The sequence below is a fragment of the Schistocerca nitens genome, chromosome 1, assembly GCF_023898315.1.
Source record: "Schistocerca nitens isolate TAMUIC-IGC-003100 chromosome 1, iqSchNite1.1, whole genome shotgun sequence".
NCBI lineage: Eukaryota > Metazoa > Arthropoda > Insecta > Orthoptera > Acrididae > Schistocerca > Schistocerca nitens.
Genome location: NC_064614.1, coordinates 187615928 through 187674756, shown reverse-complemented (window position 1 = coordinate 187674756; position 58829 = coordinate 187615928). Strand labels below are relative to the sequence as shown.

At 39.1% G+C, this 58829-nt stretch overlaps 1 protein-coding gene across 1 annotated transcript; it reads right to left on the bottom strand.

Annotated features, from left to right (window-relative positions):
* Window positions 1-6469: 6469 nt before the first annotated feature.
* Window positions 6470-57624, bottom strand: LOC126245076 (elongation factor Tu, mitochondrial). The gene is made up of 11 exons (XM_049948288.1): window positions 57492-57624; window positions 55807-55859; window positions 50720-50882; window positions 50469-50635; window positions 26896-27036; window positions 25217-25361; window positions 24999-25112; window positions 24803-24907; window positions 22579-22730; window positions 18504-18649; window positions 6470-7308 (listed from the first exon to the last, which is right to left on the bottom strand). Exons 1-11 carry the CDS (start codon window positions 57526-57528, stop codon window positions 7122-7124), a joined length of 1410 nt encoding a protein of 469 aa, XP_049804245.1. The 5' UTR covers window positions 57529-57624; the 3' UTR covers window positions 6470-7121.
* Between the last annotated feature and the right edge of the window lie 1205 nt (window positions 57625-58829).

Below are 58829 nucleotides of genomic sequence, written 5' to 3'. Positions count from 1 at the left end.
GAGGTAAGAACCAAAGTGGAAAGGTATCCCCATGTCTGCATCAATAACTTTAAAACTGAGATGAGAAAGTGGGCCACGAGTAGATTCAGCTGGATAGTTTTTATCTGAATAAGCCCTGGAAGATAAACTGTCAAAGAACTGACAGTAAAACCTTTTTATTATGGAAAGCTTGCATGTTACTGGATGTTCAGCACACACAGTGGGTTGGCTGCTGTTGCGAGTGCATTGCACATCACCAGTTCCAGGGGCATTGAAAATTGGCATATGTCTTTGTTGCAGTTTCAGGAGGACTCTGATGCAGCAGTTAGTAATAGGTAATCTTGTGTAAACATTTTCAGCTTCATAACCTGGTCTAACCACACTATAATCCGTTCATCATAAGAATAAACCTGATGAAAACAAACACAACCATGACCATTGGTCTGAAGCCGTAGCGCACATACACTGGTGTCGTTTCGCTCTTGAAAGTAGGTCCTTCTTATGTATAAGATATCTTATTACTACGTTACGTTAAATGAAACTAAGATATTCAAATGTATTAACAGCCATCAACATTTTTCTTTGTCGCACTTTAGCTGTGTAGTTTTTATTTCAAAAATTGTGAACAGTCACAACCTCTGCAGCATTGTGTCAGATTGTCGCATTGTTAATGCACAGTATGATAATGGTTGAGGCTGCTTTCTGTTCTGTAGTGAAACACACATGTGGAACACGGTTAAAAAGTGCTGAGAAATAGGCCGTTCTTAATGTTTTTCATAAATTTACAGAGATAATCGGCTTTGATGCTATCCCACGATTGTAAGTAATGCAGGTGATTAACAAACATACAGTGAACATGGAGCGCATGCGGTAGCGTAATGGAATGTCAGCCAAATGCGGTAATTCATGCGTTGGTTTAAATCTCTTACATAATTATTTTTCTCGTTCAATTTGAAATACCTACATCTCATTATTATAAAACTCATCTTTTTTATGAATAATGCACATCATCTTATTTCTAATTACATACTGGATGCAAAATTCCAGTTTCCATTTCATGACAAATTCTTAATTATCAATGTTTTATGAAAGACTGCTCATAAAAGCTGTTTAAATTAAGAAAACAATTTAATTTTTTAAGGCAAAAATGAAAAACCAAATCCTCTTTATTTGTACTGTGTCCACAGTTTCATACCACAGTGGTAGGTAAGTACTGTAGAAACATGAAGAATAATCATTTTCACAGCATCGAGTACACCATACAAATGCTGCATTTTTACATTTGCTACTGTACTATTACAGTATGAACCCAACAGAACTGATCTGGAGCCAAACTGCGGGATTTGGCCCGAGAAGTACCAAGACTGTTAAGCTGCCAGACATACTGGAACTAAAGCATGCAGTTTTTTCACACATCACTGCTGAACGCTGGCGAGATACAGAATGGCTCGTCATAAAAGAAGAGAAAATGCTGCGCGTGGTTGGCTTTGTGGATTCTGTTGTTGGTAGGCTCATTATCAAAGTAGCAGGTGACACTTCCAGAACTGAAATGTATTTCTTGGATTCGAATAAGGAAACAGCTAAGAGATTACCAGACGACTGACTAAGTAATACCTTCAGTGGCTTCAATATTTAACTGTACCGTGAAACCCTTCAATACTTTCTTACGTTACACACAGCTTATGCAGAAAGATTACCCTGTGGTTAAGTCAGGAATTTTCATCATTCTTGTTTTTAATTACAATAGTACGTTAGCTAAAAATGATGATGTGTTGTGGTTTTCGTCTAGTTGAAAAAGGAACGTATTGTGGGAGATTTGCAGTGTATTATTTCATTCAAGCTGTATTGCTCCTCTGCTTGTCTCTCTCTATGTGTGAACTGCAACGGGCCACGTCACTGCATGCTAGCTGTACCAGCTGACCGGCCAGTGCTGTCCAAGTTAAATTCACCAGTAAATCTGTTGTCCTGTATTATCGCTAAGTCGATGTGCACATAATGCACAGCGCAAAACGTACCCTTATTATCATACTTGACTACTCGAGACAGCTTGGCTGCAGTCCCAAGTGAAATGGAAATCCAATAAGGTTCCAGCAAATGCAGACGAATACATAGTGCAATGTTGACACCAGGTTTATTCTTATGATGATTTCTTTATGATGACTTCTTTATTTTGTTACCTAACCAAACACATTACAATGCAAATAGTCATTTCCTTTCAACAGTACAATTGCAGATTAGTAATTCTAATAGAAAAGTCACCACAGCTATTTCTCAAAATAATATCCATTTAGTTCAATGCATCTGGTCCACTATTTCAATTTCTTCAATCATTTAGAAAAGCAATCAAGCTCAATCTATGCACACAATTACAGTAGTGATGACCTCTTAAACATGATAAATCCTTCCCTCCAAGCCACTAGTTGATTTCTTAGAATATAAATGTCAACAAGGCTAAATCTGGGGAACTGTTTAGATGGGAATTAGTTCAAAGCATGTGCACTTTGGCCATGGCAATGTCTATGTCCAAAAATACAGATGTACCATAGCACAAACACATTTTTCTGATGATTTTGATCATTTCTATTTTAATTTCATAAACAAATAGTGTTGTGTAACATAAGCCGTTGGAGCTGCTGGAGGTAGTGGTATATGTGGAAGTGATGTGCTTGTTTGTGTGTTTTCTTTGCTGAAAAAGGCTTTGGCAAAAGCTATAAAGTGCAACATTTTGTTGTTGTGCCTGTCTGCATTTCAACAGAACATCTATCTGATCCTCCCCCCATGAACCATGGACCTTGCCGTTGGTGGGGAGGCTTGCGTGCCTCAACGATACAGATAGCCGTACTGTAGGTGCAACCACAACGGAGGGGTATCTGTTGAGAGGCCAGACAAACGTGTGGTTCCTGAAGAGGGGCAGCAGCCTTTTCAGTAGTTGCAGGGGCAACAGTCTGGATGATTGACTGATTTGGCCTTGTAACATTAACCAAAACAGCCTTGCTGTTGTGGTAATGCGAACGGCTGAAAGCAAGGGGAAACTACAGCCGTAATTTTTACCGAGGGCATGCAGCTTTACTGCATGGTTAAATGATGATGGCATCCTCTTGGGTAAAATATTCCGGAGGTAAAATAGTCCTCCATTCGGATCTCCGGGCGGGGACTACTCAAGAGGACGTCGTTATCAGGAGAAAGAAAACTGGCTTTCTACGGATCGGAGTGTGGAATGTCAGATCCCTTAATCGGGCAGGTAGGTTAGAAACTTTAAAAAGGGAAATGGAGAGGTTAAAGTTAGATATAGTGGGAATCGGTGAAGTTCGGTGGCAGGAGGAACAAGACTTCTGGTCAGGTGAATACAGGGTTATAAATACAAAATCAAATAGGGATAATGCAGGAGTAGGTTTAATAATGAATAAAAAAATAGGAGTGCGGGTAAGCTACTACAAACAGCATAGTGAACGTATTATAGTGGCCAAGATAGACACGAAGCCCATGCCTACTACAGTAGTACAAGTTTATATGCCAACTAGCTCTGCAGATGATGAAATTGAAGAAATGTATGATGAGATAAAAGAAATTATTCAGGTAGTGAAGGGAGACGAAAATTTAATAGTCATGGGTGACTGGAATTCGACAGTAGGAAAAGGGAGAGAAGGAAACGTAGTAGGTGAATATGGATTGGGGCTAAGAAATGAAAGAGGAAGCCGTCTGTTAGAATTTTGCACAGAGCATAACTTAATCATAGCTAACACTTGGTTCAAGAATCATAAAAGAAGGTTGTATACATGGAAGAATCCTGGAGATACTAAAAGGTATCAGATAGATTATATAATGGTAAGACAGAGATTTAGGAACCAGGTTTTAAATTGTGAAACATTTCCAAGGGCAGATGTGGACTCTGACCACAATCTATTGGTTATGAACTGTAGACTAAAACTGAAGAAATTGCAAAAAGGTGAGAATTTAAGGAGATGGGACCTAGATAAACTGAAAGAACCAGAGGTTGTACAGAGTTTCAGGGACAGCATAAGGGAACAATTGACAGGAAGGGGGGAGAGAAATACAGTAGAAGACGAATGGGTAGCTCTGAGGGATGAAGTAGTGAAGGCAGCAGAGGATCAAGTAGGTAAAAAGATGAGGGCTAGTAGAAATCCTTGGGTAACCGAAGAGATACTGAATTCAATTGATGAAAGGAGAAAATACAAAAATTCAGTAAGTGAAGCAGGCAAAAAGGAATACAAACGTCTCAAAAATGAGATCGACAGGAAGTGCAAAATTGCTAAGCAGGCGTGGCTAGAGGACAAATGTAAGGATGTAGAGGCTTATCTCACTAGGGGTAAGATAGATACTGCCTACAGGAAAATTAAAGAGACCTTTGGAGATAAGAGAACCACTTGTATGAACATCAAGAGCTCAGATGGAAACCCAGTTCCAAGCAAAGAAGGGAAAGCAGAAAGGTGGAAGGAGTATATAGAGGGTCTATACAAGGGCGATGTACTTGAGGACAATATTATGGAAATGGAAGAGGATGTAGATGAAGATGAAATGGGAGATACGATACTGCGTGAAGAGTTTGACAGAGCACTGAAAGACCTGAGTCGAAACAAGGCCCCCGGAGTAGACAACATTCCATTGGAACTACTGACGGCCTTGGGAGAGCCAGTCCTGACAAAACTCTACCATCTGGTGAGCAAGATGTATGAAACTGGTGAAATACCCTCAGACTTCAAGAAGAATATAATAATTCCAATCCCAAAGAAAGCAGGTGTTGACAGATGTGAAAATTACCGGACAATCAGTTTAATAAGCCACAGCTGCAAAATACTAACACGAATTCTTTACAGACGAATGGAAAAACTAGTAGAAGCCGGCCTCGGGGAAGATCAGTTTGGATTCCGTAGAAATACTGGAACACGTGAGGCAATACTGACCTTACGACTTACCTTAGAAGAAAGATTAAGGAAAGGCAAACCTACGTTTCTAGCATTTGTAGACTTAGAGAAAGCTTTTGATAATGTTGACTGCAATACTGTCTTTCAAATTCTGAAGGTGGCAGGGGTAAAATACAGGGAGCGAAAGGCTATTTACAATTTGTACAGAAACAAGGTGGCAGTTATAAGAGTCGAGGGACATGAAAGGGAAGCATTGGTTGGGAAGGGAGTAAGACCGGGTTGTAGCCTCTCCCCGATGTTATTCAATCTGTATATTGAGCAAACAGTAAAGGAAACAAAAGAAAAATTTGGAGTAGGTATTAAAATCCATGGAGAAGAAATGAAAACTTTGAGGTTTGCCGATGACATTGTAATTCTGTCAGAGACAGCAAAGGACTTAGAAGAGCAGTTGAACGGAATGGACAGTGTCTTGAAAGGAGGATATAAGATAAATATCAACAAAAGCAAAACAAGGATAATGGAATGTAATCGAATTAAGTCTGGTGATGCTGAGGGTATTAGATTAGGAAATGAGACACTTAAAGTAGTAAAGGAGTTTTGCTATTTGGGGAGCAAAATAACTGATGATGGTCGAAGTAGAGAGGATATAAAATGTAGACTGGCAATGGCAAGGAAAGCGTTTCTGAAGAAGAGAAATTTGTTAACATCGAGTATAGATTTAAGTGTCAGGAAGTCATTTCTGAAAGTATTTGTATGGAGTGTAGCCATGTATGGAAGTGAAACATGGAAAATAAATAGTTTGGACAAGAAGAGAATAGCAGCTTTCGAAAATGGTGCTACAGAAGAATGTTGAAGATTAGGTGGGTAGATCACATAACTAATGAGGATGTATTGCACAGGATTGGGGAGAAGAGAAGTTTGTGGCACAACTTGATTAGAAGAAGGGATCAGTTGGTAGGACATGTCCTGAGGCATGAAGGGATCACAAATTTAGCATTGGAGGGCAGCATGGAGGGTAAAAATCGTAGAGGGAGACCAAGAGATGAATACATTAAGCAGATTCAGAAGGATGTAGGTTGCAGTAGGTACTGGGAGATGAAGCTTGCACAGGATAGATTAGCATGGAGAGCTGCATCAAACCAGTCTCAGGACTGAAGACCACAACAACATCTATATGATGATTAGTAATCTGTCCTTTTCCTAATATCATTGATATTCCAACCAGGAGTTTCTATTGTTTGAACCACTACATATTCTATTCTAAATACCAATCATGAGATTGTTTAACCAGCACACCAATTAGGGGCACTGTGTGTGTGTGTGTGTGTGTGTGTGTGTGTGTGTGTGTGTGTGTGTGTGTGTGTGTGTGAGTGAGTGAGTGAGAGAGAGAGAGAGAGAGAGAGAGAGAGAGAGAATGGCATAAAAAATCTCATCAACTTTCAGTCTGCAGAAGAATTTTTTTTAACAGGCAGAATTTAACATTCAGGTCTCAAAAGCCACATAGTAGCACACAAGGACAAATATAATTCTATTACTAAATATGATCGAAGTCCCAGACAAAATAGGAAAGGGCACAGATAGATAGCTCAGAAAACAGCTTATTAATAAGAGTGGAAATTTTTATATACTCTGTCAAACAGTACACATGCCAGTTGTAACATTTATAGACTTGGAAAAGATGAAACAAGGTCCATTTACTGTGACACAACTTAAATTTAAGTGCAATAACTACCACAGGAAGTAATAAATTTCATTATAAGAATAATATTATGAGTTCACATTACTTGATCAAAAAAAAAAGATTTTCACAATGATGCATGTTATTCAGAGATGAAAGTTTGTCGTCGTCAATGTATAGCTAATACATCAACTGTTTTGATTGAAAACACATGAAAGAAATGGTAGCTAAACCATTCCTCACAAGACTTCGAATTTCCAGGCTCATATCATCTTAATGTGTAGCTCAGAATCAGAGATGCTAATGCACTTTTAAACAAACATTACATGTAAAAAAACTGTCAGTACACAACTATGATTTGTGAACAATTCACAAAAGAAGCAACAGGTAAAACACAAAACAATTCACAATATATGCACTGTTCAGAACATTCACTGTCTTTTGCAATTCTTTCTGGAACATTTTACAGTGACTGGAGAATTACGTAGTAATTCATATGTACAATGGCCACTGGAGACTGTATGTTTCAGCAGAATCAGTCTATTTTGAATCTACATTAATTTTATTAATGTCTGTGTTATTTATTTGCTTTCTTCTGCAAGCTTATCACGTGCCTTCTTTCCTCCTGTTAATGCCATCCTTTCTTTTTCTGAAAGCCGACTCAGTACTTTTGTGATAACACCTGTTCCCAGTGTCGCAGTTCCATCTCTGAGTGTGAACCTCTGCCCTTGTTCTAATGCCATTGGCCTGAACATTTTCAGCTCCAACCTGAAGAAGAAATCAATAATATATGTAATGCAATATATTCAGTTGAATCTGTCCACCACACCTCTCTCTCTCTCTCTCTCTCTCTCTCTCTCACACACACACACACACACACACACACACTTTTTCACACTCCTGCGGATACGTGAGAAGTTGCCTCGTGAAACATGCAGTGTAAATAGCACAAGCTACCAAAATGGTGTCAAAGACCTTCAGCAGGGTAGGAGACTCAAAACATTAATTTATAACTAACGATAAGAATAGTTATACGGTCAAAACCGATGATAACAACATCAAAGAAAAACCGATGATAACAACATCAAAGAGATGAACTGTTTACAGTCGTTACAGTCAACAGTCTCACAAACCGTTTCTTTTTTCCCCATTTTTTTTTAAATAGGAATTTCATCATCTCAAAATTTAAACTGTCATTGACTTCAAATAGTAGCAGAAATACAGTACACTTACAGTATATGTGGAGAGAGACGGAAGAAAAAATGTAAAAAACCTTCAATAAGTGAAGAAAGCAGTAGCCACCATGAAAATTGTTCAACATTGTCGAATACAGCCTTGGATAATGGATGAGATACAATGTCGAGCATCTTTCAAAACTTACTGTAAGTACTGTATAGCACAGTACTCTTTCATGACAACTTTGTTCCAATTACTGTATTACAAAAATTAATTAACACTAATAAAAATGAGAAGCCAATATTTTATACATAAATAACATGAAGGTCTATGCTTTCTCCTACGTTTCCCTTTATAATGTACAAATGTGATATACTGTACCTAACACAATGAAAATATCTAATACAACCACAATACAACAATAACAAGTACACTAGTATTCCACTTCTGTACTTTGGAAAAAACATGCCATATGTATTGGACTTTAATTTTCTAGTTTTCTACAATCACAGCAAAGATATTATGAATAATATGAGAGAAGGAAAGTTGCTACTCATCATATAGCGGAGGTGCTGAGTCGCGATAGGCACAATAAAAAGATTCACACAATCATAGCTTTCAGCTATTAAAGCATTTGTCAGCAGTAGACAAGCGCGCGCACGGGTGTCCAGCGCGCGCGCACGCACGCACGCACGCACGCACGCACGCACGCACGGACGGGCGTGCGTGCGTGCACGCACGCACGGGCGCACACGCACACGTCTGCAGTCTCAAAGAGCTGAAAGAGAGTAGCAACTCTCCTTCTCTTGTATTGTTACATTCCATTCTTCATTTTTCCATTGTTTGACAGCACAGATCGTGTTTAGTTTTTTAACCAGTGGCTTAAACTTTAAAATGCAATACAGTAACACATCCTAAGATAGTTATTCAATTTAAGATGTGTGTATGCATTTAGCATTTGATGATGCATTCATTTTAACATCTCATTATTGTCACTTTTATTAAAATCTTCTTTGAAAATAAGAACTTTTTCTAAGGTTTTCACTGCACTGAGAGCTTTTCGTTAAGTGATGGCCAACACACTGCTGTTGAGCATTTTCATGTTCATCAATCATTCATGTACTTTGATGACGGCTAAAATTTCTTCTTCATTCGATGAGGCATACATGATAAAATTGTTGTCTATCAAGGTGAAGTCCTCTATTTCACAAGCTGACAAATATGGACAAAGTTCTTGTACTAATTCTGCTGTGGCAATTTCGTCCCATCTGCACCATCAGCTGTTGCTGAATGTATCACCCTCACTGTGTTATAGAGAAAAAAAGATGTCAGAATCCTATTTATTTAAAACAATTGGCACTTGTCTTTTGAGTGGTATTTTCCCGTGCTTCCAATATCATTAAAATTGCACAAAGGTGTTGAAAACTGCTTCTTTACCTTCTCTGACTTTTTGTAACATGGTCATCACTTGAAGTTTCCTTTACTGATTTGTTGGAAATTGTTAACTCTTTGGTCCATATGTTTTATGAGGTCTGTTAGGAAAGTATCTGACCTTTGGCTGTGGAAAAAAAAGTTGGCTTACCTGGGGCATTGGGCACCTAACTACCCTCAAAGTTATTCAAAGTTATTCCCTTGGGACTCCACACATTTTACCCAGCAGTGCCGAAAAAGATTCTTTTGGAATGAACATTACCTTGGCTCTCGCTGCTGCCACATTGTCCTCTATTGTCCAATATCGCATTTCTTTCAATGGCCTCTTGAGTCTGAGGAACAGCCAGAAGTTGCACGTATCATGAGTAAGGAGCCTGTTGAAGCACAGGGATCTGTTTTATTACCAAAAAAATCTGAATCAAGTGGGAGGAATGTGCTGGAACATGGTCGTAATGGAGGCACCAATTTCCTGTTGACTGCAAGTCCAGTCACTTGCACCAACAGCTTCACATAGGTGACAAAGGATATCCCTGTAGTAATCTCTGGTGATTTTTTTTACCCTGTGGTGTACCACACTGCAGGAGTCAAAGAAAGCAGTCAGTATCACACTGATGTTGCTACGCACTTAGCAGGCCTTCTTTGTTCCTGGTGACGAGGAATGTTTCCACTGTGACGACCGGGATTTGGCTTCTAGGTCATACCCATTATGGTGTTCACAAAGTTGAGGTCATTGTTTGTGCAGTTCAGCATGTCCTGTGAGATTTCAACATGAAGCTACTTTTGCTCCGCCGTAAGCAGCTTTGGCAGGAATTTCGCCAACACACTTTTCACGGCCAAATCTCCAGTCACAATGGAATGTGTCGAAAAAGTGTTGATGCTCACCTCTCTGATAATCACGATGGTCCTGCATCCACAGGATTCACTTTGGCAATGACATGGTCATTTCCACATGTTGATGGCCGACTAGAATGTGGCTTGTTCTCCACTCCACCTATATACAGCTACCTTTAAAACCGGTTGTACCATACCTTGCCCATAACATCACCACTGAAAGATGTTTCAATCTTCCATCTTCCGAATGGTTTCCAACTGGCTGTTGCCCAGTTTCTGGCAAAAAGGGATGCAGTAGCGCTGCTCTAGTCATTTCGTCATTTCCCTTGCAATGGAAGACCAACATGAGCACTACACATTACCTAACTCAACTGCTGCTTGCCAGCAATTGACCCTAATGACATACGGCAAAAAATTCACGCATGCAGACAAAGGTTCAAGGTAGGCTCCCGTGCAGTCATCAACCACAAGATAATTGTTAGTTTCTTTGATTTCAGCTGAGAGTCCCACTTACACAAGCACTTTTCAAAAATTTTACATGTCATTCCAGGTTTTACACTGTTTTCATCAACTACAACTAGGGTGTGAATGTTTTTAAACACTGAGGTTTTCTTGCTTTTCGAATCACCAAAAGCTTTTCTTTACACGATTGTCATGTTATGGGGCAACCATAACTGTGATTCTCTGCCTTTAGACATTTAGACTTGTCCACCTTTAAATTTCAATACCTTGTCTGGTGCCATGTTGCAAAACAAGCCAGTTTCATCAGCAATGAATGTATCATTTGTCTAGTAACCTTCTCACAAAGCAGCCCACTTCTTAGATAGCCACTAATCTGTTATGCCATCTCGTACACTGGCAGCTTTGCTATAAATTTTCCCAGTGATATTATCACGGCGAGCTCGGAAATGTATTGCAAGATGAAGAACAACTGAATTTCGAATTCCCCACAGACACTCAAATTCACTGGATTTTGCTTGAAGAATAGGTCCACTGATGGTGTGTTACTTGATCTTTGCTTCTTAAACCATTAAGTAAAGTTTCATCAGTATCTTTGTGCTCAGGTGATATCGCTTACTTTATTTTTAAAGAACTGTGTTCAAAAAAGATTGGATTTCCTCTCTGTCCTTCCAAATTGTAGAAATTGTTGAGAGTGAACCACCCATTTCCTTTACAATACTGACATATTTCCCCATTTTCTAACTGTCATATTACAGTATGTGACTTTTCTTCAATATTATATACTTTCCTCTTTTTTGCGACATCTTGAAGGTGGTACTTGGAGTGACTATTTAACACACATCAATTTCAAACCAAGAATCTACAGAAAACGAGTTTATATTATTGTTAGTAATCCCCAAATACGTAACGAACAAAAATGAACAGTGGATGTTATAGCCGATATACGTTTCTGACTATGTAGTAAAAAAGATTTTACACAAGAAGTTGCTGTAAGTTGTTGGTGTACTAAATGATTCTTCTAAATATAGTATTTACAATGGATTTAGACGGGACTTTTGGATTTCACTGTTATGTTAACTCACGGTTAAAAGCGATGTTGCTATAAACGGAATCAACTGTACTTTCAAAATAAGTAACAGGCAGGTACTTTACCAGTTACATTAAGCACCTTCCTTTGATGTTGGAGAACCAAGGCAAACATGTCTAACAAATCACTACCAGTTTCAAAACAGGAACTAGTTGCAAGAGCGGGACAGGTCGAAGAGAGGGTTATCACATGGGGTAGTACTGACTGTCTGTATATTCTGTGAGGCTCTGTACGCTGCACTATAATTACCATTTACTGGAAAATTTAAGGTTGTCTACAATTCTGACAGACAAAGTTAACTGTAATTCACTTGATATCCACTGCTGGATGAAGACCTCTTTTAGCCTTCACTATGCATTATGGTCTTTAACAAAATGTATCCATGTTGCTCCTGCACACTGAATATTTCTTGTCTTCTACCCACCACCCATTACAATGACAATAGTTTTTCTTATCTCTGGTAACACAGCAGATTACTTGTTTGCAGTGCCTACCATACATTTATACGGCTATGTCATGCTTGCTTCCATTTAATTTTCATTACAGTCATAATTAGGTCTTCCAATGCTTTTTTGTTTCTTTATACACTTAACATCAAAAACAGCACACAGAGAGGGGAGCATCAAATTAAAATTAAATTTATTACATATAATGATACAGATGAAACATTGACATGGTCCCAAAATCAAGACATGAAAACGTACAGTACATACAAGTAGACAGATACAGCACAACGTGAATAACTGGCTGCACCAATCTTTTGTTGCAATACATGCCGCAACATGCTCATCTGGCATTTCAGCTGGTCCCGCACATGCTCTATAGGGGACATGTCCAGGGAGCATGGAAGAGTTGGAATATGGCATAGGAAGGCTTCAGCAATTCTAACTGTATGAGGACGAGCATTGTCTTGCAGGAAAAGTGCCGCTGAAAGACAGTGTGGGAAGGTCCCACATCGGTTGAAGAATATCGTCACCATAATGCTGGCCTGTTAAGGTTCCACATACCCCAATTAGACGGGACCAGCTACTGTAGGCTGTGGCCCTCCAGACCATTACTCAAGCTGTGTAGATCATGTGATGTGCGACAGCATGAGTGGAGCTGTATTGTTCACTAGGTTTCATTCACATCCATATGCAGTCATTATCCATCCCAAAACAAATCGGGATTAATCACTTAACACCACGTATTACCAATCTGTGGCTGCCCAAGTCATTCTGCTGTGGTACTACTAGACGGCAGTTGTTGATGTCTCAATGTTAACAGCAGTATACGACAAGGGCACCTGGATTGCCAATTTGCATCTGCAAGTGTCTGGAAAGGGTATGTGGAACAACTGGCACCCGTTCAAATGGCTCTGAGCACTATGGGACTCAACTGCTGTGGTCATCAGTCCCCTAGAACTTAGAACTACTTAAACCTAACTAACCCAAGGACATCACACACATCCATGCCCGAGGCAGGATTCGAATCTGCGACCGTAGCAGCAGCGCGGCTCCGGACTGGAGCGCCTAGAACTGCACGACCACCGCGGCCGGCCAACTGGCACCCGTACAGCTGCCTGTATTGTGGAGCAAGTCCGTAGGATTCCTGATCACTTGCTGCACAATCCTTCTATCACCAACCTGTCTGAAGAAACGCTCTGAATGATCGACCTGGTGAGCCACATAACTTGTCAAGCAGCATGCTGTTTCAGGCCAATGATTAGACCCTTCTCAAATTGGCTTATCTGTGAGAAATGTAATCTACCATGTTTACCTGGCATTGTGCACCACTAACATCCTCCTCAAGTTGGGTGCGATTGTCACATGTATGACTTGTCCACTATGTGCCATTTAAATAGCGCCCCTGCTCGATTGCAGTATCACTGCAGGATCTGTGGGCATGCACACTGGCACCAAACTTGGATAAATTGCAAATTGTATCTCACAGTACTTATTGGCAAAGTTTCGTGTTTGTACCTTTCTTCCCTCTGGGTGTGTTATTTTCAATGTCCCTGAGTGTATATTGGTTTTCCTGTGTCCCCTAGTAATCTCACAGTGTTAATTTGTAAGACGATTCAGGTATGTTCCATTAACACATTTTCCTTCTTAATTTTCCCAGTTTAGGGATTTGAAATCCACGAGGACTGCTCAGAAGGATTTGGTGGTATAGAATGTGTGTGTCTGAATCCATTTTCAGTTTTTATTCTCTCACTTTCTTAAACAAGTCTTTAATATACTGGTCTGTGCTCAGTCAGTGTCTTGTTTCTCACGGCCTGTTAGCAAATGGTTCAAATGGCGCTGAGCACTATGGGACTTAACATCTGTGGTCATCAGTCCCCTAGAACTTAGAACTACTTAAACCTAACTAACCTAAGGACATCACACACATCCATGCCCGAGGCAGGATTCGAACCTGCGACCGTAGCGGTCACGCGGTTCCAGACTGAAGCGCCCATAACCGCACGGCTACACCGGCCGGCTGGCTGTTAGCACAGTCTGAATTGAGTTGCAAGCCTTTTTCAAAATATATGAATCTCAGACAAAATGGTGATGTACACTCATATCTATGGTAGTTATTTGCAAATACTCCATGACGCTTTAACTGTTCTAAAGCTGGCTTGCCCCCTTTGCCTGTTACAACCTGATAATCCCATTTTTGTATGCAGATGGTGATAAAATTATACAATATCTCTTACATTAAAATTGTTTGTCTCCTTTGTATTGTGAACTAGAATAATTACAGCATCATTTGAGTTATTGGAAATTTTCTTCCTTTTATATTACTTTGTCTTCAGCTTCAATCTTTTCTGTTAAAACACTATCACCTTCAGGCGTATTCACTATCTTTGAACTGCAAATAGATTTTTATGAAATTTCTGGAATTGTGTTACTCTGATTATTCACTATCTGTGGTTTCTGATTCATATCTTCAACCACACAACTTTAAATAAAGCGTTGCATGTTTGTACAATGTTGACAGTATTCTTAGTTGCTGTGACATTTGCCTTCTTACATGGTTAACAGTGATGTCCAGCCAGCATAACTGTGTTAATAATCTTATTGCTTTCAATTATTGTTCCTCCCAAATTTTAATGGATCTTCTCACATATTTTTTTAAGATATTTACAAATTCAGTATATTTTATCATATTTCCATTTTTATTTGCTTGAAGCTTTCCTCTTTAATACCTACATTGTTCAAGTTGAGATTTTCTAGTCTGTTGCTTCCTTCCAGATTTTTCTGTTTGCATAAGCACCTTTTTTATTTATAACTGCTCCTTTTATCTACATGTGTATAAACTGTGTTCCCTAAGATGCTGAACTTCTGAATTTAATCTTTTATTCCCTCCTATTCTTACAGAAAGTCTCATAATCTGTTCCTGTCTAGTAAGTTTATTTCTTGCTAGCTTTGTATCTTATAAGTTTATGATCATTTTAAATTAAAAAATGGATTAGGTACCTTAATTGTTTTTTACTGACCGATAAAATGCAGTCAACTTAATTTTCATTTCCATTTGTTCCTTGCCTCATCCACCTATTTGTTTTTGTAAGGAGAAATGTGTTAAGGCCAATCTTTCTTTTTTTTTTTTCCTCTCTCTCTCATAAGATTCTTCTGACATGTCATGTGACATTTCTGGTATTATATCTCAAGTTTTCCACTGAAAAAGCTTCTATTACCTTTTGTCCAGCTCTTGCATAAAAATTGATCATTATGTTTTAGTGTGATTAACATCAATTACCTTATTCCTCTGCTGTAGAACACGTCACAATTTTAATTACATCTGGAACGAATGTTTACTGCACTTCTGATAACTCCACTCTATTCAATCTTATTTTAACTTCTCTTTCAACTACACTAACCTATTTTTGGTATTTACAGTACTACAATTTATTTCCCTTAAATGAGTCACTGGCCCAGACTTCATCATTTGAACCGCTCCAGGTCTGTCGAGAAACAGTGCCCGTGATAACAGAAAATCTGCCTAGGATAACTGTCAGAAACAGTATAAGGAGAACAGACCATGTACTAGGGAATTTTATGGAGTATGACAGGTGTTCTAAGAGAGGCAGGCGGTAGCTGGGTGAATGGCTGTAGATCTGTAAGTCTATGATATCAAAGAGCTCCTGCAACGCGATGCATTGGATTAGTCATTCGAGATGTGAGGTACATTTTAAGGTTTAATTGATAGCTCTGCTCTTATGGGCAATGTAACGTGACTGTAGTGACTTTGTTATGGCTCGCTTAATTCTTGTAACTAGTTTAGATTAAGCTGCTCTTCTGAATGTGTGTGTATATGTTATGGGTAGGTCTATGGATGCATTTAAGAATGATGAGATTCAAACTGTAGATTGTGTTGCATTAACGCAAGAAGCCTGCCTAGGAGCATAAAGGGGACTTTTCCTACAGTTAAAGTACGTTAAACTAAATGCTTGGTGTGACGTCCAGTTATGGGGAATGCTTAGTACTGCAATGTGTGTAGTGTAAACTTGGCATGCTTAATTTTGTCTGGTAGGGAAGTACTGATGTTACATTTTGCAACAAGTCAATCATTTTGCTAAGTGTGATAACTAGGTTAGCTTAAGTGATACATTTTTGCAGGAAGTATAAGAGTCAAAAACGGTAGCACACGGCAAAGAGTGGGTACGTAGCTTCATAATGTTGTATGATGCCTACCAGAGCTCACCACTGCTGCCCTTATGATATTGTTTACCGCTTTGCCAAATGGACATGTAATTGTCAAGGATTGTAACTGCTTTATGTACTAGATTCGCCTAGAGATGCAGTGGGACAGCAAAGGAAACATTGCATGAAGCAGTGAGCAGACTTTGAAAAGTAAACCGAAGCATAAATGGTGTGGTCAAAAGTAAGCATTGGACGTAATGTGTAGTAGCATACATTAACTATCCTAGAGTCACCTTACAGGAATTGTGCATGGTTTTCAGAATGAGCCAGTGAAGCCAAACTAAATTTGAGGATCGATTTCTCTGAAGAGGAAAGATGTGTTGTGGCACACTGCAACATCAACGAAATTTGGGACTTGGTGTTCCAATTACAGTCCCAAAGGTGCACAGCTGATGACACAATCAACATGAAGAATGCACCACACATTATGTCAATGTGAAGAGTCTCTCATAACAAGACATTGACACGGCTATGTACCAACTGGTGTTGCATTCCTTCACCCCCCCCCCCCCCCCAGACAGCCAGTCAGTCACCGGAGAGTTAATGATAGTCACCACTGGAGCGACCAGGCTGAAGTTACAGCTGGTGACTAACCAACAGCCACTGTACTGCTGGACTGCTCCAGCATCCTCTGGACAGCTGTTATCTGCCCACCATATGTATGCTGAGGTCCTGAGTTCAGGCGCTAGTTACCAGCAGCCAACTCAGCTCCTGATGCATCAACATCACCGGGTCGTCATACTGCCCCCAGACAACAACTGCCATACAGCATCGCTTCCCTTGTGCTGTGTGATCGATGCCTGATCACAAATCAAAACTATGGAACGTGGATGTCAGGATCTACGCTGCCCTGCAGCCATGGGATGAGAGCAAGCACTTTTAACTGCTCTAACTTACTGGATTAATAAAGCATTACATGCACACCATCTGCCTTGCTGCCATCACCTTCTTCTCATATTGGCCTCCTGTAGCCCTTGACAACCTTCAAATCCTCAATGCCCAGATGGGATACCATCAGTATCCCGACCACTAGAAGAAAAGTCTCTTCCATCCCTCCATAGCAGTCACTGCAGCCTCTCAACCCACTGCAGTTCTAAAGGATACATGGTCTGAATGTCCAGACTGTATATTGGGTTCTATCTAGTTGTTTCCCTCAGTCCTCACTAAGATGTAATTAGGTGCTCAACCCACACAGCTTAGAAGAACCAGCTTAAACAGCTGAGTTACTATTACTGAGACGTAATACAATGGTGTTGGGTCAACAATTGTTTGAGATTGTGTGAACCTACTGCCTCCGTTCAATGACTGCACATTTTCCATGTCACTGAACATCTTGCCAAAACTATTCAATAGTAAAGAACTTTAAAAGAGTCAATTACCATCCCTTCAATTCCTCTAAGTCTACTTCCATACTACTTTCATTATTACATCACATCTGAAATAAAAAACTGTTCCACCTTTCCCAATATAACTGAAACAAAATTCTGCTAATATGCAAATTTGTATGTAAACGATATTTACATTACAAAGTAACAGTAAATTTAACTTTAATTAGACAGCAAAACAGTGTTCTCTTTATAAGACATCTATACGCAACAATGCATTCAAGCCCTCCCACCTGCTAGATATTCTCTACATTTCAGCATAACTGCTGCATCCTTCATGATGAATTACAAGCCTTATGTACTCATTTCTAAATTTATTCCCACAATTCTTTCCTTCCATCATTCCCTCACTTACAGTTTTCAACAGCAACACACAAATATGTGCACAAACATTTCATTTCTTTAATTATATTCTTTATTATGCTTTTTTCTCATTGTCTTCATTCCTTATCCAACCAATCCAGCTGATCATCAAAACCAAGTTTTGCTGTCTTCTAATGCTTTCATTTCCTTTATTTTCGATCATCTATGCTCCAGAACCATCAAGAACTGACAAAGTCTTGGTAAATCTTGTAGCGGCAGAATTCTGACATATGGTCTAAACATTACTCATCTATGGAACCCGTGCTGTTCCTTCATGAGTGGATGTGACCGAATCTGTCTGGTAATAGCCTGTGAAATTAGACTACAAATTTGCTACGTGCTGTCATAACATGAGAATAAACAAAATTGTTCGTGATTAATTGCTTACTTTTCATTATTCCTTAAATTCTCACAGGCTATCAGACCTCTACGGATAAAAACGATGACTTTATATAATGCTGTAGAAAGACACTTTTCTCATCACTGTCAGAATATGTGCACCATTACCATCACAAGACTAAAGTAGAAAACACTGAACAAACATTCTCACTTATTACTTACTTTGCGTCCTCTCCTGGCATTACCATTTCCTTTTCGGGTATTACAATTTGTGATGCAATGTCCCATGTTTTTGAGAACATCTGCAGTTGAATATATGACATAAATGGCTTATGTCTTCCTCCTTCCTCTTTACTCAGAATGTAAACCTGGACATCAAAGTTCATTCGATTACCAACTGGACTATATTAGAAAGAAACAAATATCCATACTAAATGTAGGTATTTGATAGATAACTGATGAGCAACTGGCCAACCATCAAACATAAAAAGTGGTTACAATCCAATCATACATTTCACAATCTCCTGCAAAAATGAGCTGTTATAAAAAGCTGATGCAAATAAAAGCTAGCTCCTTTGAAGAACTTCTGTCATGAGATCTTTTTACTTTTGGAAAGTTATACAGGGTGTGATTCAAAAGTTTCAAGACTTAACTCAGAAAAAGAAATTTATTGGACATTTAAGTACAGCAGACTAAAATTCTTCAAAATACGATCCTTCAGCATCAACATAGCGCTGCCAGCACGTCTTCCACTGTTCGTAGCCCTTCTGGAAGGCCTCGGATGTCATGCTGTCTAGGGCTCTGGTCAAAGCCTGCTGGATGGCATCGATGGAGTTGAATCACTTCTCTTTTACGACTGTCTTGATTCGGGGAAGAGGAAAAAGTCACTTGGAGCCAAGTCGAGGTTGTAGGGTGGCGGCAGCAGTGTCGTAACGTTGAACTTGACCAAACTTCAGCAGCGGCGCACGACGTGTGAGCGGGCGCGTTGTCGTGATGGAGAATCAAATCGCCCTTGATCACCGGGCGGATGCAGCAAACTTGATCCCTCAAGCGGGCAGAGCACTCACACTAAGACAACGCTCATTGTTTGAAAGTTCTTGCACTCTCTCCACATTTTGATCTGTTCGGCTTGACGATGGTCTCCCAGAGTGGTCATCGTTTTCAACATTCCCGCACCACCTCTGAAACGTTTGTGCCACATGAAAACCATTGCACGGGACATGGCTTCTTCTTTATAGGTCTCTTTAATCATACTGAGAGTCTCTGTGGCGGTTTTGTTCAGTCGCATGCAAAACTTAATCACATAATGCTGTTCCATTTCCGCCTCTCCCACTTTTCGACCGAGGTCAATGACATGCACTCATGCTGTAAGTGATGCACAATCTCCAGGGTTCCCGAAGCAACTGCTGCAGCATCAGTTCATTCCCTGAGACCCCCTACTACTTCCCCCACCTGGCAGAACCGGTCCACACGCACTCCCCTACACAGAAATGAATCCGTCTTGAAACTTCTGAATCACATCTTGTATACATTAGATCTGTTGAAGGTTACAGATTTTGCTTTCAGAAAATGGTCATAAGTTAGAAGTTCTACAAGTAACGTAACTTATTTCCTTCCAGAGTTTTTGTGACTTCAGCAAAGGCCCTGCTACAGAGTGTTGGTCTCTGGTAATTATTGGGGACCTTTTCAGTAATGCAAAGTCTTTGGAAACTTGACCACACATCTTGAGAACAGCTTATTATGTTTTATCTATGCAGTATTTAATTGCTATAGCAATAAGCAAACACTATCTTTGGAATTTACAAAACAATGTTAGCTGTTATTTTCTTCTTTCCCTTGCAAACTGTGCCATACGAAGTCTTTTGAAACTTCTTTTAATTCAATAACTTCTTTTATGTCTCCTCCAGCTTTCATGTAGATACCAACAACAAATTAGTAAGTTGTACTAATTGTAAGAAACATTTCCCTCCCACACACACACACACACACACACACACACACACACAGAGAGAGAGAGAGAGAGAGAGAGAGAGAGAGAGAGAGAGAGAGGAGGGAAGGGGAGGGGCGGGGCAAACAGTAGAAATACAATAATTTTAACTGTTTACAGAAACTTTCAAGTAGGAAAATTGTATGTGAAGTTATGAGGAATCCATACATATAATCCCAATATTTAGAAAGCTTCAACAGGCCATGATGTGGAAAGCAACTAGCTTTGCCCTATACAAAATAAATCATCTGAACAGCTGCTCAACAGACTTACAGAAATAAAAAAAACAAACAAAAAGAATAAAATATGGGATCCAGATTGAGATTTTGAGCCTCAAATTACAAGTATGGAGCTTTAACAGTGCACCACTTTATTTGGTGGTACAGGTAAATCTTGTTATATGTACCAGCTACGTTTCGCAGAATCACCACACATACCGAGTTCACGTGAATCTAGAGTAATTATACACGTATATTAAGGGGTTTGATTCGCATTTACTCACAATAACCATTACAACTTTCTGCAACCCATTTTAATTAAAAGTTAACACACTTAAAAATATGACACAAACACACAGTAATTCATTTCCGTTAAGTCCATCTGCAACCTAAATAGCCTCTGGATCATCTACATTCAAAGAATCTGATAGTGCTGTGGACAATTCATTCTCCATAATGGATTTCCTTACATGGCCATCTTAGTTGCTCTGATCCTCAGAATGAGCATTTAGGCTGAGGTCACAGACATTCTCTTCGTCGTCATCAGTGATCCAATCTGATGTGCCGTGTCTGCAATTTCTCTCATTGAAATAGTGGGATCACTTCATCTTCTAGGTCTGATACAGCATCAGGCCATAGTTTCCTTCACATTCACAAGTTTTGGAGTGGTATTAGTTCATATGTTTATAATGGCATCAGTTGCCATCTTAATATTAAACTATCGCCAGAAAATCTCAACAGTAAGTTCAACATTAAGATCACATCCTTCTACAAGACTGGAGAAAGTTTTATTCAGATAGTATGTCTTTAATGCAGAAATAAATCCCTGATCCATGGGTTGCAGTACATATGTAGTGTTTGTGGCAGAAATGGACTTCAGTGTTTTGATTTCTACCAGTAATGGAAAGTGTGTGACTGAGAACATTATCAAAAATGAGAAGAATTTTGAAGAAGATTTTTTCTTTCTCAATTCTCTCTTCAGTTTATTAACAAAACAGCCACCGAAAATAGCAGAAATCATTCAAACTATTTTACTCCATCCCAGCTTGCCCACCACAATCTTAGGATTCTGACAGTAGAAGACCATGAAGGGCTTGACTTTGTAATCCCTTCAACAGTTCCTCCAAAAAGAAGGTTGCATCAGTCCTTGGCAGCCTTAAATCCAGGTGATGTTTTTCTTCAATAGAAACGAATGTGCAGCTAGGCATTACTTCCCAAATACACCCATTTCATCAAGGTTTAAACCATGCCTCACAGTTTAGCCTCTTTAAAATCCTTAGCACCAACTTCATCACTATAGTGGCCTGTCCTATTATTTTAATGCTGTGAAAGCCAAACACTGCTGGAAACGATCAAATCAACATGAGCTGGCCACGACAGGTGCTGGATCTTCCTCTTCTTGCATTAAATCCACACACAGGACCTTGGCTGTAATTTGAGCAGCAGTTCCAAGGAGAGGCATGTGCTGTTGGACGTGATGCTCAAATAAATGGCTTAGCATTTTTCCTAGTCTTTCTATCACTTCTGGGTGAGATTTGGGCACTCGAGATGCACTTATGTTAGTTGAAGATTGATCACTATTTAAACACACACTGCATAGTAATGAATATTTCTCACTGTGGATTCACTTAGTCCAAAAGCAAGCTTAATGTCAATAATATGCTCTCCTTTCTCACAGCAATCCAGAACTTTTGACTTTATTTCTAATGAGTAAGACTTTGTATATGCTTCTTTCCCTTGACAGGGACACCTTCCTTCCTTTCACCCGATACTTTCAATACAAACCCTGTCATGTGAAACTTCACAACACTATTAACCTGAGCTGAGTATTTACATATTGACAAACACATATTACATATTGCACTAACACATTAGGGCTTACTTACAGCTTTTGTGTACTGTTGACAAATGGCAGCACTGGACTTAAAACTAAATTCGCATAGATGAAAAAAAATAAAAATAAAAATAAAAATTAAAAATTGCAGATAATGGATCCGTGTGTATGGGGTCTAGCTGTACTGATAAGCATGACACTGATGATGACTATTATCTTGAAATTATCATTGCATTTTTCTGACATCAGTTACTGTACCTGAGCTTCCACATGATCCTCAGCTTTCATAGTACCAGGTTTACACATTATCATCCCACGGCGAAGTTCATCCCTCTTCACACCTCTTACCAATGCACCAAGATTGTCTCCAGCTTGAGCTTCTTCCAGTATTTGATGAAACATTTCAATGCCTGCAAACAAACAAGTACTGACTAAAAGTAAAATATGAATGATCAAATTTTATAAATGTATGAGAATGAGGAGTTGATTGGTAGTAAGAAAATGGCAATCCACTTCAAAAACCAATTTCATTTGTCTTTCACCTTAAATTGATGTTAGAGTTTTTTTTAACAAAATGGTAGTTAAAACAATTGTTTTGGGCATTGTAAAGTAGTTTGAAAAACAACTTAAAGATCTCTTGATGTGCTGCCACATCCATGTTTCCATTGCTTTCACATGTCACATGTTGTCATTTTTGTTATTAGATTAGGTATAGTTGTTACTGTATTTAGAGTTGGCAGTCCTGTTAGAAGATCCAACTTGTGATGACCTTATTTCTTCCCTTATATATCTTTGGTTCTTCAGCATTTTCTGGTTATAAGCTTTTCTGTAGTTTAACTTGTTGCTATATTTTATCATCCTCAAATTTCTTGCTACACACTGTCACCCTCGAAAGTTATTAGGGCTTCAGAAACGTATTTTCGGTAATGGAAAACTTACACTTTATGGGAATTAGTTTATTTTACCAGGAAGTAGAGATTGTGTAGGTACATCTACAAACCGAATGGCCATGAAGTGACACCATCGAGTGCCTCAAGACAGAAGCTGAAATATTTAGAGATAAGCCAACACTTCTAAGAGAAATGATCAAGATAATGCAACAGAATGTGGTACCATGATTGCTTAACTCAATGCTTTGTATAGGCTACCAAAAGATGTTACTGTGTGTGCACTCTGTGGAAAAGGTGCCATTAAAATTTACAAGCTCATGAGCCACGAAAGATGTGGCCAGTAAACTTCATATGTTTTGCAATTTCTGTGGAGTAACTAAAACTGGGTATTATTCTGGGTTGTGCAAAGGAAGAGTTAATAATACAAACATTAGACTAGTATATGGAATGAAGTACACTGGGAAGGATGAAAGAGCAGCTCAAACATTTTGTGCTATCACATATTTGCCATCACCTCCAAGACTTATGAAGTATACACAGTTACTTTTTGACAGCTTTAGTCAAGTGATATCTGTCTATGAAAACACTGTGGTGTGCAATGAATGTGAAATGTACGTAGTTGCAAGAGTATAACTCTGAATTGAATTTCCCAAGAATTAAATAAAAAATGTAATTCTTGTTTATTTTATGCATAAAAAATTTATTTGAGCTAGAGTTCTGAAACTTTTTGGGATGTTTTAGGATACTTTTTGGATGAAAGCAGACTTCAGACATTAATGTACTATCAACAGGAAGAAAAATACATACTGATTAATTAAAAAAACTAACATTAATTTTGATTATCTGATGTAAATACTTCTAGAATAGAAACTTGTGACTGAAATGACGTGATTGTAGTCTACTTTTTAGACAATGAAGTAGTTAATGTGTACTTAAAAAATTATTCATTTAAATAAGATATATATTCAGTGCATGGATTTCAAGTAGCGACCACCAAATGAAAAATGAATTCACTGTTCTTTACAGAAAGTAAATTTGATATGTAAACTAATGTGATTAACTGTGTACCAAAATGTTCAGCAAGAAACACTCATGTTGTACTATAATTTGCATCCTCCTAAGGATTTATGTTCTTCTGTTAGAGCCTGTGTAAACTTTGTAAAAATTGTTAGTACTTTTACAGGCTTTCACAAGCAAGTTACCTTAAAGTTATTCACGTACACGCAAAAGCTTAATCTTGAGTCACCCAATCACAGGTGTACGACAATGAAACAACATGACTATTATTTAATATCGATTATGACAACATAAATTCTCTGGGTCTTTGGTGCCCAATAAAACAATGAAATATGAGTGCAACTGAAATGCTGAAATGGTAAAGAGCTTACACACACACACACACACACACACACACACACACACACACACACAAGGACTTGTGATTACATACTGCAAATATTTCCAATTGCAACAGCCCAAAAGATAATTATGAATTTTCACTGTCACCTTGCATAGGCTTCAGTCCAGCACAAATGCAGCACTACTGACATTAGAAATCTAATGGTGTAATATGTTTTTGTTCAGTTACATACCAGTAACAGTAGTTTTGACACTTTTGTTGTGGCCTATGAATTCTACATCAGCGCCTTTCTTGAGAGTTCCTCTTTCTAACCGTCCTGTGACTACAGTGCCACGGCCTTAGAAAAGAAAATGAGAATTACTGACAAAAGTAAAAAGTGCAATTTGAATAATTAAAGCAAACTGTATGAAATTAAACAAATTCTGTACCAGGTATAGAGTAAACATTCTCCACTGGAAGCATGAATGGTTTATCCAGTTCTCTTATGGGTGTAGGTATGTGCTTATCAATTTCATCCAGAAGCTGCAAAATTGGCTCGGCACCTATTGAATTACAATTCAATATTCAGTTCTTATGATTTAACAACAAACTGAAGCATGGAGAGTTTCATACAAAAAGCTTCCTATAACAATTAGCATTTACCTACCCATTTCAGGATTCCTGCCCTCAAGTGCACAGAGGGCAGAACCCTTTATCACTGGTATGTTATCACCATCATATCCCATTTCAGTCAAGAGCTCTCTCATTTCCATTTCAACTAATTCTACCATCTCCTTGTCTGCAGCATCAACCTAAAATATTTTAAAAGCTTATTTTTCCAAAACGCCATAAATGTGTATCAATACATAAAGGCATATCTAAAAACAAAGATGATGAGACTTACCAAACAAAAGCACTGGCAGGTCGATAGACACACAAACAAACGCAAACATACACACAAAATTCAAGCTTTCGCAACTAACGGTTGCTTCATCAGGAAAGAGGGAAGGACAGGGAAAGACGAAAGGATGTGGGTTTTAAGGGAGAGGGTAAGGAGTGATTCCAATCCCGGGAGTGGAAAGACTTACCTTAGGGGGAAAAAAGAACAGGTATACACTCGCGCGCGCGCACACACACACACACACATATCCATCTGCACATACACAGACACAAGCAGACATTTGTAAAGGCAAAGAGTTTCCCTCTATTATATTCAATACATAAAGGCATTTATAAATAGTTATCTTAACAGTCTCAGTTGCAAGCTGGGAAAAATTTGCTGAAAATTGAACAAATCTTTACATGAAATTTTTAATTTGAATTTCTCCAGGCTACTACTTCCTGAAATATGAAACATTCCACAAGATGTACAGTGTATATCTAATTGCAAAAACTGTTTTTCTATGTTACTACGGGGTGTTCAAAAAGTCCCTCTGCCGTGCCGTATGATTGTTAGCCATGCCTGCCGTAAGCCGCAGTGAATATACTGAAATGAAACTCAGTGAAATAAAAGTTATTAATTTATTGAATATTCATTTTTACTTACAAATTTTCACATTAAATGTTGAAAGTATCCCCCCTGTTGTTCAATACACAATTCAATTAATCTAATCATACGGCACGCACGGCTAACAATCATACGGCACTGCAGAGAGACTTTTTGAACATCCCATATAATAATACATAAACAAGAATTCCAAAACAAAATACTTTTTTCAAACTATCACTATAATAATAATAATAATAATAATAATAATAATAATGTGATTATGGGCTTGCAAGCTCACTATCAAACTATTACTGCAGTTTAAAAGTAACATAAAACAGTCTTGATTGCAAGAAACCTTTATTTTTGCGATTACTGTTTCGATCAGTTACTGACCATCTTCAGACCTCATATCCTGATGGTAGGCAGTGGCAGAGAATGGAGCAGGCACTATGAACTTCACGAGTGTCTACTGCTGACGTTCAAGGAATTCCTATGGCTTGTGCCGTTCTCTGTCATCACCTCTCATCATGGTATAAGGTCTGAAAATGGTCAGTAGCTGACCAAAACCAGTAAAACAAAAATAAAGATTTCTTGTGGTCGAAACTGTTTATGTTCATTTTAAAGTACTAAGAAAAATGCTGTTTGTCATGAGAAATGTTCTCAAAAAGTTACTTGTTACTACAGTTATAACCTGACTGTGGCTTTACAAGACAAAAACTGACTGACTACATAAATTAATGTTGTAAAACATCCGCACTTTTACGATTTTATTTATTTAAGAGAGAAATTATACAAGCACCTGAAAGGAAAGTTTTCTTCTCTCAATGATGTTTCTGGCATATTTGCGTAGAACTGACCTTATTTATAAAGACCACTATGTGATTTACACCAATCTGCTTTGCTAAAAGAAGGTGCTCCCTTGTCTGTGGCATGGCTCCATCAGTTGCAGCAACTACCAGTATTGCTCCATCCATCTGTGCTGTACCTGTGATCATGTTCTGAAATATAGTAAGAAGAAATTTCAGTATGAAAGAGTGTAAAACACTAATTAAACAAAATTTGATGGTTTCTCTGTGCATTGGCCTGAAATGCAAAATATGAAATGTGTACCAGAGATATTTCTCTCAAAGGCAGCAAAATAGTTTGCAACTTTTTTAATTGGAATCCCTTCTTTTCAACTATAAACAGTCCTACTTAAACTTCCGCAATCAGCAAGTTATCTGTAACAGAGGGTTTGTTTTCCCAGTGTCCTCTGAACTTATTCACTGTTTGGGTAATGTATGATTAATTAATTAATGGTGAACTTCCAAGCATACAGCTGAGTTACTGTTTCCATATAAACTTCATTCATCATGATATAAAATTCAAAACGGAACTTGAAAAAGAGGGCTAACTACCTTTCCTTGATGTGTTATTGAATCACAATGTATACAGAAGACCTATGCACAGTGATGCCTCAAGGCATCACCACACCCCACAAAAAAATTTGGTGCAAAAGACCCCTGTCTACAGAGCCCCAATACTTTCACTCAAGAAGAGCCACTGAAGAATTACAAGACAGATGAATAGTATTCTGAAGGAGTGAGTACTTAAATTGTCAAATTGAACATGCATTGCAGTCAAAATCAAGAACTGCTTGAGAAAGAGGTTGAAACTAAGAGCAAGGAAGATAAGTCAAAAATCACAAAAAATCTCCTGGTGGCTAGCCCAGAATTTAGAAAGATCAGAAGACTCCAGTGCCTTTCACTCACTTCAACTGAGAAGTAAAGTTTTCTTTGTAATGTTAAAGATTACTGAGGTCTCCAACAGCTGTGTGTGTGTGTGTGTGTGTGTCTTCCACTCCATGACAATTTGACTTTTCTTACATGGGGCACGCTATCAGAGCGGTCGAGAGATGCAAGGAACATCAGTGACAAACTTGACTAAGCAAATCAGCTATTTCCAAGTAATACCTTGAATATAATCATAAACTGAAATATGACAACACCAGTATTAAGGTGCAAATGCCAAGTTTTTGAGACAGAGAATTAAGGAGCCTATAGAGGTAAGTACATCAGAAAACCCAATAAACAGGAGCAGAGGTTTCCATTTAAACAAGACTTGGGGTTCAGCACTCAGTTTATTACAATCTTGCTAGCCATCACATTCACCAAAGCTGGAAAACATTGAGATGAGTTGTGCTTCACAGATTGTCAGTGCAGGTTCTGGAAAACAAAGGAGCATGAAAGGGAGTAGTAGACATTGGGAATCAAACTCAGCTATAAATAGTGGTGCAATGGCAACAGAACTTCATGATCTTGTTGGAGTTCAGGCAGCAAGTACATGTAACAACAAAGTCACAGCACCAGAAGTAGACGGCTGGGTTGGTCATCGAAATTGTGCATAAAATGGGAACAGTGTATACCTGGAATCACACTATTTATCAATAACACTGACAAAACCTGAGATGACAAATTAATTCCTAGTATGTGCCCATAAAGTATAATGAAGTAATACTTGCCCCCTAAGAAAGTCTGAGCTGCATCACTGTGGGCCATTAACAACATAGACCAGGCACATGCCCAACATGGTTTCCCACCTGTGTCCATAGCACACAGTACACAGGCAACATAAAACATTACGCACAACACACAGAGATTAGACTTAACATAAGTTGCAGTACTGATCTTAAAAAGTGACCATGGCAGAGAGAGGAAGTTTTAACTGGGAAGAGAAAATGATAAACCAATATACCATCTTATATGCAGTCAAACCAATAAATCACAATGGAAAATTAATGAGAGAAGATCAGTTTTGGTTGATTTTAGTGCCACAGTGTCCTCACAAAAAGATTCAGCATTGTTTCAATGACTGGCATAGAACTCCCCAGCACTTAGCACTTTTTGGGGGGGGGGGGCGGCGTTTTGAGAAATATCTTACATGTGCAGCAACAAGTATGCTGCATATTTTCATACTACAAATGTCTACATTCAAATTCCACCAAACACAGCAGCACGTTAATTTTTGAAGCACTGACATCAAACTGCGATGTGCCTTTGTTAAGCCAATCATGGGTCATGTCACATGATCTCGCAAGCCAATGACAACACATGTTCAGACCATAGGACACGTGATGCAATCATCCAATAGCAATATCACTGTTAAGTAGCACTAACACACAAATAGGAAATGTTAATGGTTTAAATTAATATGTACAGTGTAGCTGCAAGGAAAGCTTGACTTTCACATATAATACTGGTCACTAAGATTAATAAGCTAAAGAAAAGCTAAGCTTTCACATTTAAATTGGTCTTTCTTACATGGGTAACATTTTAAGATACATCACACAAATGTGCCAATAAAATTTTAAATAATGACATAAATTTCTAGCCTTCTGGGCTTGAAATTCTTGTAAGTGACTGGTCCTCAAAGTGTTCAAGTTTTAAATGAGAGTCAAAACACACTGTGGTTTAAGAGTGTCATCGCATGTTCTCACATGTAACGTAATTCATTTTACTTAAAAAGAAATTTCCTTTGAAAGTAACAGTTTTCAATCCACAATATTTTCCCGCGACCAGTTAGAAAAGGTTCATTTAAGCAGTTGCTAGAGTGTGCCAGAAAACAAGCGTCAGTCACTGTACGTGTGCAGCTACGATGAAGTGGGAAGCCCATACGTTGGTATGTGCAAAGCTTTAAGAGAAGCATTAGGAGATCTTGCATTACATCATGAAAGAAACTGGACATCGTAGGATACTTCACGAGCATCGGAACTTCGTAAACCATATTAAAAATGCATAATTGTGCTTAAAGCGCACATTAGTATGTCCAGATTCACAAAGAAGTAGGCCCCAACCTCATATTAACCCCTTGAGCACTGCAGACGTGAAATCCCACCGTGCTTCAGCTTTCCACAGGGGCTATGAACGTCATCAGCCTCTACAGTGGCATTTTGCATGGGCACTGCAGACGGCATTCACCATCACAGCCTGGCCGGTGCCCGAGTCCTAATGACAGTTTTTACAGTCAGCCGGTTCTGCTACCAGTGTTCCTGTGGATATCCACAGGCGACCAGCAGTATTCCTGTCCGATTCCATAGTCGTCGTTCAACATTCATGCTAGCTGGGTCATGTTATCTTCTGCATTCTGCTTCTGTGGTGTCAAATGGGAAACAGGAAAATCACTAAACATTAACATGGGTCTCTCAGTGTGTGCCACCCTCCCATTACAAACCAGATTGCTCTGTGCATGAGCGAATCTGGCACCTCATGCTTGTCAGAAAAATTTTTTGGGTAGCATCTGGCTTCTTGTTGCTACTGCTGATAAAGCTAACAGCCACGCTCAAGAAGCCAGAAGCAGGAGAAGGTGCTGCTCATTTGCAAGTCAACTATGCATGTGCATGAGCCCACTGGTAACTGCTCAAATGAACCTAATGTAAACAGTTATGATGTCACGCTCATCAGAAGCAGTTTGTTGTTATGAAGTACTACGTAGTCTTCACCTTACAGCCTTTGACACAATTTGCTGTTGGCAGACGCTTGTGTGTGCAGTGTGCTCTGTTGTTGTAAATGGTGCCTTTCATTCACAACTAAAGTTTTATTTGTTTTCCTCGTTTATGTTTCCTTGCTTCAGTAATGTTCTTTGTAAGAGCATCAGTTCTTATCAGTAAAAATCACAAAAAATTTACCTGAAAACTATAACAATGAAAAATTTCCGGGTGTTTCCTGGTTGTCCCAGGGCGTCTACACCCTCATCCACTACTGGTCCAATGCCACCAATTTTATGAACATTTCGATCATTTAACTTACTACAGAAAAGGGCAGGAAAAGTTGTCCATGGAACTTGCACTGAATGGTTTTCTGTTAAATCATTAGTATCTGTCACAAGGGCATAAAATATTACCACTTTTAGAGGCGTGTGCATGTGTGCGTGCTGGTTGAAGACATTTTAGAAAAAGATCTCTTGTATTTAGCTTGCAGGCAAAAGATATGAGAGATCATTATTTTGACATTTTTTAAATTAACTGAATTCTCTTCTTGAAGAATCACCTCATGCAGTACATTACCATGTTTCCTCATGCAAGGTGGATAGCGAAAACCATTTATGTATTCAAAAACTTAAATGTTCCTCGATGAAGCTGAACCGCAACCACAACAACAGACTGTAATTTGTTATGTTTGCATTTTCCTTATGTTGAAGCATGATCCTGTGTAACTTCAGAAGCCAAAACTCTGTATCTGGATTTCAGAATCCTTTCAAAACTCCATATGTCTATATCAGGTTGCCAACAGTGATAGCCCACATGTGGCTTTACGAAAACCAAAGTATCATTTATGGTTCCTGCCCCCTTTTTCTGCTGCCTGACCTAAATATGGTGCATCAGCATTCTTTGGAATTCGTTCCGCAGTCCTCCTGTTCACTTTTGTGAACTGTTTCCTTGGACTTGTTCGTTCAGCAAAGACCTAGCTCTATTAAGCACATTATTTTCCTTTGAGCAGTTGTGTAGAGTGAGGTCACACTGTTATGGGAATGTTAAGAAATGCAGGAAGACTTGCAGGAAGACTTGCAGATGTTCAGCGTTTGGTAAACAGATTGACTGCTCACCTTCAAGATAAACAAATACCAGGTAGATTAAAATGTGAATGTGCCTTTTCATTTGTCTACACAATGTGTGATAAGTTATAAATATCTACTAATATCTGTTCACAGTAATTAGAAGTGAAAGCAATACACAAATCTGTGGTGTCACCGCCAGACACCACACTTGCTAGGTGGTAGCCTTTAAATCGGCCGTGGCCCATTAGTATACATCGGACCCGCGTGTCGCCACTATCAGTGATTACAGACCGAGCGCTGCCACACGGCAGGTCTAGTCTAGAGACACTCCCTAGCCCTCGCCCAGTTGTACAGCAGACATTGCTAGTGATGGTTCACTGTCTACATACACTCTCATTTGCAGAGACGACAGTTTAGCATAGCCTTCAGCTACGTCATTTGCTACAACCTAGCAAGGCGCCATATTCAGTTACTATAATTACTATCTTCAAGAATGTATTCTGAACAGATAATATTGTGAATCATGTACCATCAAGAGCAACATTCATCATTAATGGATTATAGTTAAGTATCAAACTAAGTACGTCCGCTTTCTGAATTCTCATTCCTTGTCATGTTCCTGACCTCACGTCAGTATAGTTCTTCCCTCCTCACGCCAGCCTGCATGAGCCAAAACGCGTGCATTTCGGCCTCCACTCTTAACACGGTGTTGGCTCTTCTGCTAACACAAAAAAATCAACCTTGGGGAAACTTGTTACTAGACAAATTTCTCAGAACAATCCTCCAAAGCATGTATTTTACCAATAAGGGAAGTTGGTTACAAAACCTTTATTTGTCAAATTGCTGAGTAATAGTATGAGACTGGGGCTCATTATTCGGTATCACCCCCCCCCCCCCCCACCGCCTTGGGCAAAACTTTGTCCACCAGCACTTTGATAACTTTTTATTAAGCCCCGAAGGTGAAGAACATCCTTCCCACCTCTCCCAATCTGATCATATCAGAGGCATGTCATATACCAACCCTGCTGCAACCCAACCTCTGCAGAGCTTTTTTTTGTGGGTGTGATGCCCAAACAGCTGCTAAGCTGATTAAATGGCCATTACCAAACCGTGGTCAAGAGTGTCTTAACAACCCAATGGCAGAACAAGTGACTCAGCACATGTTCATCATATATCTGTATTTCCCCAGTCCAGTATTTGCTTCTCTGAATACATAGGTGGGAATTGTCTTAAAGCATATTGTTCGATCCTGTATTCTCCTTGATCTCAAGGTGCACTAGCTCGTCCCCATGCCTCTCACTTCATTCCATTTATCTACACTCACAGTGTTCTCTGTGCAATCTCCCTCTTCCTCTGTTCAACCCAACTCTCTCACAATTCACGTAACTTCATTTCACTGGGTAACACAAAGTACTTCCCATGTCTGCACCAGAATAGAATCACCAGTGACACATTTCTTTAGCATTCTCTTGCTGCCTCTCCCTCTTGGAAGTTAGCCTTCCTCCCCGAGGGAGAGAGAGAGAGAGAGAGAGAGAGAGAGAGAGAGAGAGAGAGAGAGAGAGTGTTCAAAACAGAGCTGGTTAAATTACATGAATTGAATATATCAAGGAAAAAAATTATTTTAGTGCACTACATAACATATATTAAACACTGTACAGGGACCTACAACTACAGATGTAGATGTACAGAGCAAAATGGGTACTGGAAGGAACACTCATCAAATTGACAAAAATGTCTGTATTTTATACCTATCTGGCATGATAATTTCTATAAAAGTTAACTGCCAAATTGCACACTATTATTTTGGTGACCTGTGATATCAATAACATGGCATCTGTGATCATTTTTAGACTTGCCACAACTAATGGAGAGGGAAGCTACCGCATTTGCAGTTAAGCACCTCATTCAATGTCACAACATTCTTTTGAGACTCACATTATCAGGCCACATTTTCGCAAACTGACACTACTGTAATTGAGTACCAGCAACAGCTACGCAACTCAAGCACAGTATCAGTACATAAACCATATTGGTCTCATAACTGCTTGGTTTGATTTTAGCATAATTTGGATACAATGTGAAACATTTCCTCACTTCATTTATATCTGTTGTATCCAATGTGGGCTCATTTGATTGACATCTCCAATTAATATGAATACATGACCGGTTGACATTTCATTATTATAAAACTTTTCCACTGTTATTTACTGTATGCCTTTGTGTATCAAATCCACAGTTTCAGTATGATGGCAACCCACCACCTATTTATGTGTCTCACATGGAAGAACTTTCCATACAGGCAATGATTAAATTTATATTATGTAGAGAAGAAAATGATCCCAAAGATCAAAACTAGTGGTCAACAAAGAATATTGTACAATAGCAGCTTTTGACTGAAGATGTATTTTTTATGTGCAAAACCCCATGTATGTACAAGATAACATACATCTGAGTACAAGCTTTCAAGGATTTGCCCAATTTTATTGTCAAAAGATTGGACTCACGAATACCTCACTCTGTACACAAGCAAGTCCAGCTTACTGAAGATGGAATGCCATCACCTAGAGTCAAGCCTAGATATTGTGTCTTTATTTACTAAGATGTCATTAGCAAGTGGGAACCTATCAGTGAACCACTTAACATCTGGATTCACCAAACCCATTTAACATGTTCTGGTGACTATTTTTTGTGCAGCAGAAATTGTGTATTACACAATTACTTACTATAACAGCCACGAATTCTGCATTATCTACAGCCACTGATGGCTACTTCACACCTGACTTTAAGAAGCAAGCTTTAAAAGTCTGCTCCCCTCTGTCCAGCCAGTGTCTGCCTACATACAGATGTCAATGTGGCATAATGGAATAGATATGCTGCACTAATTTTTGGACTACGTGTATGCTACACATCCATTCATGAAGTTTTAAAAGGAAATAGATAAAGTAACTAAGTTTCCCTTTTTGACTGAATGCAAACTAGGCAGTGGGTTAAGCCATTAAGTACACAAGAGGTCAACATGCACCAATCTTTAGACAAATGAATGCAGTGGGTGGGTTGAATCTCCAAATACCAGATGTCAGTTTTCACCTGTTACATAATGATGTTGGGGTCTATGAGGTCGCTCTTGCTCAGAAATAGGACAGAACACTTTATTTGTATTAATTTTGGAATGTCAGCTGTACTGATAGAATGGTCTGCAGAGTAGCCCAAGATCTAAGTTATGTTAACAAGCAACAGTAGTTTTATTACAAGTTGGCAAAGCCAGCAAATATTAATGTGAAAATTTAGCTGTGATGAATGTACCTTTTGATAACATCACGAGTCAAAGCAGAAAGTTGGTATTAGCAGGTTTGCCACCTTTCAGTCAGAATAATTCCTTGCTAAGGATTTTAGTATACAAAGCTCTGACTATTGCAGATAACAACAATCTCAGTGAAAATACTTGAGCTTGTGTTCAGGAAGAACAGACACAAATATAATTGTATTAGACATCTGTTTACTGGTAAATCAAAGTGTAGACCCATTCAGCTAAAGAAAAGAGATCTACAGCTCTCCTTTCACCCCGTGACTACCTCAAGCAAAACAGCACATAAACTAGGCAAACAATACATTAGATCAGTGCTCCAACTCTTCAGAAAATGAAAATGGTGCATTCAGCGGCATGTGCACATGATTTGACAGAATACAAGATGAGATGTGCAAAAATTTTGCACCAGTAAGGTTTTTAAGATGAGTTTTGAAGATAAGAAGGTCCTATTCCACAATGCAGTGTATAGGGATAATGTAAGTAAAAGAAGCAGTAGAAATTAACATGTGCTACAGTACACTTCACAAAGAAAGTAACTGTAATCTTAGAAATGTCAAATTGCCTAATTTCAGAACATATCCTTGCTCTACCATCATGGATTTCGATGAAATTTTATGTGAACATTTGTCCATGTCCCTGATGAACATTGGTAAAGTTTAAAGTTCACCAAGCAATAATGGCTTGATATAGTGACTTGTTTTACTCAACGTGCGACTTTGCACAAAGAGCATAAATTTCTGGTGAGTTTGAGCTATTGTACCTCAGGCAACAGGTTGCTGAAAGAAATAAAATTTGGCCATCTTGTACAACTTTGTGTGTTTCCTTAAGAATAATAACGAAAAGAATTTTACAAGCTATATTCACCCAGAAACTTTTAGACGGAATTGCACAAACAAATTGGCGCCCAAAAAAATTTCAAAATTTGGCTTCCTATATCTTGGGGAGCAAAGGTATGACAAACAAATTAACCATTTATATAGCACTTTCCCATTAAAATAAAAAAAAAATGAAGTGCAAAATTGAAGATATTCTAAGAAGATAAATGCGGTACTTTTGCCCTGATTTTGTAAAAAACTATGTTGTAGAAAACTTTCCAAACTGCACTCATTAGGAATACTATGGTTTTAACCACTAAAAAAAAGGTATTTGACTATCAAACACAGGCTATAACAAGATTAGATAATTTGAAAATGTTAAGCACGAAAACAGCAGCATGAAAAAATGTAAACTTTGGATTCTTATATATCACAGAGTAAATGCATACTGAACATGAAACTAACTATGCAACAGGTCAATAGCACTAGGTTGTAGAATACAAAATTTCATTCACCAACTATTTTCCAGTAATCTACCAATTCATCAAAAGACGAAGATTTTTGTGAAAAGATGAAAATACAAATTATTCGACACTTCTTTTATAAGCAAAACCTTCAAAAACAGACTAATTTAAAACTTGTTTTAAAGTCCTCCCCCCACCCCACCCCCTAAACAGTAATTTCCAACATGGGCAAACAATACTACATAAATTTAAGCAAATCATTAGGACAAATCTCACTGTGAATAAAGTTTTGACCGTTGTTTCTGACATCTCATTGATTAAAGGCACGATAAACTTAAAATCTTTGGACAACAACAACTTAGCAACATAAGGTTTTACAATATAAAGTATCATTCCCTTATTGCTTTCTAAATTTTTACAAAATCAGTTCAAACTTGATTTTTCTGTAAAAATGGCAAAACTACATCACATTCAACTTACTTTTAGAAAATCTGGTTTCCATAATTGATATCAAATCTATTACAGTTGGAAAGAGCATGTTTTCAAGCATTCAGAAATCACGTTCAATTTTCTGACGTGAACTAGCAATACCTGAATATGAAGGACAAATTCTGGGGAATGTACCAATCAAATATGTTTGGAGCATTATGTGCATTGCCTTCCAACCACATTGGGACTCTGGCAATCTAACATGCCAATTGAATAGAATTTGATTTTATACAACAGTTTTTTTGTAATATCAGGTCAAAAATACCACTTTTTTTTATCTTTTTACAAAAACTTCAACTTTGCGCTTCATTTACACAGTATTTGAAAGCGGTACATAAATGAAAATTTATATTTGAGAACCTTGTGTTGTTAATCTACTACATATCAAGTTCCGCCGTTACTCATATTTTCAGTCCCCCAAATATGAGAAGCCAAACACTGAACATTTTTTAGAGGTCGATTTTTTAGGATGATTTTGTATTTTCTTGGTGATAGCCTGTAAAACTCTTCTCGTTATCATTCTTTAGAGAATGCATAAAGTTGTACAAGATGAGCACATTTAATTCCTTTCAATGAAGTATTGCCCGAGATATAACAGCTCAGTTTCCAGAAATCCACATCACTCTGTGCGAAGTCACGCAGTCATGTAATTGGCTATATCTCTGCCAGTATTGCTTCAACAAACTTTACACTTTACCAGTGTTCACTGGGGACATGGATGAATGTTCACATAAAATTTCATCCAAATCCGTAATGGTCCAGCAGGGAGGCCTAGGTGAGCTGACATGGACTGATCCACATATGGAGTATTCAAACAGAAACAAATATTAAGAACTATATATCAGGGGAGAGTGTTGGGTGCTGAGGTAAGGACTCAGTCCTTCCTTTATGTAATTCTAGTCTTGGAGGGACTGGGAGGGGCTACGTGTAAGTATTACTTCAGTGCCAACAATTTCCCATGTTTGCGTGAGCAAAACTTGCCTCTCAGAAGATATCACTCTCCTGATTCAAGGCCCACCAGTTATGTATTAGTCACACACTGGTTCCAGCAGATAGTCATGTCCTGTATAAAATGGTGCAAATCTTCAAAAGCTCATCTTAAACCCAGCATAATTTCTTTCATAGAATGATCCAACCATTAAAAATGTTGTGGCCTATCTTAGGAGACAACTGAATTTAATCAAAAATAAGGTACACACACTACTTACCTGACTACACATTCAACATCAGGTCTGAACAAAGGGGTTAAAAAAAAAAAGGAGCAAAATGACTGACAATAAAATTATTCCATAATAATTTACCCTAAAAAATATTTGGTCTTGAGCATTATACATGTATCAGGACCTAATGACTTCTGTGATGCAAAGATGCAGTAAGCATCTGAAGCTAAATAATGTACAACTTTAGGCCTCTTCCACACAATTCTGATTAATCTGAACTGGCTGCAATCAATCAACATTGTGGTCAACAGAAATTACTTCTAAATGAAACCCTGATTGAAAAAGGCCATTATTGACAAAAGATTTACATGGCATATGGAATTCTACATAGTGGAAAGAAAATGTTGAAGGGGCCCAATAGATTTTTTCAGCTGCCAGATTAACTAAACTTACCTTGTAAACTGAATGACGTGACAATGCACACTTTCTCCTTTCTGTTCACATGGTTTGAGGATATACAAATACTAGCTAAGATAAACCAAGAGTCAGAATGAAACTACATATGGGGAGGTAAAGATGAGAAAAGAATACTGGCCTAGAAGTAAAACATGTAAAGTAATAAGCAAGGTATAAGGCTGGCATGATACGGTCTAAAGAAAGTAAGGATGAGAACAGAAAATGAGCTGGAACATTCTGTTTGCATTCTCTCATATTTAGTGTGCAGTATTTTCTGTTTGATCTAAAATGGATGCCCAACTCTGTGAATCAATGTAGGGAGAAAGAAGCAATTAGTCCTTGAAGCTCAAAGAACAGTATTTGCAAAGCTTTCCACACAAAAGATGCAACTCTTCAATTTCTTACAAAAACTGAAATTTATTTTAAATCTATAACATTCTTAAGGCACTAATCCACTATCTTATGACAGAATATTGTGGTATGGTCCCATTGAAGTGTCCAAAAATGAAAAAAGAAAGGCGATTATATACAAATGTAGCAAATTAAGCCCATGACACACACTTCTAGGAAATTATGACTATGCTCATGAAGGTAATGTCTGTCTATTTTGGCACTATACACTTCACACTTTACTTCACAAACCTTTGAGATGATCTCTGAGACCTCTGTTCGCATCTTCAAAAGCTGGTATTGCCACCTCTTGCACCAATGACAGCATTCAACCTTCAGGCATGATCCTGATTAATGCGGTCATGTCCTGTTGATGAATCATATCCCATCTTCCAGGCAGACATTCTGTAGGTCCTGTATGATCTCTGAATAGTGCTGATGGGATCTTCTACCCAGCCAGCCCCAAACATGCTTAATAGGATTCAAATCAGGCCTTCGAGCAGGCCAACCCCTAGAATGAATCCCTGTTTCATCCTAGAATCCTTGCACAATTCTCACAACATGTTGGGATCCATTGTCGTGCAATAGTATAAAATCACCACCAATAAATGAAACAAAAGGTACAACATGCTACAGAAGGATTTCCTCCACATACCGATGTGTGTTAAGGCTCCTACAATCCACGAAGACCAAATCCATCCATGCAGCTGCACTGATTCCTGCCCACACCATCAAAGAACCACCCTGAAAAGGGCCCTGATGAGAATGTGCAAGGTGGAATACCTTTTGCCTGGCCTTCTCCAGCTCCTCTCTCTTCCGTCTGGTGACAGGAGGCCAAATTGTGACTCATCGGTGAACACCACTTGATCCCACTGTTTTACTGTCCAGCCAAGATGTTCCCTCATGAAATGTAGTCGAGTTGTGCAATGCTCTCTGATGAGTTCCAAACCTGTAGAATGTTTCCTGGACTAAATATTATCTTCTTCCAGTCTTTGTCGAATGGTTTTCTCGCTAACATTCACCCCTCTAACCTGGTGGAGTTTGTTTCGTGCTTCAGCAGCGGTGGGGTGACAGTTCGGTGGGGTGACAGTTGCAAAGAACTTGAAGTCGTAAGAAGCAGTCATCTCTCTCCAATGTTGCTCTTCTCTGACCTGTTCCCGGTCTACTTGCAAAGCCTCCAGTTTCTGTGTACCTTCATATGATTCTGGAAATCTTGGAAGGTATGGTCCTCAACACTTCTGCAATGTAATGCATGCTGCAACCATCTTCCACCAAAGCAACAGCTTTCACAGCTTGTTCAGCTTAATGGCATGTTCCCTCCAAAAAGCTGATTACAACAATTACAGAAAGATCTTACAAACACATGTGATTGAAAGAGGAACAATTCACAGTATAAGAATAAGCTCTACAAGAGTGGGAAAAAAAGGTTATTTGCTCACATTCAGCGATGTGTTTTCCAGGTTGCATGGGAAACTAAGTGAAGCTAGTGCAATAAACAATCAACACTTCGTTGTTTGATCGCAAAGCAACGCCAATAACCCCACCTCAAAAAGTTGATAAGTGCTTCACATTGACTAAATAGATAGTTACTCATCCTTATTGGGTGCTGCATTCTTTGTGCCAATCACTGTACATACATTTTAAATTTTCATTCTGTTCCATTTAGTACTTCAACATAACACATGCATTTTGTAACATGTTTAGACCTGTGTAACAACAGTTATCAAAAGAGGTCATTCATAAATATGTTGGCATAGTAAATACATTAGCATAATTATTACAAGAGGAAGGCCTTAGAAGCAGCCAGCTGGTTCAATTCGTGTTTGGCAGGTGACTAAGTGAAGTTCTTTGGGATATTTTGGCCCACCACCCCTTATTTCAAGGAAACCACCTCTAATGTTCATGACACGCAATCAGCTCAAAGTTAGTGGGATGCTAGATAATTGAAAATTAAGCATTTTTAATGACCATATAGAGAGTCCTCCAACATATTATTTGAGAACTATAGAAAAAAAATTATACAACTGCCACTTACATACGCATAAGATTAATCCTTTACACTGAAAGCAGTGCTGGCTCTTTGACGGAATCACCTGGTTGGAGAGCGAAAGACTTTTAATTTTTATATGTATTCTACCTTCATGGTGTGGGTTCCTGTAGTCATGTCCTAGTTCATGAGCCACGGGCAACATATGAGTGGCCAAGTAAGTGGTCCCGGCAGTTGGGATACCAGTTACTTTGGAATAAGGCTGGGCATCTCTGACATATTCTGAGTCGTGGTCACCTTTATGCTCATACGGCAAAGACTACCAAATCCACCGGTTAGTACCTCAACCGTTAGGGGTAAAACCCAATGGGACTCAGGGTAAGTAAGGCTGGCAACGTGCTTCCCTGGTACTTTAAATATGATGCTGGCAACAATCAGGGCAAAATGGCTCGGACCTTTGGAGGTGACGGAGTCCCACCTCTAACTGACAAACCAGGGACTCCTAAGATACGACTTGGCAAACAAATGGTAATGAGATGGGGAGCTATTAATATCAATGGGGGCTACTCTGGGAAGAAGGTAGAGCCGGCAGAGGCTGCAAGTAAGATGGGGCTGGACGTTTTAGCTGTTAGTGACATTCGGGTAAGGGGTGAGAAAGAAGAGGAAGTGGGAGAATACAAGGTCTACCTGTCAGGAGTCAAAGCAGGAATAGCACAATGGGGTGTAGGGCTTTACATCAGGAAGAAATGGAACCCAACGTAATTGCAATAAGGTATGTAAATGAATGACTGATGTGGATAGATTTGACAGTGTCTAGCAAGAAAATTAGGATTGTGTCAGTATACTCGCATTGTGAAGGGACAGATCAAGATAAGATGGATAGTTTTTATGAGGCACTCAGTGATGTAGTTGTTAGAGTAAAGGACAAGGACAGTGTTCTGCTCACAGGTGATTTTAACGCCAGGATTGGAAATCGAACAGAAGGATATGAAAATGTTATGGGTAAATTTGGAGAGGATATGGAGGCTAACAGGAATGGGAAACAACTCTTGGATTTGTGTGCCACTATGGGCTTAGTAATCACAAACTCCTTTTTTAAACATAAGAACATTCACCGGTATACTTGGGAAGGCAGGGGAACCAGATCTGTCGTTGACTATATAACAACAGATCAGGAATTCAGGAAGGCTGTGAGGGACACACGTGTATTCAGGGGATTCTTTGATGACATTGATCATTATTTAATCTGCAGTGAAATTGGGATTGTGAGGCCGAAAGTGCAGGAGGTCAGGTCCATATGTAGGAGGATAAGAGTGGAGAAACTTCAGGATAAGGAAATCAGGCACAAGTACATAACAGTGATCTCAGAAGGTTACCAGTTAGTTGAATGTAGTCAATTACAGTCACTGGAAAAGGAATGGACAAGGTACAGGGACGCAGTACTAGAAGTGGCTAAAGAATGTCTTGGAACAGTAGTGTGTAAAAGTAGGATGAAGCAAACAGCTTGGTGGAATGACAGTCAAGGCAGCCTGTAAAAGGAAAAAGAAGGCTTATCAAAAATGGCTACATACTAGAACTCAGGTAGACAGAGAAAGTTATGTTGAAGAAAGAAACAAAGCCAAACAGATAATTGCAGCATCCAAGAAGAAATCTTGGGAAGACTTTGGAAACAGGTTGGAGACTATGGGTCAAGCTGCTGGAAAACCATTCTGGAGTGTAATTAGCAGTCTTCGAAAGGGAGGTAAGAAGGAAATGACAAGTATTTTGGACAGGTCAGGAAAACTGCTGGTGAATCCTGTGGATGCCTTGGGCAGATGGAGGGAATATTTTGAAGAGTTGCTCAATGTAGGTGAAAATACGATCAGTAATGTTTCAGATTTCGAGGTAGAATGGGATAGGAATGATGATGGAAATAGGATCACATTTGAGGACGTGGAGAAAATGGTCAATAGATTGCAGTGCAATAAAGCAGCTGGGGTGGATGAAATTAAGTCGGAACTCATCAAATACAGTGGAATGTCAGGTCTTAAATGGCTACACAGGATAATTGAAATGGCCTGAGAGTCGGGACAGGTTCCATCAGACTAGACAAAAGCAGTAATCACACCAATCTTTAAACATGGAAACAGAAAAGATTTAATCAGCGTTGTGGGTAAAATCTTCTCAGGTATTGTTGAAAGGAAAGTGCGAGTATTAGTTGAGGACCAATTGGATGAAAATCAGTGTGGGTTTAGGCCTCTTAGAGGTTGTCAGGACCAGATCTTTAGCTTACGGCAAATAATGGAGAAGTGTTATGAGTGGAACAGGGAATTGTATCTATGCTTTATAGATTTAGAAAAGGCATATGACCGGGTTCCTAGGAGGAAGTTATTGTCTGTTCTACGAGATTATGGAATAGGAGGCAAACTTTTGCAAGCAATTAAAGGTCTTTACATGGATAGTCAGGCAGCAGTTAGAGTTGACGGTAAATTGAGTTCATGGTTCAGAGTAGTTTCAGGGGTAAGACAAGGCTGCAACCTGTCTCCACTGTTGTTCATATTATTTATGGATCATATGTTGAAAACAATAGACTGGCGGGGTGAGATTAAGATATGTGAACACAAAATAAGCAGTCTTGCATATGCGGATGACTTAGTTGTGATGGCAGATTCAATTGGAAGTTTGCAAAGTAATATTTCAGAGCTAGATCAGAAATGTAAGGACTATGGTATGAAGATTAGCATCTCCAAAACGAAAGTAATGTCAGTGGGAAAGAAACAAACTGATTGAGTGCCAAATAGGAGGAACAAAGTTAGAACAGGTGGATGGTTTCAAGTACTTAGGATGCATATTCTCACAGGATGGCAACATAGTGAAAGAACTGGAAGCGAGGTGTAGCAAAGCTAATGCAGTGAGTGCTCAGCTACAATCTACTCTCTTCTGCAAGAAGGAAGTCTGTACCAAGACTAAGTTATCCAACTTTGTTGTATGGGAGCGAAAGCTGGGTGGATTCAGGTTACCTTATCAACAAGGTTGAGGTTACGGATATGAAAGTAGCTAGGGTGATTGCAGGTACTAGTAGATGGGAACAATGGCAGGAGGGTGTCCACAATGAGGAAATCAAAGAAAAACTAGGAATGAACTCTATAGATGTAGCAGTCAGGGCGAACAGGCTTAGATGGTGGGGTCATGTTACACGCAGGGGTGAAGCAAGGTTACCCAAGACACGCAGGGGTTCAGCACTAGAGGGTAGGAGGAGTTGGGGCAGACCAAGGAGAAGGTACCTGGATTCGGTTAAGAATGATTTTGACATAATAGGTTTAACATCAGAAGAGGCACCAATGTTAGCACTGAATAGGGGATCATGGAGGAATTTTATAAGGGGGCTATACTCCAGACTGAACGCTGAAAGGCATAATCAGTCTTAAATGATGATGATGATGATGATGATGATGATGATGATGATTCTACCTTCTACTGCATCCACCGGTCGCTGCTGCACTCTATTCTCCGACACTAGCCTGGCGGCAGTCGGCTGCAAGCACGCTTACCCACCCTCCCCCCAGAGTCAAGCATGAACAACGTTGCCATATGATTAACTTAAGCTCACTTATATTTACAATAGGTGCTCAAAATGATGTCCCTCTACAGCATGAGCAGCCTGACATCTCCTGAACACATTAGCGAACACTTGACGAATTTCGGCTGCCAAAATCTGGGAAATGACAAGCCAACCTGTCTTCCAACTCTTCAAGCATGCGGGGGGATTGGTTGTGCGCACCTTGCTTTTTTAACATTCTCCAAATATAAAAATCACACGGTTTTAGACCAGGAGGAGGAGGAGCCCATACATCTATCCCATCACCAAAAACATTTCATATTGCTATCACAAAAGCATTGTTGATGTTTGGTCTCGCATTGCAAAGAAAGAAAAGAAAAGGGGGGGGGATTCAGTATATTTTTTACATACTTGTTGTAATGTATTGCTTCGGGGATAAAGAAACATTGTTTTGTGGATAAACATTGGTCCAATAATTCATCTTGCACTCATTGCACACCACACACCTGTTTTCACATCATGCAGAGGTTGTCAATGTAATTCATGACGATTTTCAGAGCACCTATTGCTCTATGAACTTCCCCATTGAGCAGACTGTAACAGCCAGTTGCAATAATGATGTTGAGCAACAGTACCTGAATTCCTCAGTTGATGCACCACCATTACCTTTTATGGTTTTAATTTCAAATTGTGGACAGCTCTATGAGCAGATGCTCAACACCAGTCTGAAGTGCCAAATGGCGCAGAGATTTTCTCAGACTTCTCTCCAATGCCTCCCTATTTTGTCTAATTTATTGTCGGTTATAACACTAGGTTCTATGGGCCTTTGTTTAACAGATCCAGTCTCTTGAAATTTCTTCACTAATCTGTGTATCATCAAGTAATTGGGAACATGCACGCTGGGAAATTTTTATATGAACTCAAGCTGATATTCCACGTATGATTCTGTTTTTGCATAGTTCAATACAAGAAACACTCCATTTTTGTACAACATACTGAATGCAAACTCTACAGGAAACTCTTGTTTTAACACCTAAACACTCAGTCGCAAAGTACAGACAAAACACGCATGATATTTGTGTCTGAGGACTGGACCCAGTGACATACTTGCAGGGAAGCCCCGGAATTAGCGCAGTTGCAATAATAATGTCTAGCAACAATATTTGAAGCGATTAAACTTGACAAAAAGCTCAAAAGAAAACACTGGTCCACTATGTGGCACAGTGTAGGGGACACACGCAAAGTATTGGTGTCCCAAAACCATGCATAGTGGCAATTGGCAGACGCAGCGGCAACAGCTGACAAACATGCTGCGCAACTCGTGGACCCCTTCTGGACGTCTTTCGTGACACACCCTGTATTTTTCTCCATACTGAAACTGCTGGGAAAAGGAGGGTTTCATAACTGCAATTTGCTTTTGGAATGCAACCGGTATTGCACAACAACATGGACACAATAATGGTCCACAGCATCATTCATGATTAACTTTCAGCACCAGTGTTTTCAGGGATGTTACTGTACATATGTTATGCATCAAAATTTGTTACTGAAGGAGATTTTGTTTCAAAATGTAAAGCAAGTTTGCTTTTGGCTGAAACCTAGGTAGAAACAATATCACTGCATGTTCTGGGTGTCACAAATATACAGGGTGTCCGTAATTAAAGTTCCACTTTCAAAACTGCTGTAGGAAATGAACCACTGCTCGGAATGACGTCAAATATGAAAAGCATATTGTTGACACAGGAGGAAATGTCACATAACAAAAATATTTAACAAAAATTTTACCAAAAGATGACACTGTAAGTGTCTTAACCTAAACAGGGTGGCATTACAAATAAACAGATGAATCACAAGACAGCAGTTACGGTTTGAGTTGCACGTTACACCATCTGTACAGTTAAATGTGCATGACTGCACAAGTTCAGCAACCAACATTTATGGCAAGGTCATAACATACTGGGTTGGGAAAAATTTGTTTTTAATTGTCCTGGGGTCAAAACCTGCATAAAAAGCAAAATGACATTGGTTTCTAGTTGTCATGAGATTGGTGCAAGGCACATTAAATACACTGTCCACAGTTTTCTGCCACTTGTTGAAACTGGGAAACAGCTTGTCCCACTACAGATCGAAGTGTCTGGGTGGTCAAATTCAGAAGAGATCATGCAATGCATGCCTTCAGTTCAGCTATATTCTTAACTGGAGCACTGAACACATCTTTCAGATACACCCACAGACAGAAGTCACACGGATTAAGATCATGTGATCCGGACAACCAGGCTGTAGGGAAATGACGGCTCACAATTCTAGCATTTCCAAAACGGCTCTATGGCTGCTGCTTCGCTGGCTGTGCAATGTGTGGAAGAGTGCCATTTTGCATACAAATGATCCCACACATCCACACTGCTGAAGGGTTGGGATGATGGTGGTGCACACAAGACACTCATCATATTTACCAGTGATGGTACAGGTAACAGGAACTGCACGACTCATCTCCTCAAAAAAATACAGCCCTACAATAAACTATGCCATCAACCTGAACCACACAGTCACCTTCAGAGAATGAAGTGGTACCAGCAGATGTGCATGTGGATTTTCTGTTGTCCACATTCTGCACTTCTGTATATTAACATGTTCTTAGAGATGGAAATGGGCTTTGTCTGCCCACAGAATGTTCCATGGCCATTCATTGCCCACTTCCATGTGAACAAGAAATTGAAGTGGGAATGTTTGTGTTGCTGACAGATAGCAGGAAGCAATTCCCGAATATATGTGATCTTGTATGGACACAAAGCAGAATGTTTCTTAGGATTTTATGCACCATGCTCACAGGCATTCCAACATCCAGGCAATTGCCTGTGCAGTGCATTTTTGTACACAATAACTTGACCCCTCCTGCTATACTGCGGCCACATCATCTACAGACAGATCAATTGCTTTCCTTCCTTGGCACACTGCACTTCAAAAGAACCTGTCTTTTCGAATGTTGTAATAATTTTCTCCAGATCCTTGCAGATTCTGGACCAATGCCTTTTATCATACCTTTCTGTGTGCAAAACTTGTGCAGGGCTACTGGCACACAGTTATCCTTCTCATAAAGAAGCTTTGCTAGTAGTGCACGATTCTTCATGGAGACAAGCCATGTTGGGCATCTCAGACACACTGTTGGTGTTCATATTCCGACACATACAGCCCCATCTATTCATCAAATTCTTGTTGCACCCCCCCCCCCCCCCAAGACGTTTCCCTCTGCATCAGCATAAAATCCTAAGAAACATTCTGCTTTGTGTCCATCTGTTCAAACTTGATGTCAATTTGAACAGTGGTTCTCTTTCTAAAGTGATATGAAACTGTATTTGCTTCAAGTGTTTATACGGTAAGTGTCATCCAACTAGTCACACAAAGAAATGTAAGGATGTGTAACAGAGTAAAAGAGCAAGTGTAAACAAGCAGGACTAAAATTATAATGTTCTCCACTAATTCAAGTTGATTCATGAATTGATATCATGAAAAGGATAGATTTCTACTCATCATTTAGAAAAGTTGAGTCTCAACAAAGGTTCAAAGGGCTCTAATCACTATGGGACTTAACATCAGAGGTCATAAGTCCCTAGGCTTTGAACTACTTAAACCTAACTAACCTAAGGACTTCACACACATCCATGCCTCTGCGGCAGGACTCGAACCTGTGATCGTAGCAGCAGCGCGGTTCCGGACTGAAGCGCCTAGAACCACTCGGCCACAACAGGCACAACAAAAAAGAGAGCTAAACATGTAAGCTTTCAACCAAATTGTCTTGTTCTAAAGTAGGTAACACAGACACACATTCATGCAAGCACAGCTCACACATACATGACCACTGTCTCTGGCCGCTGAGGCCAGACTATGAGCAACTGCATGTGAGGGGAAAGGCTGGACTGGAGAAGGGGAGGGACAAGAAGGGTAGGATTGGAGGGACAGTAAAGTGCGGCTTACGGGAGGATGTAGGGATGCGGTGGGGCTGGGATAAGACAGCTAGGTGCAGTCACGAGGTTCGAGGAGAGGGGCAAAAGGGACCAGAAGAGAACTAGAGGAGGGAAAAAAGGTTGTTGGTGAGATGGCAAAATGTGTAGTGCTGGAATTGGGGCAGGGAAGGGGAAGGACAGGAATTAAGGAACATTGACACAGGGGGAGAGTGGTACGGGAATGTAGGACATATTGCAGGGGGAGTTCCCCAGTGCAATTCAGAAAGGCTGGTGTTAGTAGTAAGGATCCACATGGCGCAGGCTATGAAGAGCATTGTGTTGTGCAACATGCTCAGAAACTGGGTGATCCAGCTGTTTCTTGGCTACAGTTTGTTGGTGGCCACTCATGTGGACAGACAGCTTGTTGGTTGTCATTCCCACATAGAATGCAGCACAGTGGTTGCAGCTTCGTTTGTAATTCACTTGACTGCTTTCAAAAGTAGCCCTTGTTTGTAAGTGATGTCTTCAAGCCACCAAATCCATGGTTTGCCAATGAGCATCCGTATGGCACCATCCTACACCAACCTATTCATGGGCCATCTCGAGGGATCTTTCCTAACCACCCAGAATCGAGAACTCCTCACCTGGTTTAGGTTCATTGATGACATCTTTGTGATCTGGATTGAAGAAATAACCCTCCCAACCTTGTAAAAAGCAAGTGTCCTGTACTGTATCCTTCAAGTCACCCACCACTTCCCAGAGTCCCTCTGTATGGTCACAAAGGAGCATTCCCCTAGTGATTCAGTTCCACCCAGGACTGGAGCAACTGAATCACATTCTCCACCAGGGTTTGAACTACATCTCGTCATGCCTTGAAATGAGGAATATACTACTCACTATCACTCTATATCCTGCCGCCCACCAAAATCCAAGCTATATCCTCGTCCATCCCTACTCCCAAACCCCTTGCCTCAAGACTCATACCCATGTCCCATACAGCCTCCCACCACCACTTACTCTAGTTTGGTCACAAGCATCACTTATCGCACCAAAGGTAGGGATACCTGTGAAAAGTCATGTGAGCTACAAACTGAGCTGCAGCCGCTGTGCTGCATTCTATGTGGGCATGACAACCAACAAGCTGCCTGTATGCATGGATGGCCACCGACAAATTGTGTCCAAGAGACAGCTGGACCATCCAGTTGCTCAACATACTGCCCATCACAATGTTCTTCACTTCAATGACTGCTTCACAGCCTGCACCCTGTCGATCCTTCATAATATGAACACCAGCTTTTCTGAATTGTGCAGATGGGAATTCTCCCTGCAATATATCCGTGCATACACCTGCAAGCAGCAATTTACTGACCCCCACTCCTAACCTGCTAACCTTTCCTGCTTCAGCCTCCACCTTACTCCCAGCAGCCAGGTTACTTCTCCCATCATGTGCAGCTGCTTGCAGTCTGGCTTCAGCAGCCAGACACAGTGGTCATGTGCATGAGAGTTGTGCTTGCGTGAGTGTGCATGTGTGTTTTGTCTATTTTACAAGAAGGCGTTTTGGCCAAAAGCTAGCATGTTTAGCAGTCTTTTGTTATGCTTGTCTGCGACTCAACATCTCCTCTATATGGCAAGTAGCTGTCTATCCCTTTCCTAACACTGTCATTATTCCATCCTGGATTTTTCTTGTTTGTTTCCACAATTTATTTGCCTACCTCGTTAGTATTACTTGTTGATTTGTTTAACTTATTATCCCTCTTATTCTCATCTATGTCAATATGAAGGAAAAACTGCAGAATGCATCTATGACTGGAGCACTAATCTTATGAATATTAAGGGACAGTTGTAAGAGTCTCTTTTCTCGATTTCTTAGAAATATGGGTTTGCACACCGCATATACATGATGGTGTAAATGTTTTCATTTATCTATCTGTCCTGTTAATTTTGAGTTGATTGAACATCATGACAGAATTTCAGTGTAGGTAGTACAAAAGGAACTTACCAACCATGGTCTAGCTTAATTTGGAATTGAAAATGTGTGCAAAATAAAGGTAGTGATAAAGATTAATCTGTAGCATAGCATATAGTCTACACTAATACCATATTTAACATTCTTTTCATAATGAAAGCTGAAACTGCAGGTAAAGTCAGGACATCTACATTAGGTAATAGAGAAGTCTTAGACAAATATTTTGATGCATATTATGTATAAATATCATGCATAATATATGAAAAATTTGAGGGGTGTAAACTATGTAACGTTTACCCACGTACCAAATCAGTTGGGCATGTCCAGTGTCTTCTGCTTGTTAATAATATCTGTGAGGTGAGTAATCCAACTATTATCACTATACCTTGATATAGTCAGCATGACCAGGACAATCTGTATGACTATAATGGCGACTGTCGGTCTGGTATTCAATATGTGCAACATTGATGGTGATACCACGCGCACGTTCTTCTGGGGCATTATCAATTTCTGCATAACCTTTCGCTTGAGCCAATTTCTTGTCAGCGAGGACTAGAAGAGAGAGCAATAATATCACATGAGTATATAACAATATTTGTACTCAAGCAAATCGAAAATTTCAAGATCCACATTAACCTTTTGTAATAGCTGCTGTTAGTGTAGTTTTTCCATGATCAACATGTCCAATAGTTCCCACATTACAATGTGGTTTGTCACGTGTAAATACTTTCTTCTCAGCATATGACCTAGTAAACTGTGCTGATGGTAAGAAAAGTTTCTTGACACTGACTTGGCAATGCTGAAAAATAACAACACTGATTCAGATTTTGAAATAATGTAACGTTTTAGAAGTAAGATTTGTGCAGTAGTCTTATTGACAACTTTCCTGATGCTCTTTGTTCAGCAGTCAAACATTTAGTCACACACACACACACACACACACACACACACACACACACACACACACACACATATTCATTATCCACTTATTGAAGAGATACATATTCAACCCAACAAATGTGTAAGTGATGTATCATCTGTTGACTTTTGTCTCGGGAACTTTGGCCAAATTGTTTAATAATTTTTCCTGTGTTGTGCCAATATGAATGGTTAACTGAAGATTCTACCTCCATTGCAGGTGACAGACTAGTCCACTGTGCAGTCAGAGATGAAATGTACCTGTCTTACCTATCTCCAAGAGCTTTTCCATACGTTTGATACTGTTACTTGTTACATAAAATGCTCATTTATTGTAGCACGAGAAATCCATGATTATTTAGGCTGAGATTTCTTCTTTCTTGTTGAAACTGTTTGTCATGTTTGTCAATTTCTATGGCTTCCCTGAACAAATGGCTGAGAAATTGTTATGTGGTTAGTCTCACACAGAGGGTGCTCTAGCATGGCAGATTTTTCCACCTGTCCCAACCTGCAATGCAGCTTATGTTCAATGGTCCTGGTGTCTATGGACGTCCAGTCATTTCAACACAGCTTTCTACATGTACTCAGGTATGCAATATATTTCAAACACTGCCAGTGGGCCCTTTTGTCCTTTGCCAGCCTGAGACACATTTTGATTGTTTTGGTCCATTCGTAAATAGTCTTTATGCCGTGTTTGCTGAACATACCACTGATTTTGTATGTCACCCTAGGGATGCAAGGCAGAGCGCCTGTAACCAACATGTAGTCTTCATATGTGTCACTCTGTAGGCTTTGTAGCACTGATGTAGTACCCGCTGGTCCTCAGAACACGGCCCAGATGCTGCATCTCGCTTTTGAGGTGCTGCAGCTAATACATTTGTCTTCCACGGGTTTTGAGAATATTAATCACTCCTCTTTTCTGGCGCCAGGAGCGTTTTTGAAAATTTGTGCAGACATTGGTCGATGTGTGTTAGTTTTCAATACACGATGTGTTCATTTAGAAGGGGTAGCCGTTGATCCACTCTTAGTGTCATAGTAAGTCTGCTGTTGGCGTAGAGACTGTTCAAATGCCTTAGGGAGTCACTAAGTTTTTCCCATGACCAAAGCGATTTCACTGTACCAGTACCGTACATTAAATTAACGTATGGCTGAAAAGGAGTGGTGAAGTATCTTGCCAATTTATACATAAGAGAGCGAGAAGCGTTGATGATGACAAACTTGGTCAGTTGGTTTCAGCCACAAAAGAGAAAGATCATCATATCCACAAAAGACTCTAGACGTTTCCTCGAGAAGCTGGAGAATCTAAAACTTGGACTGATGAAATCCTTGTCAGTTTTGATGGTTGGAGACCTAAGACAGCTGAACAGCCTCCATGCCAACAATCAAGATTATTATGGGGGTAGAAAAGAATTAACAAATACCCCTTTCTACATGTGCTCATTACCAGGAATTGTGAGAATCTGGGCCACAGCATTTATCAAAATCTGACACAAATGGAGCCATATCTTTACAAACTCCTGAATCATTATCCAAGCCAGGAAATGGGCATGATTAAACCTTCACCTATGAGCAGCATGCAATGTGCATTCAACTCTTTCTGCATGAATCTGTGTGGCATGCTGTTATGTCGGGTACAATTTCTGGGATATCTGAATGTCAGAAGTAACTATAACCCATCTAATATTTTTCTGTTGTTCTGGAGCATCAGGAGTTGCATTTTAACATTCTCAGGATTCACACCCCATGGAAATGGACAATTTATGATATGTCTGATCACATTGTAGTATATATACCAGGCACCAGGCAGTTTTAAGCAACAAACTGTTGCTAACAATATGAAATTTACAGCAAAGCAGCAAGAAAAGTCTGAACACGATTTCTCACTAAAACACGGCCAGTCATCTCATTTGTAAGAGCGTATTTGCATGCACATTGCATCAAATTACTTCACTTGCTGTATAACTAATGATGTTATCTTCATCTACTGGATGTCACTTGAAAATGAATGTAGTCGACAAACTGCAAACGACAAATTAATGCAGCTGTGTTCACATGTTCCTTCAATTATCACTCAACAGCTGCATAATCTCAACAATGGAAAAGAATAATTTATATTCAACAGTGCAGCATCGGTGTTGACAGTGAGCCTATATTCTCAATATGTCAAAACGCGCAATAGATTCTGGTGATGAGACTGACGATACTGAAAATAGAGAAGCCACTGAAGATTCTGTAAGTTTGGAAAGAGATAGTAACATTCTGAGAAAATCTTCCGTGATAGTGATGGACAATCAGACAAAGAAAGCAAAAAGAAGTGACAAATAATGAAATTAAGATGATATGTGACTATAACAATACAGTGGATAGCACTGACAAAGCGGATTGAGAACTTTCTTACTATGAGACCATGTGGAAACAGCAGAAGAAATATCACAAGAAAGTCTATTATTTCAACATCTTCTTGATCAATTTCTGTTCAACACATTTATTATAATAAAAAAAAAAAATTCAAACATAAAGAAAACATTTTCGGAATTTATAAAGGAAGTAACTGAAGTGATTTTCGAGAAATACGTGCATGCATTATCTCAACATGTACAAGGAGATACAAGTGCAACAAGATTGATAGAAAAACACATTAATATTCCTCATACCTCTGAATCCAATAAAAAAGGAACCTCATACAATGTGTGCTGTTGCAGAAAAAATGCTGATGCGAAAAAAATGCAGAAAGAAACGAAAACCTGGTGCAAGGATGAAACATGAACTTGTGTATTTTGCTTCAAGATATACCACACTCAGAGAAACTATCAGCAAGTTTCTCTTGTGCTTATGATGATTAACAAAATTCGCACATTTCCCACATTATATATGTTGTTAAATGTCAATTAAAAATCACTTCTAAATTCAGATTTTAATTTTCTTGTTACATTCCTTCCATACAATCTTTATACCTATTTTAATTATTGAATGAAAATTACCTGCAGTTGGAGAATTAATATGCTTGTAATGCATGAAAGACAAATATGTCAACAGTAGTATCTTGGATGCAAGATGAAACACCTGTATTGTGTTTTCAGGAGCATGTGCACTCCACCACTTCCGGAGGGGGGGGGATCACAAAAAACAACACGTGGTGAAGTGACATGTGGGATGAAGAAATGTTGGATACAGCCTTCCTGCTGTACATCTCCAGGGTGACAGTCAGGATTGGCTGTATACGGGGGAGGGGGGGGGGGGGGGTCGCAGACTTTCAAAGTGCATATAGGAGCCAATCGCAATGTCCGGAATATACTGCATACCTTAATACATGTAGAAAGATCTATGTTGGAATGGCTGGACAGTCCATCAAGACCAAGATCATCAAACATAAATGGCCTTCCAGGTTGAGAAATTGCCATTGACAGAGTACGTGCTGTGGGAGACTGACCATATTATACAACTTACCAACATGACAGTTTTCGCTGTGGTGAAGAGCTACCGAGCCAACTTATTAATGAAGCCATAGAAATTAACAAATTTATAAAAGACTAAATAATAAATATAAAAGATTAAATAATAAAGAAGAAAGTCTCAAGGTTAAAGGGTACTAAATTGCTGCGCTGCAGTAAGCAACCACTGAAAGTAATAGGGGACAGGGAAATTGGGGGGGAGGTGGGGGGGGGGGGGGCACAGCAGTAATGACCAGTCAAGGTCCTAAAAAAATTGGCAGAAGTACACATCATCTCTGGCTGCAGGCTTAACTACAGTTCACCGCCAGCTGTGGATATTGAACCTACTGCTCATCCTGACAAAATACCAGAAGAATCATCAAACAACTGAAGATCCCAAGACAAATGGCAAGTAATGACCACAAAAGCTTCAACAATTTGTAACTGTATAAGTATTAAAAGTAGTTTTTATTTTTAATATTTCTTAGAACAAACAAAAACACACACACACACACACACACACACACACACACACACACACAAAATCAAATTGAATGAGTTGTTATTTAGGGAGAAAAGTAACTGTCAGTGGCAGAAACAAAGTATATTAAACAAAGACTGGCAGTAAAAAGAATAATTATAGCAACAGGCAGACATGTGTTAATATCAAACAGACTACAGTTAAGGCTTAAGGTGTCTTTGCTGAAAGTATTTGACAGAGTGCAGTCTGATATGGAAGTGAATTATTGATTATAAACAGCAGACAACAGGAAAAGGGAAGATTTTTCACATGGTGCTACAGGAAAATGCATATTAGATATAGGTCTATAAATCAAGTATCTAATGAACAGGTATAGAATCAGATTCAGGAGAAAAAGAGTTCTATGTTACAACCTGACTAAAGGAAGAGGGGTTGATACGGCATATCAGGGATTAGTTAAATTGGTAATAAAAGTAAGTGCAGAGGGAGGGGTGCAAAAAATTGTCGAGAGAGACAGCAACCTAACAACAGTAAGCAGATCCAAGTGGATATGTTTCAGTAGTTATGCAGATATTAACACAGCATATGATGGACTAGCATGGCGAAACTGATTAAACCAGTATTTGCGCTGAAGACCAAAAATAACCACCTTATACAGTGTGAGTCACAATTATATTTACATTCCTTCCTGACACTCTGGCTGAATAATTATTTGCCTGTAATGCCCTCACGTAACTCAGATAACTTTCAGCTTAAAACTGCCATATAAATGGATACAAACTCGTGGTACTCAATAGGCTACTGAATCTTGCACAATGAAAATAAGGTATATATAACAATACAATACAGATACAGTTGAGTCATATTAATCGTGGTTTATAAAATTCACATACCAACTGACGTGCTTCTGCTGCAAATAGAACTTTCTTGACTGTCTGTCGTAGAACTGAAATCATAAAATAGTAAAATATTAAATATAGTACAATCACATAGTTATTTATAAAAAAATTAAGAGATACAATTTGCACTTTCAAAGGCAACAAAAAAGTTAAAAAGTAAATCTGATCATGTTGTAAATGAATTCTCTAACCAAAAGTTGAAAAAACTTTAACTAGTAAATCTTTAGGCTACACATGAAAGTGTGGCAACTTACCCTATGTATCAAAGGCAGGGGAGGGGGGGGGGGGGGCTGGGGAAAGACCAGTCTGACTCACGGACAAAGTCATCTGAGAAAGTGAACTATTTCACATGTTATGAAATCAGCCACAGCCATGTCAAAATTATCCAAAGATCTATCTAATGTAAGAAACCACACAGAAACATCAGTATGTTGCTCTGAGATTCATTTCCTTGTTGGTATGGAGCAGTCCAGTGTCTTAATCACTGTCACCATAATGTTTACTTCATCTGCTGATATGACCATTATTTGTATCATATCAAATGTGTGCGACACGTGTGGGACAGTATACGTTACTATGTCCAATAATCTGCAGTCAGCAATTTAATTTAGTGAGTTGTTCTGGTGTATTACTCGTCACTACCAGTGCACAAAGTAGTGACCAAGATTGTGGTTTGTTGATGTATTATACCTCTGAGCATAACTAAATGAACTGGTGTTTTTCTATTCCTAATGCACCCATAACTGAGAAATGATGTGGTGTTTATTCCATAAAATTAAACAACAACCATGAAAGAACACATTCTACCCTTGCACCATTAGCAGGATGCATTACTAATGCTGTAGTCAAGCAGGAATTTCTGCAAATTTTTACTATTATAAATTTTGAATACTGACACTGCAGCACAATACTAAATGACACACAGTATACGCTTCATTCAACTAAAGGAAATCGACATCTATATATTGTGTGTAGGCCTACTGGTGGACACGTTCCTCTTTGCTGTTGAAACTAACTGACCTGCGGCGTAAACTGACGTCTATGGTCGCACCAAACTTCGTGCAAGTGATACATTAAGATAAATTCAGGAAAACTATGTTACATAATGGGCAGGTCTCCGAGGAGTATTTCGATGGATTTTATGTACAAATTTCGTACATAATCTTCGAAAATTGCAAAGAGGGTCCATGATGTAACTGTTACCGGTACCCAATATCTTCATTCCACTTGATAAGAAAAATAGATTAGCAGAACATAAAATCGAATTTGAAATTTGATACTGTCCGTCCTAATGATCAAATATCTAACGACGAAATATGAAGTAATAATGTTCCCGTGTTTATTGAATCTATATATAACAAGTCAATGACCACAACCGTTTAAGGTATTTTGCATTGTATAGACACCGGCAGAGCCACTGTAGCCAAACATGATTTCGGAGAAACAAATGAAGAATGGGACTGCTCTAGTATACTCAATTAAGTGCATGTCTCACACCTCTCTTTACAACATAAACATTTTGTAGTTAATTTAAACAGTATATATCCACGAACATAACCTAAAATTGTGTTGTGATTGTTGGATTTTGTGTGTTGTTACAACACAACGCACGATTTGTCTGTCTTTCTCGATTTCAGTCATGAAAAAGACTTTTCATACTACATCATTTACAAACTCACTTGGACTAAAAATAATTCTCGTCGTAACCCACGCCATTTCCAGGTACTTTGCCACAGATCTCTTAGTTCTTCTGTTTTGTTTGTTCACGCAACGAAGTTACACACCTAAGCTCCTTGGACCAATGACAATGCTGTAGGAAGATATTTGGTATTTCAGTATTGAGCTCACTGCATCCAAGAAGAAGTTTACAATTCTAATCTCTTTGGCATCCAATACACCCTTTCAAGAGGGGCCTGCAAACGTTCAGATATTTATTGCCAATACTAGTTTGTTAAACCTTCGATATATTGAAGCGACGTCTCACTCTCAATAACATTGACAAAAATTGTCAGTCTACAACGCGTTTTTACAAAAAAAGGGTCAGTTGCACAATCTCTGGTTAAATCCAGGAATAGCTAACCGTGCAAAAGGCTGACCACTAGCTAACTTGGAGCGTGCGTTGTTGACACCACTTTATTCCCCGGTTAGTTATTCCCGGAATAGCGTTCCCGTCGAAGTAAGCTGGAAACAACTGAAGAGCACACTGAGTATTTTCATGTACGTTATTTCATATTTATTATTTTTATTTATATTATTATTCATATTACTGTATGGGTCGTCTGCAGAAATAGCGCTTCTAAAGAGAGCATTAAGCACGCAGAAAGGTAAAATTGTGCGTTTGAGGTTATTTTGAGGCTGATAGATATGTAAACGATGTCAAGAGAGTAGTAGAAAACACGAAAATTTCTGTGGTTTCATTCAGTGAAAGCGTTAGTTCAAAATATTTGACTAAGTTGTAGAATAGTTGGATGTATAACAGTACGACGATCTATAGTAAAATTAGTTAAGGGTCAGGTATTTGTTGTTTGAGCAGTAAGGCATCTTTCTAGATTTCCAAATAAAGTACGAGAAAAAACATACAACAGTTTCCATTCACAAACATCTTCACACAGATCGACAGACCACATTCAACATGCAAAGATTTTTTTCTCCAAGAAAGAAACGCGCAAATGTGTCTAGAAAATATGGTAGCGGCACCCCATACATGGAATGTCAGTTCGAAGTTGTGTACAATTAAATTACGATTTGATAAAGTTGTCAAGGGAAGCATGCCACAGTTCAAGTAGGGATGTAACATTAAAGAAATTGTGAAATGGGGTCTGCTTTGTGAAACAGTTGGTCTTTTCCAAGTCTCCTACTGTGACAACACAGACATCATTGAGACTGGTATGACTGACAATTCTGAGGGGTCTTACTGGCTAAATTACTGTTGTATTTATGTCTTAGAATAATTAATTCATTACAGCAGCAAGGGTTGTCTACAGAAAATACCTTTACTGAATTACAGACCACTGTTC

Bases quoted from the DNA above. Each gene is read 5' to 3' on its own strand.
- LOC126245076 (XM_049948288.1), bottom strand. From the start codon at position 57,528: ATGGCGTGGGTTACGACGAGAATTATTTTTAGTCCAA. The intron at 50,636-50,719 runs GTTAATGTGGAT...TCTCTCTTCTAG, and splicing joins AACAGCAGCTATTACAAAAG to TCCTCGCTGACAAGAAATTG. The intron at 27,037-50,468 runs GTATAGTGATAA...ACTATATTTCAG, and splicing joins GTCATGCTGACTATATCAAG to AACATGATCACAGGTACAGC.